General features: G+C 60.0%; 1 protein-coding gene across 1 annotated transcript; it reads left to right on the forward strand.

The window, feature by feature from the left end:
• Positions 1–21,012: 21,012 nt before the first annotated feature.
• Positions 21,013–46,573, forward strand: LOC139033407 (collagen alpha-2(I) chain-like). The gene is made up of 20 exons (XM_070462426.1): positions 21,013–21,143; positions 21,252–21,361; positions 23,183–23,327; positions 23,557–23,881; positions 25,988–26,092; positions 32,619–32,727; positions 33,249–33,351; positions 34,052–34,193; positions 35,498–35,730; positions 35,903–36,093; positions 36,234–36,479; positions 36,623–37,003; positions 37,828–37,983; positions 38,029–38,226; positions 38,630–38,686; positions 39,008–39,260; positions 39,891–40,078; positions 40,910–40,965; positions 41,071–41,320; positions 46,365–46,573. The coding sequence occupies exons 1-20, from the start codon at positions 21,013–21,015 to the stop codon at positions 46,571–46,573; spliced, it is 3,588 nt and encodes a 1,195-aa protein (XP_070318527.1).
• Positions 46,574–69,296: the final 22,723 nt, after the last annotated feature.

A 69,296-nucleotide genomic window follows, 5' to 3' on the forward strand; every position in this document is an offset into this window, starting at 1 on the left:
GGGGCGGCGGAGCAGTGGGATCAAAGACGTCCGGGCCCCCAGCAAGGACCGACCGGCCACCTGCCTTGGCCCAGCCCAGGGCGGGCCTGGGGGCAAAGCAGACCCCCCAACCCAGTGCACCTGGGTCAGAAGTTCCAGGAGAGAGCTGGGATATAAGGAGCAAGCAAAGGGACAAACAGGCTCACTCACCCACCGGCAGCCCCGTGGGAGGCTGGCCCCCCGGACGCCGCCTTTCCACCCTCACCAGTCCCTGGGCAGGGCCCGGGCTCACAGCACAAGAGGTGGCAGTGGTCCCCCCCTTCCTTCCTTCTCCCCCCCACCGTCACCCTCTCTTCAGGCAGCCTGGCCAGAGCAGGACCCCCTCTACGGCCTCCCCAGACCGCCCCGCGGCCCCTGGCCTGGCACCCTGTCCAGCCCTGGCACCTGCCCCCCAGATCCGACGAGGGGGCTGGGGGCGGGCAGGCTGGGTGCCGAATCAGCTGGGCAGGCTTGTTAGCGAGCTCACCATCAGGCACAACAGGGAAAACGCTCTATTTGTAAACACTTGGTCAATATGAATTAACACCATCAGGATGGATTCTGGACTAAATTGGACAATCACATTGGCTGCACCCAAGGCCCAGCAACAATAGGTAAATTAGGTCATCATTAAATTATCATGAAGAAAAAAAATGCCTAATCGGCAGCCGGGCTGGTAGAAAGATTATGGTTATTTACAAAAAACGTACTGTTTGCAAATTTGTGCAAAAATTATTTGTTCCTGGCAGAGTTTTATGGACCTATCTACACATTATCTCCGCCTGAGAGTCCCAGCCCTGCATATTAACTAATGTCCATGCTTTAATTGGAAACAGAACAGGCCAAATTGTAAATCGCTTTTCTGTCATCTGTCTCGTCTCCACGCGGGTCCCGGGAGTGGAGGAATGAGAGGGCATCCCGCTGCCGGCCAGGTGGCTGGCCCTGCAGCCCCAGGCAGCCTTCACCCCCTGGGTCACCCCGCAGGCTGGTGCTGGGAGAACGGCCCTGTTTGCACCCACAAACCAGTGTGAATGGGCTCTGAGGATCCACAGAACCAAGAGAGACTGGGAGGGTGTGTTTTACGAAGGACTAGGCTTAACGTTTTTTCTCCGATTGGGCTGCTGACCCCAGAGGCCTGAGATGAGGACGTTTACTCACCCTGGGGACCCAGCTCTCGGTCTCCCTCCGGCAGCCCTGGCCGGCTGGGTGGACAGGACTACTCCGGCAGCTCTGGATCCTCTGGTCTGGGGGGTGGGGGTGGCCAGAGGGGCCAAGAAGGATCTTCCCCGGGGGCCCCGAGGGCCCAGAGATGCCCAACCCCGACCCCCTACCTCCTATGCCAGGCCCCACCTCCCCACGGAGGCCGCTGCAGCCCCTCTCAGCCCTGCCAGCACACCTGGGAGTGACCCCCGTCCGGCCCGCTGAGCCGGTCACAAACGCTCTCTTCATTAGCTGGGTTTGTCTGTTTTACTGCAACAGTGTTTGTGTGTGTTAAAACACAGGGAGTGTGGGCAGACTTCACGCAAAAGCCGGGGCGTAGTCAGAGTCGGAGCCACAGCTGCGTCTGGACGTGACCGCTGGCTCGCAGCTGCAGACCGGACCCTGGAGCGGGTGTGGGTGTCGGACTTCCCGTCCGGCCCTATGGCCCCGTGACTACACTCGCGCCCTGGCTGAGGGGAGGACCCTGGGCTGGGGCAGGGACATCAGGGGGAGGGCTCAGCTGGACACTGGGGATGTCTGACCCGAGACCCCCGGGCGCCCTGGCTGGGGAAGGAGTCCCTGCATGCCAGGCTGCCCCGTGCACCTCTCTGCCCCGGCCCGTCACTAGAACCAGGGCTGAACTGTCCTTTCCTCCCCACCACAGCCCAGGTAGCAGCGGCCAGAGATGAGGACGTGGTGTGCATCCCGCCCACTCAGGGAGTCAAGACTTGTCTCCCCAACACGATGCAGCTGGAAGTGACTCCGACTTCTCAGCCCTCCCAACCCCACCTGCTGGCACCTGTGCAGGGAGGGGCAGGCGCCCGGGGTGCCCCCTGAGGGCGGGGAGCCTGGCACGAGGCAGCGGGCGGCCCTCAGCATCCTGGGCTCTGCCTCCTCCCTTCCTCCCGCCCTCCCGAGCCCTCACCTCGTGCTGCTTGATGTCTCAGCTTCGGGTGACAGAGTACCCAGGGGTGTCAGCACCGGTGGGAGCCCCTCGGAGGGCCGGGGCAGGGCCCCCGTGTGCATGCACGGTGGGTGGGGCCCCCATGGGCAGCGACACGAGGTTTCTGTTGCCTGGAAATTAAAGGCAGGCATGCTGGCTGCTCGCTCCAGGCAGGCACCCTCAGGCCCTGCTCCCCGCGCCCCGCCTGCAGGCGCCCATGGGGGTTCAGCTGCTGAGAGGCAGCCTCAGGCTCGGGGTGGGGGGTGTGGGGAGCAGAGCCCGGGGCTCCTGCAGGACCAGCCACACCCCTGCTTGCCAGACATTTGCCCGCAGTACATTTGCCCTCCGGACTCCAGAGGTGGCTTCCGGCCGCCTCGGCATTCCCAGCCTCCAGCACCAAGAAGCCACTTTTCCAGCCCCAGACCCTTCCTGGGAACCCGCGCCTCATCTGTTCTTTCCTGAATCCTCCGTGTTCAACCTCGCAGGTCAGCACCCAGGTCCCAGGCTGAGAACTCCCACCCCCATCTCCCTGCCTCTCCTTCCAAACCTGCCGAGGCTGCTCGAACGATCTTATTGACGGAACAAGAGTTAGTTTGTTGCCGTGTCTTACCGGCAGTATTTTCTGACCAGCACGTAGACCCCCGGCATGTAGGCCCCCAGTGGGTAGGGCCCCGGCGGAAAGGCCCCCAAGCGTGTAGATCCCTGGCGCGTAGACCCCTGGCGTGTAGACCCCCAGTGTGTACACTGAATGCCCGTCCCGGCTCACCAGCACCTTGCACACGCCAGGTACTGTTCTGGGAATGCGGGAATCAGGCGAGAGCTGACCAAGCCGCCCCCACCCTGCAGGGCCGCACGCTCGGGGATGGACGCAGACACTGTGATTCACCCATGCCTCCTGGGCAAAGGTGAGCCCCGGAGAGAGGCCAGTGGGGGGAGGAGAGCGAGGGCAGGCGGCCCTGGGTGCGGGGACGGCCGGGGGGAGGCCCCAAGTGAGTGCTGGGACATGGCGGGGGCAGGCGCGACCAGAGAGGCCTGAGCCCAGACCTCGGGGGCAGAGAGGCCCTGGCTCAGCCTGCACAGGACTCTCCTCTCGGAGGGCAGGAGGTGGGCCCAGGCAGGCGGGGCAGCACGGGAGGCCAAGGGCTGGGAAGGGGCTCCTGCAGCCCTGGCCGTGGACGGAAGGCTGGCCCGGGGCAGCCCTGGGGGGCAGAGCGGGTCTCAGGGTGGGTTTTCACCCAGTGGAGATACGGAGGAACCGCTGGACGCAGCCGCCTGGAACCCAGGAAGGGACAAGAGAAATGGCCTCGGAAGGAAGGCCCTGTGTGTGTTCCTGTCCATGTGCGTCCTCATGTGTCCATGCATGCGTGTTTGCATGGGCATCTGAGTGTGGGACTCCATGCATGTTCATGTCAGTATCCCTGTGTGTCCATGCATGTACACGTCTGCATTCATGTGTGTGTCCCTGCGGTCTCCTGTGGGGTTCCAGGTATCTGGGCGACATATCCGCTATCGCCCACTGTGTGTGCCCATGTGTATCTGCATCCATTTGTGTGCATGTGGGTCTGGGGGCCAGCGGGGTGTGGAGGCTGGGGTCAGGATCCCAGGAGGAGCCGGCCTGAGCTGGGCAGAGCCCTGAGCGTCCCCCACCCCCAGGGGTACCTTGTCAGGCCAGGGTAGGGCCACTGGAGCCGCCCTCAGAGCGCAGACTGGAGGGACTGGGCTGCAGTCAGGGGTGACCCGGGCCCTCCCACCACCACGGCCACTGGGCTGCAGGCGCCCCAGGGCCGGGCTCTGGGCTGAGCAGGGCTGGGGGCCAAGCTGCCGGCGGACGAGGACGGAAGTGAGCCCAGCCCAGCCGCCTCTGCCAACGCGAGGCAGTGTCGATTCTGCGTGACTGACTCATTGATCGCCTCGCCGGGGTTAATTAATTGATTAGGGGCGGCCGCGGAGGATGGTGGGCTGGGCCGGGATGGATCCCAGCACAGGGAGTTTTATCAGCACATAAAATGAGTGTCTAAAACCCACACGGCCACCAGTGCGCTGCTGAGGCTTTTCATTAAACAGACCTATAAAATTACTTGCCTCATTATGTATTTTTGTGACTTCCTCTGCCTTCCGAGCTCCTGCCCCACCTGCCTCCTGCAACCCGCTCTAAGTGCCTATTTGAAATCAATTTCTCTAATAATGGACTTAATGAGCTCATCAATTAGGGCTGCCATAACCGAATGTAGCCATGCTCCGCGGTTATCAGTTAAACTCTGGAACTAATTTCCATGCTTCATCTATCACGAGGGCGCCCACGACATTTGGCTGCTGCTCCGGGACGATAGGGAGACCCCCGGCCCTTCCCACCCGGCCACGAGGGGCGGTGCGGAGAGGACAATGAGGACGGAGCCCGCGCCTGGCCGGAGCGGCTGGGGCTCAAGGCGCGGCCGGCCGGGTAATTAGCGGTAATGGATGACACGCTCGGCCCAGATAAGACGGTCGTTCCACATGGAAAATCCCATTACGCCTTCTTGCCTCTTCTTGCGCCCCCCACAGAGCTACCCGGATCCCCCCTTTAAAGAACACCTCATGTCTCCCCAGCTCCCAGCTGCCTACAGGCCTGGCCCCTCAGGAGACCCAGTCTGCTCAGCTGGGGCAGGGTCCAGCCCTGTGAGAGCGCCCGGGGCCCAGAGAAGCCTGGAAGAAGGCAGGGAACCCAGAGAGAAGGTTCCAGAAGCTGGACCTTCTAGGACCTCCTAGAAGAGAGCCCTGGGGGACACAGTTGTAGCTGACTGAGGCTGTGGCTGGGTCCAGCTGCCCGGGGTCAGGGTCTGGGACCTGACACGGTGGATGGAGGGAGAGACAGGGCAGAGAGGGGGCAGCTGGCCAGGGAGGCCACCTGTGAGTGGGCAGGTGGGTGAACGGGCTGGAAGTCGAGGTCGCCTAGGTGTTGGACAGAGCTGGGTGTCCAGTTCAGTTCAGTTGCTCAGTCATGTCTGACTCTTTGGGACCCCATGGACTGCAGCACACCAGGCCTCCCTGTCCATCACCAACTCCCAGAGTTTACTCAAACTCACGTCCATCAAGTCAGTGATGCCATCCAGCCATCTCATCCTCTGTTGTCCAGTAGAGCTGCGATACAGAGGGGCGGACGGACGTGGATGGGTGGGTGGAAGGCAGTCTGCCACAGCTGGAAGGTTGCATAAAAAAACTGCAGAGGGATGGCCATGCTGCTTGCTGTGTGTCCCAGCCTGACCCCACGCCACCCCCAGACAGAGACGAGGGAGGCCAGGGCCCCAGACTCAGGACAGCGACCCTCTGTGGCAGGGCAGGGAGGAAACCAAGGGGCAGGGGCAGCTCTCTCGCCCCTCGCCCTGTCTCCAGCCATAGCCCCATGGTCAACTCCACCAGGGCTCCGGGGGCCCTCATGGGGGGCCTGTCCCCCTTGCAGGCTGGGGTGTCCTCACTCTCCGCACCCAGCTCTGCACCCGCAGCCCCACCTCAGGCCAACCCAGTCCTCCTGCTGGAATCCTAGGAAGCCCCCAGGCCCGGGCAGACAGTGGCTGCAGGCATTCCAGCGCGCCCCCACCCCACCTTAGGACAGACCACACACACAAACACACAAGAAGGGAGCAGACAAGCCTAAGAGGGGGCCGCGCGGGGTGGGGATGAGGTGGGGTGCGGTGGGGGGCTGGGGCGTGGGTTCTGGGGGCTCCTCCCTCCCCCCACGCCCTCCCACCTCCAGGCCCCACCTCCTGCGGTCGCCCCTCCCCTCAGCCCCTGCCGCACCCCCTCCCATACCTAGGCCCACTCGGGCGGGACGGAGTTTAGGGCACCCAGGCCTGAGGCAGGTGGGTGGGGCTGGCCCCTCCTGGCAGCTAGTGGCGCGCGTGTCACCGCTTAGCCTGCTGCTCCCAGCGATTTGTCATAATCAGCCGGGCTTTTCTCATTAGCGAAAAGCCATTAGCGGACTTTATCTGCAGCTGAGAGGAATCACCGCCTCCCGCACTGCCTGGCCCAGCTGCCTCCTCCAGGCCGACCTCCAGGCTGCCCCGCCCCCCCACCTGTGTGACCTTGGGCAAGGGTGGGCAGTTGTAAGTCCTTGTCCCTTAGGGTCTCTGAGAGCCAGCAGCTCACTTCTCGTTTGCTCACAAACAACTATTAAGGCCACGCATGGTTGCTGCACACTGTCAATGGTTTCAGCAGAGGATGGGGCAGAAGTCTCTGGGTGGGTGAGGTTCCAGCCCTGGACCTGGGCTCCTGTCATTCTGAGCTGCAGGTCCTACGGGGGCCACATAATCTCTCAGCCGCCGTCAACACCTAGCAACTGGATTAGCGGTGACTCACTTAATGACCGCTTGGCCACACATAGTACAAAAACCAGGTGTGGGAATATTGTTCTTGGTGTCCACTGTGAAGACTTCAGATTGTCCACAGACCTGGGCAGGGCTATATTTAGTCCCAGGTGTTCTCCCCAGGGGTCAGAAGCCCCGCATTTCATGTATGGGCAAATCAGGTAGGGAAGGCAGAGCTAGGCTTTCTGCATCCAGAGTGTGAGCCAAATCACATGCCCGTGCCCATCAGCTCATCTCTGGGGAGCACACCAGAGGCCCCCGAGAGCCTCAGTCTCACTGTGGTGGGAAGGACTTCAGATCCAAGAAAATAACTCTGCAGTCCCCGGGTGGGAGATGGAGACAGGAGGGGAAACACAGAGGAGAAGAATTCACAGAGGGGGAGTGTCTGCAGAGGAGGGGCATCTGCAGAGGAGGGGCATCTCCAGAGGAGGGGCATCTCCAGAGGAGGGGCATCTCCAGAGGGGGGGGGCATCTGCAGAGGGGGAGCATCTCCAGAGGGGGAGCATCTCCAGAGGAGGGGCATCTGCAGAGGGGGGGCATCTCCAGAGGAGGGGCATCTGCAGAGGGGGGGCATCTGCAGAGGGGGAGCATCTCCAGAGGAGGGGCATCTCCAGAGGAGGGGCATCTCCAGAGGGGGAGCATCTCCAGAGGAGGGGCATCTGCAGAGGGGGGGCATCTGCAGAGGGGGGGCACCTCCAGAGGAGGGGCATCTGCAGAGGGGGGGCATCTCCAGAGGAGGGGCATCTCCAGAGGAGGGGCATCTCCAGAGGAGGGGCATCTGCAGAGGGGGGGCATCTCCAGAGGAGGGGCATCTCCAGAGGAGGGGCATCTGCAGAGGGGGAGCATCTCCAGAGGGGGACCATCTCCAGAGGAGGCGCATCTCCAGAGGAGGGGCATCTGCAGAGGGGGGGCATCTCCAGAGGAGGGGCATCTCCAGAGGAGGGGCATCTCCAGAGGAGGGGCATCTGCAGAGGGGGAGCATCTCCAGAGGAGGGGCATCTCCAGAGGGGGAGCATCTCCAGAGGAGGAGCATCTCCAGAGGGGGAGCATCTCCAGAGGAGGGGCATCTGCAGAGGGGGGGCATCTGCAGAGGAGGGGCATCTGCAGAGGGGGGGCATCTGCAGAGGAGGGGCATCTCCAGAGGAGGGGCATCTCCAGAGGGGGAGAATCTCCAGAGGAGGAGGATCTCCAGAGGGGGAGCATCTCCAGAGGGGGAGCATCTCCAGAGGAGGGGCATCTGCAGAGGAGGGGCATCTGCAGAGGAGGGGCATCTCCAGAGGAGGGGCATCTGCAGAGGGGGGGCATCTGCAGAGGAGGGGCATCTCCAGAGGAGGGGCATCTGCAGAGGGGGGGCATCTGCAGAGGAGGGGCATCTGCAGAGGAGGGGCATCTGCAGAGGGGGGGTATCTGCAGAGGAGGGGCATCTCCAGAGGAGGGGCATCTGCAGAGGGGGGGCATCTGCAGAGGAGGGGCATCTGCAGCGGAGGGGCATCTGCAGAGGGGGGGCATCTGCAGAGGAGGGGCATCTCCAGAGGAGGGGCATCTGCAGAGGAGGGTACTGAATTTCTCCTAGAGGTTGAGAGAAGTTGAGTGACCCCACTGATGCTGGGTCACTGACTCTCTCTGACCATCCCCAGACAAGGGACAGGAATGGGGAAAGTTTGGCTCACGGGTCACTATGAGCTCACTGCAGGGCACAGTTCCCAAATATCTCATGAGTGCCTTCCTACCTACCCTGGGAGACTTTAAGGCAAGGCCCAGGGAACCTTTTTTGCCTTGACTTCTCTGACTGTAGAAAGAAGGTGGTGAAAGCACAAAACTCAGGCTATGAGGATTACATACGATGACATAAAATTAGCATAAATGCCACGCATGGCCACAGGGTAAAGCTAAGTAAATGCTAGTGCTGCTGACGCTGCTGGTGCTGCTTGCAGTGACGGTAATGGTGACTTCATGGTGCTGAGGCAGTGATGGCAGTGGTGATGATGACAATAATGATAACGGTGGCGGTGGTGATGATGGTGGTAATGGTGGTTATGATGGTGGTGATGGTGTGATGGTGGTGGTGATGGTAATGGTATGATGGTGGTGATGAAGGTGGTGGTGATGATGGTGGTGGTGGTGGTAATGGTGGTTATGATGGTGGTGATGGTGGTAGTATGATGGTGGTGATGGTAATGGTGTGATGGTGGTGATGGTGTGATGGTGATTGTGATGGTGGTGGTGTGATGGTGTGATGGTGGTGATGATGGTGGTGGTGATGGTGGTGGTGGTGGTGATGGTGGTGGTGGTGTGATGGTGGTGGTGATGGTGATGGTGGTGGTGATGGTGGTGGTGGTGATGGTGGTGGTGATGATGATGGTGGTGGTGATGGTAATGGTGTGACGGTGGTGATGATGGTGGTGGTGATTGTGACAGTGGTGGTGGTGGTAGTGATGGTGATGGTGTGATGGTGATTGTGATGGTGGTGATGGTGATGATGTGGTGGTGGTGGTGGTGGTGGTGGTGATGGTGTGAAGATGATTGTGATGGTGGTGGTGATGATGGTGGTGGTGATTGTGATGGTGATGGTGATGATGGTGATTGTGACAGTGGTGGCGGTGATGGTGATGATGCAGTGATGGTGGTGATGGTGTGATGGTGATTGTGATGGTGGTGGTGTGATGGTGTGATGGTGGTGATGATGGTGGTGGTGTGGTGGTGGTGATGGTGGTGGTGGTGGTGATGGTGGTGGTGTGGTGTGATGGTGGTGGTGATGGTGATGGTGGTGGTGATGGTGGTGATGGTGATGGTGGTGGTGATGATGATGGTGGTGGTGATGGTGATGGTGTGGTGGTGGTGATGATGGTGGTGGTGATTGTGACAGTGGTGGTGGTGGTAGTGATGGTGATGGTGTGATGGTGATTGTGATGGTGGTGATGGTGATGATGTGGTGGTGGTGGTGGTGGTGGTGATGGTGTGAAGATGATTGTGATGGTGGTGGTGATGATGGTGGTGGTGATTGTGATGGTGATGGTGATGATGGTGATTGTGACAGTGGTTGCGGTGATGGTGATGATGCAGTGATGGTGGTGATGGTGGTGGTGGTGATGGTGGTGGTGGTGGTGGTATGGTGATGGTGGTGGTGATTGTGACAGTGGTGGTGGTGATGGTGATGATGCAGTATTGGTGGTGATGCTGGCGGTGGTGATGATGATGGTGGTGGTGGTGGTAATGGTGGTAGTGATGGTTGTCTCGGTGATGGTGGTAATATTGGTGGCGAGGGAGGCATCAGGGTGGGGCTGCCCAGCTCAGTTAGTCCCCTGGACAGAAGTGGGAGGAAGGATGGGTGAGTCTGGAGCAGGAGGCGTAAGAGCAGGTAATTCCGGCTGCCCACGGCTGCGATCGCAGAGAACCTGCAGGCTGGGAGGCCTCAGGGCAGGGACGAGGCTCCCTGTGGGGCTCCAGGCTGGAAGGAACGACCCAGGGCTCCCTTCTCCCTGCCAAGTGGGGAGGAGGCCCATAATTCAGCCCCTTCCTTGTGATGTGAGTTTGGGGTAACGTCCGACAGGGAGCTCAGCAAGGGTCCCTGGCCCCGCCCAGCACCTCCGTGTGGGTCCACACTCACCCAGCTCAAGAGCCGGCTTCCTCCCTGGTCCTGGGGAGCCCTGTTCTCTGTGCCCCAGCGGCCCCGCCTGCACCCTGACTCCCAGTCTTTGGCTGCACAGCACCCCCTCCAGGGCAGGCCAGCTGGCACGCGAGGCCCTCTCCCTGCGGAAGGAAGTTCTGGAGGAGGGAGGAGACTCCGGGGCTGGGACCATGGCGGGCAGAAGGCCAACCTGACATGCTCAGGGGTGTGGGCTGGGCAGTCTCGGGGCAGCCGGCGAGGGTGGGAGATCACCGCCCCCTCCTGGCCATGAGGCCCGCGCCATGCCCCCTGCAGGCCCCTCTTCACAATCCCTGTGAGCCAGCACCCTTCTCAGAGGGATGAGCGGGCATTTCTCCTGGCGGCCGGCCCAGGCCCTGGCTCTGTGCCCCCACCCCCTGGCTCAGGCTGAGGAGGTGCCAACTGAGCCCACCTCCCCGGCGGCAGCAGGACCCAATCCCGGCTCTGCTGAGACCACAGACCAAAGCCCCCGATAACAAGGTGGGCTTGGCCCCTCCTCAGGCCCCAGGCACTCCTTTGAAATGTCTGAGGACAAGGGGTGGGGGCCACCACGACCACAGAGACCCACCTGAGCAGACCCCAGCCCTCACCCCCCTCCACCCCTCCCTCCCTGGACGGGTGCAGGCATCCCCCCAAAGGCACAGGCTCCTGGGAGAGTGGAGGCTGTGGGAAGGCCAGGGGGTGCCCAGGTGGCCTCGGCTCTCCTGGCAGTCAGGGGCAGAGGCTGGCGGCCACGGGGTGCCCATCCAGGTGGGGCAGACCGCAGCCGGCAGGGACAGGGTTAAGAGCGGGCCTCCCGGCCTCCCTCCCCTTTCCCTTGAAATGGCTCCCTGGTTCCAGAATGACTCCCTTCCCCTCTTAATCTGTATTTTACGAGTGAGAAGCTTTGCATTATGCAAATCGTTAGATAGGAACAGGTGACATTTCAGCAAAGAACATGAGCGGTGCGGGCCAGCCGGGCGGGCGGCTGATTCAGACATTAGTATTTGTCACCAGGGCGGCGGGGGCGGAGGGGGGCCCGCGATCCACACCTTAAGGTGGAGGCAAGGGCTAGCCCACCCCTCATCCCCCGGCACCCGGGCAAGGGAGCTTCGGGCACCAGGCACCGCTCACATAGGGGCAGGGCCAGCAGAGCCCACGGACAGATGGGGAAACCAAGGCACAGGCCGAAGCACGGAGCGAGCCCCAGGGCCTCCGGCGGGAGAGGGAGCAGGAGTCCAGCCAGGCAGGCTATCAGGGGGCCAGGTCTTCATGCCCCTTCCCGCTGCGCCCAGACGGCCACCAGCGCCCGGACCAGGCCTGCCCTGCTGGCTCTCCACATGCACCTGGGGTGGCCTGGACCCTCACAGCGGCCCTGGCACTCATGGCCCCCACCCAGGGCTACACCGCCCTTCCTACAGACCACTCCTCCAGCCCCACCTCTGCCCAAGGAACCCACAGACCCCCGCCCTCCTTGCCACACCCCACCCTGCTCCTCTGGAGCCCAGGGGCTCCCCTGGCCCCTCCAGCACAAGCAGCCCACATGTGCCACAGCCATCAGTCATCCGGCTGTCAGCGCACCCCCAGCCATTTCCCGGGAAGTTGTTTGAGAGGAAACGGGCGGAAAGAGAGTGAGGGGCCACCGCACTTCACAGGGGAGCCCCAGGCGTGTCCTTCAATTTTCTGGCTGCCTACCAGCGCTCAACCCTGAGCCCCAAGCTTGGATGGGCATCCGATGGGAACTCCGGTTCTGTGGCTACAGCCGCTCGCTCCCACAAGGCCCTGAGACCTTCGCGGGGGCCTCAGGAGGGCGCGGAGCTCCCGGGCTCAGGGCCTGGCTGCTGTGCGGCTGGGTAGGGCCAGCCGGTCAGCCTAGGAAGCTCTGCTGGCCAGGCCCCGGGATGGAGCAGCCACACAGCTCAGGCCCTGCAGGCCTGTGGCTCTCAGGCCAGAGTTGTGCTCAAGGCCAATCTGCTGCCTTGGCTGGAGGTGGAGGGTGTGGACTGAACTCCCGTCTCACTCAGTCTGCAGAGCCCCGGCCCCCAGCAGGTGCTCAGAGGAGCTGAGGAGGGGGGTGGTCACTAATGGGCTCCTTCACTGGGCAGCCTCACCAAGGAGCCGCAACCACCAGCATTTCTGCTGAGAAAGGCCAAGCTGGAAGGCCTTACAACTCCCACGGCCCCTCTGAAACCCAGGATGAAGAGAGGCTGGGCCTAGGGTCCGGGCGGCAGCCCTCACCCCAGCCACTGTGCAATCCCAGCTGGGGTGTGGACAGTGCCTCCCCCTCCCCAAGGGAGCAGCTCTCTTGGGGAGGCTCTGAGTGGCCGGAGTAGCGGTCACTCCTCACATTCACGGCCCCCTCCGTGCCCTGACTGGAAGGGAAGGGTAGTGGGTAGACGGAGGAGAGAGGGAAGCCTCGCTCTCAGGACCCCCAGACCCCCCTCAGCTTTGGAGGCAATGCCTAACAGTGTGATGGTGTCAGGACACACTTCCCAGGGAGGCTTTTGGGTCCTGAGATGGGGCAGAACCTCACACATGGGAAGCTCCCCACAGGAATGGAGGGGCCAGGGCTCAGGGCCCAGAGACAAGCCCTGGGCTGCCCGCCCTCCCAGGGCCTTTGCCTGCACATTATGGGGGTGCCTCTCCCCCCGCAGAGGCCAGGCGGGGGCTCACCACAAAGGGAACTCCCAGGTGCACCCTGATCCCTCTGGCTGTTTATGGGACCTGCCCCAGGCACACTGGTGGCTGGCCTGTGCTCAGTGGGAGAGAGCTGACCCCAGGGACACTGCACGGGATGGGGACGGGGGAGCCTGCCTCTCACAACCCACAGGGCGGATCCCGCAGTCACCCAGCAAACACTGTGAGCCCTGGCAGCAGCTTAGGGGGTGGGGAGGAACACAGCAGGCCCAGGTGGGCTGAGCGCCAGGCAGGGACGGCCTGGCCAGGGCGGGGAGAGGGGAGCCAGTCAGGTCGGCCACGAGGACTGAAGGACTGAGCGTCGACAGGGGCGGCAGGGCTCGCACGCTGCACACTGCCTTCTGGCCCGCGGGTCCAAGCCACGCCGACCCCCTCCCTCACCCGGACCTTTCTTGCAGAGCAGACAGAGCAAACTGCGCAAGGAGGACCAGCTTGAGACGTGCATGCAGCCTGAGATCGGGAGATGGCGCAGCTCGGCCACCGGCCAGGGTGGATGCTCGGAGCCGGGAGGGCACCCCAGGTGGGAGAGGAGCAGCCCGAGCTGAGGCGGGAGCGGGCTGGGCGTGGCCGAGCGAAGGGCCGGCCAGTCAGAGAGGCCGCGGGGACCGGAGCTGGGAGGCTTCGAATCGCAAGTGGGTCTGCGTGCGCAGCGGAGGGGAGGAGGGGCTGCCCGACGTCGCGGACAGGTAAAGGGGAGTGTCCTCACGGAGGGTACCGCAGATCCCAGCCTAGATGCTTCACCGCCCTGCAGGCGTGGGGGCTGGAGGGGAGCCTCGCTGGGGCCCCCGTGGCCTGTGTGCGGGAACCCGCTGCCGATCCCTCCAGGCTGTCCCCTGAGAACCCCCTGTTCCACACCTTCGGAGGCCTGTTTCCAACTGGGAGAGGAGGAGGGGGGCCGCCCCGTAGTCAGATGCCACGTGGACCTGCTCCCATGTCCCTCTGAGCTGTCCTCGGAGCCGGGCAGGTGAGGACAGGCCCCATAAAGCGGCCAGAGGTGGCCGTCCAGGCCCGCTCCCCGGGTCAGGTCCCCCAAGAGGCCCCGTCCCGCCGCGGCTCCGCCCCAGAGGCCTCGCCCCGCGCCCTCATCTGACCTGCCCGAGGCCCCGCCCCTCCTAGGCCCCGCCCCGCGCCCTCAGCGCCACTGCCCGAGGCCCCGCCCTGCACCCAGAGGTCCCGCCCCACGCCCTCAGCAGCCCCAGCCCGAGACCCCGCCCCAGAGGCCCCGCCCCCAGAGGCCCCGCCTCGCGCCCTCATCAGACCCGTCCGAGGCCCCGCCCCTCCTAGGCCACGCCCCGCGCCCTTAGCGCTACGCCCGAGGCCCCGCCCTGCACCCAGAGGTCCCGCCCCACGCCCTCAGCAGCCCCAGCCCGAGACCCCGCCCCAGAGGCCCCGCCCCAGAGGCCCCTCAGCAGCCCCGCCCCAGAGGCCCCGCCCCGCGTCCGCAGCACCCCCTGCCCGGGGCTGCTGAGTCCGGGGCTCCGGTGACTCCCCACGACCCTGGGCCCCCCGCACCTCCCAGCCCTCTGTCCGTCTAGCGAAGGGCAGGCGTGTGTCCTGGTACCTCCCGTCCAGGAGCGCCCCGCACCGCAGTGACATTTAAGTTGAAAGGCGAGGACGGTGCCTGCCTCACTGCGAGTTGGCCTGAATTAACATGAGAAAAGGGAAGCCTCTTCCTTATCGCAGGGAATCCTCCCGGCTGCTCGCCTTCCCCGAGCGCCGTCCCATTGTCTACAGTCAATAATCGCTTACTTTCAGCCTCGTAAATGTCATTCTCGGGGTGCTCATAAACAGCCCCGCTCCCTTTTTAAATTAGCAAGTAGAGATATTTATGGGTTTCTATTAAGGGTGTTGGGTGGCGGAGTCGCAGGAGGAGATGGCTGAGTCCTAGGCCGGGGCTCCGGGAGCCCAAATAATGGAGAGGGGTGGGCGGCCCTCTGGAGCCTGAGCCCCCATCCCAACCACCCCACAGACCAGACAGCCTTGATGCCTGCAGTTCAGCTGGGTGTGGGAGGGGGACCTCTCTGAGGGGCTCGAAGCTGCAGGAGGGTGAGATTCGGGGTGGGGTGGGGGAGTCCCAGCACAGAGCAATCAGACCTCCCTCACTAGTGGGGGCCCCAAGCCCTACCCCAAGCACCTCACTAGGCCCTGCAGGGCAGGTGGCTGGAGGGAAGGTGGTCGTCATTGGACCTGAGAGGGCCCCTTACGGGATCATGACACTGATGACTCACAAGCGCACCCCTCCAGCTGGAGGGCCCACAGCCTCTGCCGCCTGCATGAGCCCCCATGAGGCCCTTCCTGCCCAGCAGCCACTCCTTGCTGGAGCCACAAGGATATTTTGGAACAATCTGGAGTTGAAGTCACAGACAGTACAGAGTTCCAACACACCCGCCTACTGCTCCGTCTCCTTCCTTAGGGGTCACATTTGTCACAGCTAAGACCCCTCAACCACCCTCACCACGTTCCTCGAATTTCCCACGCCCCCGAGACGTCCCTGTGGTCGTCCAGGACCCCTCCTGTGCCCATGCTGCCTCCTGGGCCCTCCTTTCTCCTCAATGTCAGGCCTGGGCGGCTTGAGGACGGGCCCTGTGACCGTGGGACGTCTGGTCTGACCCTGGTGGAGAAGACTGGGGGGGGGGGCGGTGACATGCCCCACTGTCACTCTTCCCAGGGGCAACCACTCTGCTGGGTCCCCCAGGGGCGGTGAACACTCTGCCCTCTGGGCCCTGAGCCCGGACGGGTCACTAAGTGCAGCCCCCATCAAGGAGGGTTAAGCTCCTCCTCTGAGAAGGGGTCCAGTACATTTCACAGAGAACCCACCAGGCCCCCACCCACGCCTTGCGGCCCTGAGGCCTCAGTGCCACACACACACAGCCCACCCCACCGCCTCTGCAGACCCCACCCCTGCCCTCAGGCCCCCCACCACAGCCCCGTCTGCTCCTGCGCTGGCGCTAGCCCTTGTGAAGGGTCGAGGGCCGCCTCGTCACACCAGACACACTCACGGGTCAGGGCCACCAAGGGCCACACAAGGAGGACTTGCCGTTCCTTAGTCTGTGCGTGAGCATGCCAGCCTTTTGCAAAGCTGTCTCCGACTCACCACAGCCCCTCCAGTGGGGGGAAGCCTGGTGGCAGAGGTGAGGGAGAGGTGGTGAGTTGGGAGGACCCCAGGCAGGCCGGGTGGACAGATGGCGGTCAGGAAGACGGAGGCTCAGAGCATCAGGACGGGCCTGCACAGGCCAGCTCAGGGCCCAGAGTGCCGGGCTGGGCCGGGAAGTGGACGCCAACAGGCTCGGGCCATGGGGCCCTTTGGCCACAAGGAGACTATGTCTTCCTCCCCTCCATGGCCTCAACAGAGGTGATGTAAGAGGTTAAAGACATCTGATAGGGACAAATATGGACAGATTCCAGGCTGGCTCACACAGCGTGACCTCGGGGGGCTCTGAAACGATCCTGCTTTTCTAAAGGCAGGTGAGAACAGTCAGACCTCATGGTGAAGGCCCCATCTGCCCCAGCAAGGGAGCAGTTGCTGCCCACCCTGCCCTGCTCCGCCCTGCCAAGGGACAGGGCCCCAGTGGTCACCCAGCCGAGCTGGTCTTCCCGCTCAGGAGAGTGGCAGGACTGGGTGTGGCATGGGCTCCCGGGCTACGTCTGGGCCAGTGCCACTGTCACTGAAGGGCCTCCCCCACAGCTGCAGCCCAGGAGAGGTGGGACAAGTGATGTCCAGCGGGTGAGGTGTCCCACGAGCAGCTGTGGGAGCAGCTGGTGGGGAGGCTGGAGGCTGGGAGCCCAGATAGGAGCCCAGACAGTCGTCCTGATGCTGGGGCAGTCTCCTGTCCCCACCCAGGCACGGCTTGGCACCCATGGGCTCCAACTGAACCATCTCCCTCGCAGCCAGGATGCATTAGTGGGAGCTGGGCCCCGAGAGTGGGCTGGAGGGGGTGCTGTCCTGCAGTGGGTGAAAGTGCAGCTGGCCACCTGCAACCCCAGGCAGGAGGGACCCAGCCCATCTGCAGCCGCCCTGGGGGAGGGGGTCGCCCTCTGGTAGCTCGGTTCTAGGGGCCTCGGCTCAGCCTCCCTCCCGGCCCTGGCAGCGGCTGCGTCCATGCCAGGGTGGTTGCCGGCTCCTGCATCCAAGATTCCACCTTAAATGGGTTTGATCAGCCCGAGCACCGGTGAGCGCATGCTAATACCGGCTCCAATAAAGAGCAAATCAGGACCCGAGTCGACTGGTCTTATCACACAGTCAGAACTGATGGCTGCAGGAGTCGTAAAGATCTCATTTAATCTTGCGCCTATCTATCACCGCGGACGTCTTCACCCTCTTTGTGCTGGGGTAATATGTGCTCATTACGAAAGCAAAACAGATCTGGCATGAATAAACGCAGGATGGAGTGCTCACTTGCAATGTGACAGCATGATCAGTGGCCGCAGTAATCGCAGGGAATCGCAGCTAAATTATTCCATAACCGTGATTTGAGGGGACAGCCCGGAGCACCCCACGGCTGCCAGCGGCGGCGGTGACGTGTCCTGATAAAACATCCTTCCCAATTTACAGGTCCGCGCTTGACCAACCTGCCGCGGCGTGCCCGCTGTCTAATCATGCCATCAGCTCTGTGAAAAGGGGCTCAATTGGGACTCAAATGAAAGGAGATTGGAAAACTACCCTCAATTGAAATTACATTTGTAAATGAGGCAGAGTTTTCTGTTCAGAGAGTGAACGTCACGGTAAATCTGCCTGAGAAGTCGTTGTCGACAGGCAGCGTGGGGGCGGCCGGGACGCTGCCTGTGCAGGGAGCGGGGGTCTGGTTTGGGAAGATGCCCGTGCAGCCCCGGGGAATGGCTCCAGGGAGGCACGGCTCGGGGAGCTCAAGGAGCCAGTGTGCCCGTGATGACCCTGCGCGGGTCTGTAACCCCGCTTCCCACCTCTTAAGTGGGGTGCCAGCGGCCTCCTTGTGGCGGGGCCAGGGCAGAGCCTGTCCTGACTTCCCCTCTGCCCTTCAGGGGGTGCCATACCCCGCCCTGCCCAGAGGACACAGCCTGCCTGTCTGTCTCCTGCCACCTCCCTGCGGCCTGTCTGCCCGTCCGTTCTGGTCCTCTCGGACGGAGCAGAGTGGGGGGCACACCCCAGCTCAGAGGGTGGGACCAGGGCCCCCTCAGAGGAGACAGCGTGGAGGAGGAGGTGCAGCCCATCTCGGGGGCCCGGATTAGCGTGACCAGCCGTGGGTACTGCATCCTAAGCCCCCTCCCAGTCCAGCCGCCCTCCCCGGTGACCCTGTCCCAGCAGGGACAGCAGTGCTGGGTGCAGGGAGGCAGGAGGGCGGGAAGAGCTGGCCCTCGCAAAAGGCCGTGAATCCCAGGAGGAGGCACACCCAGGTTGGGGGGACTGAGGACAGGACTTGAAGCCACCTCGCTCCCCAGATGCTGGCGGGGCCTGTGGGGGGAGGGGGTGCTGGCCAGCAGGCCAGACTGGGCCCAGAGCAGCTGGGCCCTGTGGACTCAGCTCAGAGCCTGTGCGGTGCCCAGGAGCTCCAGGGTGGCCTCGGAGTCTCCCGCCAGCTGCAGGCGACCTGGACGGCCCCGCGGCCAGCCTGGCCCGGTGCCAGCGTGTGGCCCGCAGGGGCTCCCGCCCTGCCTACCACGGCCCCCATCAGGGAGGCGGGCCGGCCTCCTCGCAGGCCTTTATGTAAATCAAGGCCTAATTAGCCCATCCGGCATTTGTGTAGAATATTATTTTTTTAATTACCGGCCCTGGGCAGGTTTGGCTGCTGCCTGTTGTGGGGCCAATTACCATAAATCCCCTGGTAACAATTAACAATGCTGGAGGCCAGCCGCGTGTATTTGCAATGTTATAATTATGCTCTGCGCGCTTGTTAATTGGCCTATCTGACTCTTTACTTTTTATGCTGCTCATCTGCTCATTACCGCAGCCATTTAATTCAATTAGCACCTTAATTAGAGGAACAGTCTTGTCCGACGTCGGGCCTTGTCAGGGAGCCGGCCTGATGAGCAGAGAAACACGCAGGCGCCGCCGGGCCTGGGAGGCAGGGGGGCTGGGGGGCTGCCCGGGGTCCACCGGGGTCCGCCCGGGTCTGTCCAACCTGCCCCAGGTCCCTCCACCCTCGGAGACCGAGGGGCCCAGAGGCCAAGGAGTGATTCCTCCCACCCCCGGAACCCCTAGCCCGACCTTCGGCTGCCCCCGGGTGGTCTATCTCCGGGCCCAGGCCGCCCCCAGGCCCAGCCCCGCCCCACTGGACTGTCCGGGCTCAGGGATGTTTTGTGCCACTCTGTTGGAATCCTCATTCCCTGACCATTAATTCTCCTAATTAGAATTAAATGAAGCATGCTAAATTGCTAGATTAACCAATAATTAAGCAGCCACTGCACTAAAACTGAATATCAGCCGGCCGGAGCGCGCCCCCACCCCGCCTCGGTGCACCAGGGGTGGGCCTGTCAGCCCCGCAGGGGGAGGCGGGGACACAGTCCCCAGACCCAGAGGGGCTGGACCGAGCCCCGAAGCCCTCTCCCAGCCCCACCGCCCCCTCCGTCCGTCCAGCTGCAGCCTGGATCCTGCCGGCTGCGTCCTTGCCTGGCAGGCAGCAGGACACACGGGCGCTGTGATGGGGGGGGGGGTGAGCATGCGGGTGTGTGCACGCGGGGGGCGGGAGCAGATGTGGGTGTGTTTGTGTGCATGTGCCCAAGTGTGTCAGCAGGTGAGGTGGCTGTTCACATGTGTGTGTGCATGTGTGTGAAAGCTTGTGCGTGAGTGGGTATGTGTGAGTGTAACTTGGGCCCATTGCGGGACTGAACGCTTCCACCCTCCCCGCCAGGCCTGGGGCTGCGGGGGCTGGGAAGACGCTGGGAAGAGGGGGGCGCTGTGGGGGGCCATCACCCCACTTTACTGGCTCAGGAACCCTGGGAGGGCGGGGGCTCCAACCTGAACGTCTGCCAGTGGGCCTCCGGGCCCCGAGTCCCAGGGGAGAGGCCCGCCCAGGTGCCCAACCTGCATGCCCTCCCCGCAGCCGGGTGGGCAGGACCGGAAAGGAAGGTGCTAAGCCACACGCCCCTCCCCCGACCAGGGAGGAAGAAGCCGGGGAGCGGGAGGGGAAGGGAAGGCAGGAGGGGCTGAGGCACCTCCAGCCCTCCCACCCCCACCCCCACCCGCAGACCTGGAGGAGGGGTCCCCGGCACCCCCCACAGCTCCTCCGGGCTCAGGAGGGAACCTCCCCCATGATATTCCATGGGGTCTAGGTTCCTGGCCCGAGCCCCCTCGGGCCCCTGCCTGCCTGGGAGCCTTGCCCACAACTGCCCTCCCCACCCACTCCAGGCACCTTGAAAACCCTCGCCCCCAGGAACCAACCCACTGCATCTCCAGGGAGCCCCCAGGTGGCCAGCTGGGCCTTGCAATCAACGGGAACCTGGAGCCCCTCAGGCCCCCCTCCTCACCCAGCGTCTCAGAGGCCCTCAGGTCGCAACCCCCGGGGGCGGGGGGACCAGGAAGTCCCCGCTTAGGCGCCAGGCCCCCAGCCTCGCTGCCCAAGCCCAGGGTCCCGGGTGGAGGCCGCACCTGAGGACTTCCACTCCTGTCCACAGCGACTTACCCGCTGCCTGACCGCCCGGTGCCTCGGTTTCCCCACCTGTGAAAGCCACTGAGAGGGTGCAGTGAGCTCCTGGTCAGAGCACAGCCTGGCCCGGGCGAGCCGTGCCCGTCCCCACCCACGGGGCTGGGGGCACGGGCCCAGCCGGGCCTGTGCGAGGGGACGCCGCACTGGGGGCAGGGCAGCGGGGAGCTGGGGGACGGCCTCAGCTGCCGGGGGACATTCATCCCTCAGGCAGCCGCACACTTCAGGCCGGCTGTAAACTTCCTCGTAACAGCCGCTCCTGCAGCTGCAAGATATTGACTCGGAGGAGAAACAATGGCACGAATAAAATAAAAATAAAAAAGTTAATTATCCTTTGTGTTTGTAATTTAATTAAAGATGCAGTAAAGTTTTACTGTTTTTCCAGGTGATGATGTTTAGAGCCCCGAAAAGCTATTTGTGCTGCTGAGATTAAAGTGCATTTTAAAATGTTCCTCCAGTACTTTCACATTTGTTGATAGATTTTTAAATTAAACTTTAAATTGTAATCTAAATTACCTCCAACAATTCATGGTCCCTGTAATGAACTCCCACCGTTCCCGCTGTCATCCGTCGATGATGGAGTGTGAGCTGGGCTCCCGCAGCCGCCAGCCCCGGAGCGGCCGCCCAGCCGGAGCCAAACCAAATCCGCAGGAGGCCAGGCACCGGGCCAGGCGGCGGCCGCTCACCCGGTCGCCTGGTGACCGGTTGGCTGGCCTGGCTCAAGGGATAGGACTCTGGCCACAGCTGTGAAGGGCCTTCCTGTCCCTCCTCTGGGGCCCCGCACCCTCTGAAACCTCCTCCCACCAACACAGGCATCAGGCAGACGTGTGCAGAACCCCACCGGCCACCATGAGGCAGAAAAGGGCTCCTGGAGCTGAGAAGGCAGCTCCAACCAGAACCCACGGCAGTGTCCCTGGGCCAGGTGGGCAGCCCCCTCCTCCAGGCAGGCCCGCTTGCCTGCGCTATACCGGGGGTGGGGCCCAGAACCAACGGAATCTGATAAAAAGAAAAAAAGAAGCAAAATCCAGTCTGCATTTTCATCTTCTCCGAACACATTCCCAACTTGGTCATTATGTGTGCCATCTGATTCTCCTTTCCTTCCGGTCCTGCTGCGTTTGTAACCCTTACTGGAAAACCCAGTGGGCAGGCAGCGTGTGTCAGCATTTCTAAGTAGGTGAGGGAGCCACCTCACCGCCTGAAACATAACATGTGGGGGAACGCTGGGCTTTCCCGCAACCACAGAAACGAGCCTCAGAGCAGCAAGCAGCAGTAGTCTCACTGGGTATTGTAGCACTGAGGGTGTGTTTGATAGTAGGAGCGGCCCTGACGTCGGAGCATCCCCCAGGTGGGCCATGTTCCTGGAGAGCAGCGTGACGGCATGACTTGCTGTCGTCCAGTCGCTCAGTTGTGTCCCACTCTTGTGACCCCCTGTCCTTCCCCATCTCCCAGAGCTTGCTCAAACTCATGTCCATTGAGTCGGTGATGCCATCCAACCATCTTGTCCTCTGTCGTCCCCTTCTCCTCCTGTCTTCAATCTTTCCCAGCATCAGGGTCTTTTCTAATGAGTCAGCTCTTTGCATCAGGTGGCTTCAGCGTCAATCCTTCCAATGAATATGCGGTACTGATTTCCTTTAGGATGGACTGGTTTGATCTCCAGTCCATCAACAGTCCAGCAACAGTCCAAGGGACTCTCAAGAGTCTTCTCCAACAACACAATTCAAAAGCATCAATTTTAGGTGAGAGTATGGTTTAAATCAGCAGACCTTGAGTAAAGCAGATTGCTCTCCACTCTGGGTGGGCCACATCCAAGCAGTTGAAGACCTTAAAAGAAATAAAGCAAACTAACCTCCTCTGAGGAAGAAGGAATTCTGCCTCCAGGTGGTCTTTGGACTCAAACTACAACTTCAGCTCTTCCCTGTGTCTCCAGCCTGCCAGCCCAGCTTGCAAAATTCAGATTCACCAGCCCCACGGTCTCAGGAGCCAATTCTTTAAAATAACTCTTTTTCTCTGTGTGTGTAACCCTCACACATACTCACACTCACACTATACTCGCATCTACATTTACCTGTGTATATCTATACCTATACATCTTATTATAGGCAATTATTGAACTTCCCTCATAGCTCAGTTGGTAAATCATCTGCCTGCAATGCAGGAGACCCGGGTTCAATCCCCGGGTTGGGAAGATCCCCTGGAGGAGGGCATGGCAGCCCACTCCAGTATTCTTGCCTGGAGAACCCCATGGACAGAGGAGCCTGGCAGGCTACAGTCCATGGGGTTGCAGAGTCGGACATGACTGAGCAACTGAACAACAAAAACGCACCTAAAAAGCGCACTCACAGGGACTTCCCTGGTGGCCCTGCGGCTAAGGCCCCGCCTGCCAGTGCAGGGAACACAGGCTCCACCCCTGGTCTGGGAAGGTCCCACCCGCCGCAGAGCAACCACCCCCGTGTTCCCCCCAGCTGCTGAGACTGCACCCTGGAGCCCGTGGTCCACGACGAGAGAAGCCACAGGAAGCCCGTGCACCACAGCAGAGAGCAGGCCCTGCTCTCCGCAACTAGAGAACGCCCTTGGCAGCAACAAAGACCCAGCAACCTAAAGTAAATAAATAATTTTTAAAAGACTCTTGGAGCAACACCTCAACGGGTGTCCAGGACCACTGCAACTAGGACCCCAGCCTAGCCGAGTGGACCTGTGAACTTGACCGTCACAGACCGTCTCAGTCTGCTTGCGCTGCCACCAGACACCGCTGGGGGCCTCACACAACAGGACTGTGTCCCCCGCAGTCCTGGAGGCCAGAAGCCCAGGAGCAGGGTGGCCGCCAGTCTGGCCTCCTGTGAGGGCCACGTCCCGGCCTGCAGATGCACCTTCTTTCTCCCTGTGTCCTGGTGGGGGGTGGGCAGGCTCACCCCGTCCTCTCAGGGTGCTAATCCCATCATGGCCCCCCCTCCTGGCCTCATCTAACCCTGATCACCTCCCAAAGACCACACCTCCCCATACCGTCACCTTGGGGGGCCGGGGCTGCCACATTTGAATGGGGGGACACAAACTTCCGGGCCTCGGCAGACCCTGCAAGGAGCTTTCGGCGGGGTAATTGCCACGCCCCTTGGGGAGCAGGGAGAGACGGCGCGGGGAGTACAGGAGGCCCCACGAGATCCCGAGCGCTTCCCACACGGCTGACCTGGAACCAGCCAGACCGGACCTCCCCCCACCCCCCGAGGGCACCTCCACTCCCCTGCTCTGCGAGGGAAAGCCAGGAACCGCCTTCCGCCAGAGTCTGGAGCTGCTGCCATGCCAGCCAGCGCCCTTGAGAGCCATGGAGCGCCGCCTGTTCAGAAACGCAGGAGCCCGGGACAGGCCTCGCTCGCGCGGGTCCCTGCTGGGCTCGCGGCCTCGGCCCGGCCTCCTTGCTGAGGCTTCGTCTTTCTCAAGGGGACGCAGGGTGGTTTCCTGTGTGTTCTCTCCATTGTTGGCCTGGTGACCCCCTGTCAACATGGTCTGTGGAATCCTTCCTCCTGATACAACCAGATCCACCCCTTTTTTCACCTTACACTTTGTCTTTCTGGAGAAATGAAGAAAGCCTTCCCCATTCAAGGTCACGAAGACGCTCTCCAGCGTTTGCCCCTGCACTTTTATCATTCACCTTTCGGTCTCTAGCTTCTTACAGAAGGTTCCCCTCTGTGTGTGGCGGGAGGTAGAAACTCCCGCTGTATTTGGCATGAGGTAGGGACCCTACACTCCATTTTCGGTAAAGTGACCCAGTTTTCCCAATATTGTTAGTTCCAATTTCTGTTGCTGCATAAAAAATTATCCAAACACTTCAGGGCATAAGGCATGGGTCTTATGTTGATCGTGTCTGAGCTCCTGGAACTTGGAAGTGACTCCTGGTGAGCTGCACTCAGAGGCTGGCTGGGGTGCAGGCTGAGTTGGTCCCCGTGTGGTCGGTCACTGGCGCTGCCTGTCTTCTGGAGTCTTCACAGGACCCCTACCTGAGGCCCGTCCAGTGCAGAGGTCTCAGGTAGAAGACTCCATGCCCTGTGCCTGGCCACCCCCAGAACCAGCATCCCAAGAGAACAGCCAAAGGCACAGCCGCCTCCGATCCAGCTGTAGACGGTCTATGGTCTTATCTGTCTGCATTCTGTTGGTCACAAGCAGGTCACCGAAACCAGTCCAGGTTCAGGGCAGGAGACATAGACCCTCCTACCTCTCAGGGGGAGAGTGTTAAGGTATTTGCAGAACAGCTTTTTCGTTAAAAGCACTATTCTTTAAAAAAAAAAAAAAACCAACTCCCATTTCCAAAGATGTCCTGTATCACCTCTGTCATAGATCAAGTCGCCACAAATGCATGGATTTGTCTGGGGGAATCGGTGTGTGGGGCTTGAGCGGTTTATTTGTCTGGCCTAGCGACCCTGCCATGCTGTTTGCTTCCTGTCTTTGCTGCTATTCGGTCACTCAGTCGTGTCCAAATCTTTGCGACCCCAGGCACTGCAGCAGGCCAGGCTTCCCTTTCCTTCACCGTCTCAGAGTTGGCTCAAACTCCTGTCCCCTGAGTAGGCGATAACATCCGACCATCTCATCCTCTGTCCCCTTCTCCCCCTGCCTTCAACCTTTCCCAGCGCCAGGGTCTTTCTCCAACGAGTCAGCTCTTCGCACCAGGTGGACAAAGTTTTGGAGCTTTAGCTTCAGCATCAGTCCTTCCAATGAATATTCAGGGTGATTTCCTTTAGAACTGACTGGTTTGGTCTCCTTGCAGTCCAAGGGACTCTCAAGAGTCTTTGTAGAATATTTTATTAACTGTTAAGGCTGTCCCCCTTTCCTTGTTCTTCCTTTTCAAAAATGTCTGAAATGTCCTTGTATCTTCACTTCTTAATACAAATTTAAAAATTGTTACATTTCTCAAACACCTTTGATTTCAATCAAATCATATTTAATTTGTAGATTAACTGCCGTCTTCACAAGGTGAAGTCCCCAGTCTACACACGGGACACTGCTCTCCTTCCATGCATGCCTTTGATCTGGAGACTTTCAATTTTCTACAACAGGATCGTGTGCATTTTCTTTAAGGTTAAAACCCAAGCTCTTTAGGGCTTCCCTGGTGGTCCAGTGGTTCAGAATCCGGCTTGCAGTATAAGGAACGCCGTTTCAGTCCCTGGTCTGGGACGATCCCACACACCGTGGAACAGCGAAGCCCGCACGCCGCAACTACTGAGCCTGCGCTCTAGGGCCCGGGAGTCACAACTACCGAGCCCCACGTGCCCCAGAGCCGGTGCTCCGCAACCAGAGAAACCACCGCACTGAGAAGGCGCAAGCAGAGCGGGCCCTGCTCTCTGCGGCTGGAGGAAAGGCTGCCCAGCAACGAAGACCCACCACAGCCAATAGACAAACAAACACATCTTAAAAAATAGACAAAAACCCCGGCCCTTCATTGTTTTCAAGCTGCTGTAATGGTTTCGTTCTCCCTGTATTTTCCAGCTAGACGTTACCGGTTTGAGGGAACCCCGATGATTTTTGGAAGGTAACTGTGACAGGTTTACAAACCTGTCCACAGACACCGGGACACAGGTCCCCTAAGGAGGAGGAGCTTAACCGCCGCCGCTTGGAGTGCAGGCGGCGCTCGGCGAGCCCGTGTGACCAGCGCGTGCTGGGAGTGGCAGTGCGACCTCTGAGCGTGGGCTGTGAAGGGCACCCCCTCCCCACCACCCTCCCTCTCCAGTCGCTTCCCTGGGGGGAGGCCAGCTGCCTTGGCGTTTAGACATTCAAGTAGCCACAGCGAAGGAAATAAAGCCTCCCACCAATGCCAGCAGGAAGCTGAGGTCCTCCAACAAGAGCCATGGGGCAGTGTCCTGGAGGTGGATGCTCCAGCCCCAGTCAAGCCTTCCGATGATGCAGCCCCAGCCGGTGTATGGTCTCCACTTCATGAGAGATGGAGTCCGAAGCACCCAGCTACACTGCTCCCAGACTCCTGACCCACAAAAGCTGGTAGATTATCAGGGTCTGTTGCTTTAACTGCTGACTTTTGCGGTAATTTGCTTCACAGCAATTGACAACTTATACAATGATCTTGTATCTGTCAGTTTTGCTAAATTCTCTTATCAATTCTAATGATTTACCCGTTGGCTTTGCTGGGTTTTCTATGTAGGTAATCACATCAACTTTATAAAATGAGTTTGTTTCTCTTTCCAATCCAATAACCTCTTATTTACTTTTTATTATCTTATTCCATTCTTCTTGGTGACTGGTCTGAACAATAGAAATGATATATCCTGGGCTTCCCTGGTGGTTCAGTGGTGAAAAGTCTACGTGCCAAAGCAGGGGACACGGGTTCAATCCCTGTTCCAGGAAGATCCCACATGCCAAGGAGCAACCAAGCCCATGTGCCGTAACTATTGAGCCAGAGATCTAGAGCCCAAATGCCACACAACTACTGAGCCCACGGACCCTAGAACCTGAGCTCTGCCTCAAGAGAAGCCACCACAATAAGAAGACCGTGCACCACAACTCGAAAGTAGTCCCCGCTCTCCACAACTAGAGAAAGTCCAAATGCAATGAAGACCCAGCACAGCAAAAAATAAACAAGTAAATAAATTTTAAAAAATAAAGTAAAAAAGAAATGACATGTCCTTATCATGTGTATATGTGTAATAAGTGATTTATTATAGGGAATTGAGTCATGCAATTATGGAGACTGACAAGTCCCAAGATCTGCCATCAGCAAGCTGGAGACCCAGGAGAGACGACGTCTCATCCAGCCCAAGTCTGAAGGCCTGAGAACCAGGAGGGCCAATGGTGAAACTTCCCATCCAAGAGCTGCCTCAAGAACCAAGATCAGCCGATTTTTCCGTGTGAGTCTGAAAACGGGAAAGACCGACGTCCCAGCTCAAACCGCCAGGCAGGAGGCATTCCCAGTTGCTGTTTTTGTTCTGCTCAGGCCTTGGGTTGGTTGGGTGAAGCCCACACACATTGCTTCAGTCAGTCCAGCAGTTCAGATTCTAGTCTCATCTAGAAACACCCTCACACACACATCCCAGGATCACATTTGACCAAGTGTCTCTGCACCCCATGGCCTAGTCAAAGTTGTTGTAAAATTAACCATCATAATGGTCACATTTCCTTGGGCTCCAAAATCACTGCAGATGGTGACTGCAGCCATGAAATTAAAAGATGCTTGCTCCTTGGAAGAAAAGCTATGACAAACCTAGACAGTGTATTAAAAAGCAGAGACATCACTTTGCTGACAAAGGTCCATATAGTCAAAGCTATGGTTTTTCCAGTAGTCATGTACAGATGTGAGAGCTGGACCATAAAGAAGGCTGAGTGCCAAAGAATTGATGCTTTCAAACTGTGGTGCTGGAGAAGACTCTTGAGAGTCCCTTGGACTGCAAGGAGATCAAACCAGTCCATCCTAAAGGAAATCAACTCTGAATATTCATTGGAAGGACTGATGCTGAAGCTGAAGCTCCAATACTTTGGCCACCTGATGCAAAGAGCCGATTCATTAGAAAATACTCTGACACTGGGCAAGATTGAGGGCAGGAAGAGAAGGGAGTGATAGAGAATGAAGTGGTTGGATGGCATCATGGATGCAATGGACATGAGTCTGAGCAACTCTGGGAGTTGGTGAAGGACAGGGGAGCCTGGCGTGCTGCAGCCCATGGGGTGTGAAGAGTTGGATACGACTTAGTGACTGAACGACAACGGTTAAATCCTCTTTTGGGAGAGTAGGAGGGTGCGGGGGGCGGGAATGGGCATCTATTCAGGTTATAACATGATTTTTCTTCTTTAGTTTGTTCATGAAGTCAGTCACATTGAAAGATTTTCTGATGTTGAACCATCTTTGCATTCCTGGAATAAACCTATTTGATAGTTTTCAAAATATAAAAAAAAATTAATGTACACTTAGAGTTGGTTATATTTTATTTATGATTTTTTGTTGAAAATGCTTCGGATTTCCCTGGTAGTCAAATGGTTAAGATTTAATGCTTCTCCTGCAGAAGGCATGAGTTAGATCCCTGATCAGGGAACTCAGATCCCACGTGCCGCCTGGAGTGGCCAAAAAAGAAAAGCTTATATTCTCTTTTCTGTTCCGATTCTGGAATAACTGTATTAATAACCCATAAAATGAGGTGAGAGGCTTTTTCTTATTTTCTGTCCTTTAGAAAAGTCTTCATAAGAAATAATTTATCTTTCTTGAAAGTTTTTAATGAGGAATTATTTGTTTCCCAATTAATGGATTTTGGTCTACTTAAGTTTTCTGTTTAGTCTGGTGTCAATTTTGGCATTTTATATACTTTTATAAATTTATCTGTTTTATCTACTTGAGTATGTGTGTGTAGTCACTCGTAATTTGCCTGTATTATTTTTTCAGTTATTTTCCATTTTTCATGCTGTGTTTATCTGCTTTTTCACACTTTTCTCAATCTGACCAGAAGCCTGTTTGTTATGTTGACAAGGACTGAACCAGTTTTAGCTCTGTAAATCTTTTTTAGCCTTTTAATGTTAAAAATGTTCTCTACTTCATTGATTTCTCCTCTTATCCTTATTTCCATCTTATTTTTAGATCTTATCTTTAGCTTCTTCAGCTTTTTATAGCCAACTGGATACTTAGCTCACTTATTTTCATTCTTCCTTTTCTGATAAATGTATTTAAAACCATAAGCTTTTTATTCTGTTGTTGCTTCAGGAACACACCACAGCTCTTAACTTGCAGTGCTTTAAAAATTTTCAAATTATTGTGTGTTTTCTCTTAAGCCAAGGCACGCAGAGTCTTTGATTGCGGCATGGGGGGCTCTGGTTCCCTGACCAGGGGTCAAACCCTGGCCCGCTGAGAAGGGAGCAAGGAGTCTCAGCCCCTGGACCACCAGGGAAGCCCCTCACTTTTCTTTTGCTACCTCTTTCTTTGCATCACTGTCAGAGAATGTAGTCAGTACTGTATCGATTCTTTGAAATTTGTCGCGTTTCCTTTTGTGGCTCCAGGAGCAGACCGCCTCCAGTGTTTGATGTTTGGCTGCTGACAGCGTCTAAGCTTCACTCCTTGCTCTTCCCTTTGGGTCTCAGAGCTGCGCAGAATGACAGGAGGGCCTGGCTCCCCCTCCTCTCATGCTGGTGGGAGATGTAGACCACCCAAGCCCACACGGGAGCTCTCACCCCAGCCCCAGCCCCGAACCACAATAAAAAAGCTCTCGAGTCACTCCTGACTTGCTTAGAGGCCTGGTCTTCCCAGGTGGCGCTAGTGGTAAAGAACCCGCCTGCCAGTGCAGGAGACATGGGTTCAATCCCTGGGTCAGAAAGATCCCCTGGAGGAGGGCACGGCAACCCACTCCAGTGTTCTTGCCTGGAGAATCCCATGGACAGAGGAGCCTGGCGGGCTGCAGTCCGTGGGGTCGCAGAGTCAGACACGACTGAAGGGACTTAGCAGAAGCACACTTGGGAGGCTGCACTGCTCTCAGAAACATCAGTTATGCAGCTAGTCCAGATTCTCACGCCCCTTTGGTGTGTGTGTGTGTCTGCGCTTTTCTTCTTCACTCTGTTATTTGAGCCAAATTTGCAGTGGGGTCTGACTACCTCTGAAGGTAACTGTAACAGTGGCCTAGCATGTAGCCTATCTTTGTGAATAATAAATTATGCACAAAAGAGCCCATATTCTCCATGGGATATGTAAATTGATAGGGAAATGATAGATGTAACACAGCAATTTACCATTCAGATTTAAAAATCTGTACTGAGTTTTTTAATATATTTAATCTATCATTTTATAAGGAGAGTCTGTTAAAAGTTCCTACTACCATAGCTTAGTCATATATTTCTCCTAGTAATTTTCTCATTTGTAGTTTCATATTTATTTTGTTATATTGTTTGATGGAGGTTCACTCCTGCCATCTCCTGTTTGACCACTTCCAATTATCATTGATTCATGGACCTAACATTCCAGGTCCCTATGCAATATTATTCTTTGCAGCTTTGGGCTTAACTTTCACCACCATACATATCCACAGCTGAGCGTCGTATCTGCTTTGGCCAAGAGCCTTCCATTCTTTCTGGAGCTCTCTCTCTGCTCTTCCCCAGTAGTATATTGGACACCTACTGACCTGGGTGGATCATCTTCCAGTATTTCATGCTTGCTGTCTACGGCATTCTCAAGGCAAGAATACTGAAGTGGTTTGCCAATCTCTTCTCCATTAGACCATGTTTGTCAGAACTCTCCACCATTGCCCGTCCGTCTTGGGTGGCCCTACACATCATGGCTAATATCTTCACTGAGTTATACAAGGCTATAGTCCGTGGGATCGTTTTGGTTAGCTTTCTGTGATTGTGGTTTTCGTTCTGGAGGCTGTGGGATTGTAGTTCTTGTTTCTTCTGTCTGCCCTCTGATGGATGAGGACAAGGCGCTTGTTCATGCTTCCTGATGGGAGGGATTGTCTGTGGGGAAAACTGGGTCTTGCTCTGATGGACGGGGCCATACTCGTAAATCTTTAATCCAATTTTCTCCCAATGGCTGGGGCTCTGCTCCCTTCCTGTCAGTTATTTGGCCTGAGGCAGCTCATCCCTGGAGTCTACGGTAGGTCTAAAGTCAACCTCCAAGAGGACTTAGCCAACAGCTGCCTCCCAGGACTGCTGCTACCAGCGTCCCCGCCCCCACGGCGGGCCACTGCCGACCCACGCCTCTGCAGGAGACCCTCAAACATTTGCAGGCAGGTCTGGCTCAGTCTCATCACTCAGGGGGTGCTATTTCTGTCTTTGTGCCTGTTCCTTCCTTTGATTTTCAACTTTGCTGTGCCTCCTCCTTTGAAACATTCCTTCTCTGACCTACAGCAGCATCTTGTTTCTCATCCGACCTGTGAGTCTCTGCTTGTAGATCGTTGGGTCTGACTCATTCATATTTACTGTACTCACTTTATATTTGCTGTTGTTGTTTAGTCACTAAGTTGTGCCCAAGTCTTTTGTGACCCCCATGGACTAGCCTGTCAGGTTCCTCTGTCCACAGGATTTTCCAGGCAAGAATACTGGAGTGGGTTGCCATTTCCTTCTCCAGGGGATCTTCCCAACCCAGGCGACTGAACCCATGTCTCTTGCGTCTCCTGCATTGGCAGGTGGATTCTTTACTACTGAGCCACCTGGGAAGCCCTGATTTTATATTAGAGTTGGCTAATGCCATCTTGTGTGTTTTCTAATTTCTGTGCTTGTTTTAATTTTTTCTTTTCTCCTTTTCTAGTTTTCCAGGGTTGCAAAGACCCTGCCTCTCCCCCACCTCCATGGAGGCAGGTCCCTCTCTGAACACACGGTAGCCTCTGCCCTCTAGGATCTTTGATCCACCTTGAAAAGCCAGCTATCCTTGCATTTGCCAGGGATGGAGTTGAGAGGGAAAAGAGGCCCCAGGACGGCCTTCCTGCACAGGTGCGAGCCAGCACATGGTGACCGAGTGAGCACAGGGTGGCGGCCAGCCTTGCTTCCCACAGCACCCGCAGCACAGCACCCGCCTGCACCCCGCAGGCTTCTACCACTGTGAGTGGACGCACCAGAGGTCCTCGTGACCAGCCCTGTCCACCTGCCTGTGGATCCTTCCAGGTGTGGGTTCAGGGCCCCTCCAGAGGGGTCTCAGTGGAGAGAGGAGCCAGAGTCCCCAGATGAGGGCCTCAGTGGGGGGCACCCTGGCTCTGCTCTGGGTCCCCTTGCTCACAAGGGGGGGTGCTCGGCCGGCAGCCCCTGGCCCCACGACCATCCCGCCTGGCAGCCAGAGCCTCCTTCTGCAGCTCGGGGCAGGACAGGAAGCCGGGCTAGAGCAGAGCTAAGTGGGAGAGCAGACACTTAAGCCCAGGGCCGTCGGTCGTCCTGGCCACGGGTGTGAGCCTGGCACCGGAGCTGGTTGATAAATGGGTGCTATTTTTAAAGAGAGACGCGGCAAAGCTCATTTCTATTTGTTTCTGGGGGTTTCGTCTGGGCCGCTGTGCCGGTGTGTTAACGCCGCTCTCTGAGGAAGATAAACGGGAAAGCTGAGCCCTGAACCCACCCGATAGCATCGAGCACCGCAGGGGAAAAAAAACGCCACATAATAATCTCGTGAAGCTTTTCTAAATTAAGACCAAACAGATGACCCCCGGTGTATCGCCCCCATCAGCCACGTCCGACACCGTGCTCCCATCCGTCTCCGCGGACACTGACGGCTCCACGGCGCACCCTTGCAGCCCGGCAGCCTGTCACCCGCGTGGCCGGAGCGCGTCCAGGTGGAGGAGACACTCGGATCGTCGCCAAGCCCACCAGAGGGAGGGGCCTGCAGGGTCCCAGCCGGCCACAGTTTGCTCCTTCCCAGGACCTTGGTTCCCCCAGGACCCTTGCTCGGTTGGAGGGGGGAGTGGTTGGAGGTCGTGGAGGTCACTTAGAAGCAAGCTGTGGCCCCCCCACACCCGACATCTGCGCCCCCTGCCCTGCACAGTCTTGCTCCTCCCACTGCCCCAGTCCCGGCAGCCCATCCCAGCTCCCTCTCACCAGACCAGGCCAGGCCCTAGGGCCCTCAGACTGGAGGCCAGGGGGTCAAGAGGGCCCGTGGATGCCAGCCACTAGGTGTTGTGGGGCCCAGAGGGAGAAGAGACCTGGCGTTGGAGGGATGCTTGAGGCTGGGGGCCCGGGGACAGCGCACCCCCCACCCAAGTCCGGGTCTGAGGTCAGGGCTGCCCCCAAGTGGTCAGCCCACGGCCTGTGGGGGCAGGACCTGGGGAGGGCCCGCATGTCCAGGGGGTACCCTGAGGGATCAGACAGGATGCCAGCACATTGGTGACCCTGTGTGAGGCTGGCCCTTGCTTGGTCTCTGCTCCCAGGGGCCCATGCGAGCCCTGGGGCCACTGCCTTCCTTCCCAAGGTGCCCGGGCCTCCTGTTGGACACTCTTCCTCGCTCTCCGCTGACCAGGGCCAGCTCTACGGGTAGGAGCCACCCCCTACTTGGGCCGGAACCCAGGACCAGCGGCGTCGTGGAGGCGGCACCCAGGCCCCAGCCTTCAGGACAGGTCACCTCCCCGTGACCATCAGGGCGTCCCTTGCCCCGCGCCCCTCCAGGACACTTGATGGATACACACCAGAGGCGGGAGCAGGGGGCGGGCAGAGCAGACGACCAGGGCTGGGGAGGTGATGCCCGCCCCGCCTGCTCTAAGGGTCAGGCCCTGACTCTCAGTCCCCGGGGCCCTCGCCACTCCCCCGCCCCGGGCTCATGGAAACAGCTGCAGGGGAGCCTTAGGGGTCCCTTCGTCCCTCTGGTCCAGCCAGGAGTAAGTGGACAGGCTCTGCCAGGGCCGTTCATCACCCCACAGCTGCTGCCGCTCTTGGATTAACTCCAGGGGGCCCAGGATGGTCCACCTGCTGCCCACTCCCCGAGGTCCTGGCAGAGCCAGGTGAGCCCAAGGGCCCAATGGAGGCCCAGGCCTGCCCGACTCAGAGGGCACGGATGCCCCATCCCATCCCAGCCCTGCACACGGGCCGCTGTCGTGACGCTGGTGGCAGTCAGCTGGGCCTCACAGGACCAGCCCCACCAGCTGGGTGCTGGCCAGGACCTGGGCCCCAGGTGGCTGGTGGGCCTCCGACTCCCTCCCGAGAATCAGAGCCATTTGCCACCTGCACTTTGACGCAGCCCCCAGCACCGGCCTGTCACCCCGCTTCCTTCTGCCAAGTCTCAGCGGTTTTGGGATGCAGACCCCAGGGGGCCATGTGCCCATGTCCGAGCCCCGAGCAGGCACACCCCAGATGCTGAGCAGATGGAGGTGTTCTTCCAGGTGGGAGCAGGCCTGCATTGGGGGCTCACGCCGGGGCCAGCCCCTCCCAGCCCCCAGCACAGGCCTTGTGGTGGTCAGAGAGTGGCTGGGGTTTGGCTTGGCCTGCAAGCCTGAGGATCAAAGGGTGCCCACATGCCTGCTTGCCTGCCCAAGGGAGGAAAGCTCGTCCCCACGGCTGAGGGCAGCACCCGCATGGGCCTGGCTGGGGCGGGGGGTGCCCACAAGGCGGCCGGGAGCCACCCAGCCCCTCCCGGGGTTCTCAGGGTTGCGGGTCAGCTGGGCCCGGGGCTGCCCCACGGCACCCCACCGCACGCCCCAGCCTGGCCCCCCTAGGTAGATCAATAGCTTTGGAAATCTGAAAAGAGCCCAAACAAAGGAGTGGGCTTGTAAGTACCCAGCTTGTATCAGCTGATAAATGGGCCCCTCTTTAAGGGACTTATCTCTTTAGGGCTCGCGGGATGAGGGATGGCGTCATTTGTCCTGTTGGCTCGTCCGGACCAGCCAAGCCGGATCTATTTAAAAGATAGTGCGATACTGTCGACAGCAATAGACAGGGTAATTGCAGAGCGACTGCCGGGGTATAAATTACACGGCTCTAAGTGGTGGAGCGGCCGCGGGAGAGTGGAGAAATTCCTGACAATTTACTTGTCCCTCTGCCCCGCCGCCTGCTTATCACGGGCCAGCAGAAGAAACGCGCTCCGGGTGAAAAAATTAAGTATTGATCAAATTAACAGTTTTTACTGATCTTTTTAAGGGAGAAAAGGAGTGCAACAATTAAATTTAGAACACAAAAGACGGGCAGGATAACTCTTGACCCCAGTGTGGCAAAGTCTCTGACACCAACAAGCAGGAGATACAGTCTCCAGAGGACTGCCGTCCACTGGAAATTTACGGGCCGGAGAGAGCCTGGCTGGCAGTGGCCCGCCACTGCCGCTTCTCGGGGCCTGAGAGGGAGGGGTGCCTTGGAGCCCCCAGGACCGCAGCTCGGTGAACACCACCTCCAGGCTGCCCTCCAGGGTGTGTCCCCTCGTTCCCGCGGTCCTGGTTAAGGGGTGGGTCGGCTGGGGACCCCTAGGTGGCCCTGCCTCCAGGGACTCTCTCTACAAGGCTCCGGAGGCAGGGTAGACAAACACAGGAACTTACAACTCACAGCACAGCCTGGAAGGCTTCCTGGAGGCGGAGGTGCCGGCCTGGAGGTGCAGACAGATGGGGTGGGGTAGGAGTGAGGAAAGGAAGGGAAGTGACCTGGGGTCCCTGGGGGCTCTGGTCCCGGAGCCAACGACTGAGCTCGTTTTGGTCGTGAGCAAAAGGCCGACCGCAGCCAGGCCCCAGGGCCCCAGGGGCTGCAGGGCTGTGACTGCAACCATTATCACAAGGGTCCCTCCTCCCCTCCCCATGCTGCCCAGACCGTGGGCATGACTCCACACTGTGGGTGGTGTGAGGCCCGGAAGGTTCTCGCCTCCTCCCCCAGTGTCCACGTAGTGACCGTGGCCTCATTGGCCAGGCAACGCCCCTCCCTTCTGCACGGTGGAGAGGGGTGAGGGCACACGACCCCGCACACGTTGGGTCAGAGGACAGGGCAGGCACGTGGGAGAGCTCGGGTTGCAGAGATGGGGACGGTGGTGCTGGAGGCTGAGGACGGGGCTGTGGGTGGTCAGTCACCCCAGAGCTCCGTCCACAGGACGCCCCCCACAGCCGCCCCCCACCAGGCGTCCAGAGGTGCTGCCGTACCGCGAAACTAGTAAGTGTTCCAAGAGGCTGGTGGGGCAGGACGGGCAGGCAGGGCCCTGGGAAACGGTCCCCAATGTAAGTTCACGGCACCTGAGCAGACCCCGGCCGAGCCCAACCTTCCCTGACACCACCAGGCTGCCCAGAGCCCTGCAGTTCAACGTGCGCCCCGGTGGGTGGTGGGCAGCCCACAGGAGCCAGCTCGGACCCCACCCAGCCCAGCCAGACCAGGAAGGAGCTGAGAGGCCTCGGCGGGCCCCCGCCTGGTCCATTCGGGCCCTCTGTCTCCTCCTCTCCCGTGACCTGGCCAAGGACAGCCCCGCTCCGGGGGGACCCAGCCAGGACAGGTCGTGCCTGCTGGTGACCGTCAGGTCGGCCAGGCCAAGGTCAACCAGGAACAGGAGAGGGCGGCTGTCCTCGCCTGCCTGCAGTCCCTGTGGCCTGGGGCCCTGCTCCTGAGCCAGGCTCCGGGGGCACTTGGGGACAGAGGGACCAGAGGAGGCAGGACACCCGGCGGCTCAGGGCCTCCCCCGCCCAGCCTGCAGAAGCGTCCCGGGAGTGACTCCCTTGGGCGCTGATTGGGGCCCGAGGCCCCGCCCACCGGGCGGGCGCTCCTGATTGGGGGCCGAGGCCCCGCCCACCGGGCAGCCGCGCCCCGCCCCTCCGGGGCCTGCACCCGCTCTTACAGCGGACCTGTCCAGCCCATGAGCTCCGCGTGCTCCCCGAGAAGGCACCCCTCCTGTCCATCGGCAGGCCCCGGAGGCAGCCCAAGTGGAAACCCAAGAGTCCGCCCCTCACGGGAGGGCTCCGCGCTGGGCCCTTCCCACCGCACGTGCCCGGAGGCTGCCGCTGCCCCAGCCTGACCACTGCCCCCTCTAGGCTTCCCGCAGGGCCTCCAGGAAACAGGTCCAGGCGGCCAGGACCTGGGGAGCGGGTCAGGTCCTGTCCTCCTGGACAGGAGCGGGGGAGGGGTGAGAGGAGCCCAGAGTCCCCGTCAGACCCAGAGGGCTCAGCCACCCGCAGAGCGCCCCCAGCAGAGCGCCCCCAGCAGCCGGACGGACAGGCTCGGGCAGCCCAGACAGGTCAGGCCTGGCCCGAGTTGGGTGTGGGGGGGGAGCGACCAGGGAGGGTCCCCCAGGGGGCGGGGAGGGGCCCCAGGGATGGGGAAGTGCCCCTCCGGGGGTGGAGGAGAGCCCCCAGGGGGCGGGGAGGGCCCCCCAGGAGTGGAGGAGGGGCTGATGCTCCCTCTGCGTCCTCCCTTGCTGGAATTTCTTCTCAGAACTGTTGTGAAACTACTTGTTTTTACTCAAACATTTTATTTTGAGAAACTTAGTCACATGAGGTCAGAAGCTGTTCAGAGACCCCAAGTTCCCTCTGCCCCAAAGCAGCAGCGGATCCCAGCCAGGACTCCCCCTCGGCCACGACTCAGCACGCCCACCCGCCCGGCCCCCCAGGGACTGGCAGCTCTGCCTGCTCCCAGGGGCTCCCATCGAAGCCCCTCCCCACGGTGTGGGGCCCTTTAGCCCCTGGAGGACGTGGGGGCTCCCAGCTTTTCAATCGCGCTGCTTCTCAAACAGCCCTGCTTTTAAAAGGAGAGAGAGAAGCCTGGTCAGTGAGCTGGGAAGGCTGGTGCAGGAGCCCCGGGGTCCCAGGCCCGTGTCCACTGCCGTCACAAGGCTCAGAGGGGCTCCTTCCTTGTGAGCACCCACGCGCCTGGTGCTGGGTGTGTGACCCGCCCACCCCCCAGGGCCATGAGGTCCAGCAGTCCCCGGTCAACCCCGAGACCTGGCGAGGCCCACGCCCTGCGGGCTCCGGAGGGGCTACATCCAGGGGCCCCCCGAGGCCCCTCCCGCCCCCCTGCCCAGCCCCCCCCAGCCTAGCCATAGGCCTCTCCTCCCCTGCCCAGGTCCAGCCCCTGTCGCAGACTGCCGGGCCCTGATGTCCGTGAGGTCAGGGGGCCCCGCAAGCCCCCCCCCCAGCACTGGGCTCCTCCTTGAAGACCAACCACCAGGCCCCGTGCAGACACCTGCCCACAGCCCCTCAGCCCAGAACCTCGGGGGTGGTGTGGAGTGAGCAGCCGTCCCTCCCGTGGGCCTGGCTTCTGCAGGGGTCCCCCACACCCTGCACGCCCTCCAGATCCAGGGTGGCACCCAGAAAGGCCGCTCCTTGGTTCTGGGGCCCTCGAGGCCCTGGGGTGGTCCCCGCCGTGTCCCCCTTAAGCTCAGGAACACGGTCAGGGGGGCAGCCTGGCTCTGCGTCCCAGTCACCGCTCTGCCCACGGACCTCAGCCCAGAAGGGCAGCTGAGTGTGTCACAAATCCAGGGGCACATTCCAAACCCCGGCCTCCCCTGCCGGGAGACGTGCAGATGGGGCCGGAGGGTGCAGTCTTCAGCCCTGAGGCCCACGGGGACTGGCATGACCCCCAGCCATCTCACGAGGGTGACAAACAAGAGCAGAGAAGGCCGCAGGGAGAGAGGCCCCAGGAGGCTCTGGCGGCGCGTCCCTCAGAGACCATTTTTAAGCGTGAAGAATCGCTGTCGCAAGATGCTTCTGGAACGCCCCCTCCCGCTCAGATGCCTGTTCTCTGCATAGTAATGTGTCTTTTAAAAAAAGACCCCTGATATATGTTACAAGAAGTGTATCTCTTTCACCGAGACAGAACATTTTAATTCCCCGACACCTTTTAGTGATTGCTTCAATTTCCGAAGATTTTGATAAAATCACGCGGTTTAAGAGTCGCGGGCTGCAGCCCGGCACGGCAGAACGTAATGAAACGCTCCTGTTTCATAGCCTTCATCTGACACAGCCCAGCTCGGGGGCTAATAACACCGCGTGATAAATGTCGGAGCCACGATTGTAAAAATATACTTGTAATTGGGTTAATATGCCTTAAAATACTACCCATCACTTATCTTTCTCCTCTGTGCGGAGCGCAGGGGTGTGTGCGGAGCGCAGGGGTGTGTGCAGGGCGCAGGGGTGTGTGCGGGCGCGGGGGTGTGTGCGGGGCACAGGGGTGTGTGCAGAGCGCAGGGGTGTGTGCAGGCGGGGCTGCGCCCCTGCTGTCTCCCCACCCCCTCACCCTGCAGGCCCTTCGTCCCCAGGACCAGAGGGTCTGGAGGGCCTGGGGCAGAGGCGGCTGCCTAACGCCCAGCGGGTGTCCTGCAGGTGGGTGACTGGCCTGGCCGGCAAGGCGGAGGGGGCAGGTGGGCTTTGGCTGCCCTGCTCTGGGGGCGGCCCAGGTGGGGATGTGGGCCTCGGGGCAGCGCCCTGCGGCGGAATTAAGGCGCTCAGACGGGGCCCCCGTCCTGCCCTCCACCCCCTTGTCGCCTGCCTGTGCAGGTGAGGTTAGCCCGCAGCCTGCACCAGCCTCTGGGGCCGAGCGCCCCGCCCGCGGCCCGTGTATCCTGTGTGTGCCGTGGACTCACTGATGGACAGATGAGTACGAGGGTGGGGGATGATCTCTGGGTGGGTGGGTGGCAGGAGCGCGTGTGGACCCCTGAAGATGGAGGGTCACCGGGGGTGGCAGGCGTGGGAGCCACCGTGTAGAGGCGGGGAGGGTGGGGGGCCTTGATTCAGACCAGGCGTGGCTCCCACCCCCCCTGGGGCCGGGCCTGTCCCCCCAAGGGCACCCCCTTCCTCTGGGGTCTCACCTGGCCCCCCACTTCTGGGAGTTGCCTTGTCTCACAGCAGCCCTGTGCCCGCTCTGGGCTTCTGCCGGCCCCTGAGGAGTTGGATGCATGGGCTCCGGGACTAGGGAGCCTGGCAGGACCCGCTGGGGCCACCAAGGGCATCCAGGGGCTCTGGGCGGGTTTTGTGGGGAAGGGGCCAAGAGGGTCACACAGCAAAGATGAGGGTGGGGGCAGGGTCAGTCGGGGGGGGGGGTGGTACCTGGAATCTTCTAGAAGCTCCAGCCCTGGGGGATGGGCCGGTCAGCTGGGACCCTCCTCCCCGATGGTCCTCTGGCTGCAGAGGGGTGCTGATGTGCACTCACGCCCGTTTCATGGACGCGGAGAGGAGGCCCCGGGGCCCGCACCCCGAGGGCAGCAGGGAGCCCACAGCCTCAGCCAGCGCAGACCCAGCTGTGGCAGGACGTCTGCAAGCCCTGCAGCCCGGCTCTGGGGTCTCGCTGTGTCTCCGCAGCACCCGAGGGGCCTCGCGTGACACCGGCCAGCTGGCAGCCGTGCTCTGCACACGCACACGCCAGGCACACACACCTTCCACTCCTCGTGTAGGGCCCTGCTCCATTCCCACACACACAGGACCAGGCCTCCCCCTCAGGAAACCCAGGCTCCCCCTGCAGCCCCATGCCCCACCTGCGGATGGCACACGTCCATCCTGCCCTCAGCTATTTGGGACCCCGAGTTTCCCACTGTTTCCCCCAGAAGGAGGAGCTTCCTGGGGTCCCTTCAGCAGTGAGGAGCCAGGGCTGAGCGTGTGGGGGGGACCCCAGCTGAGGACGCCTAGGGGTGAGAGGATGACCCTGCACGTGAGGGACACAGGCTGGTTCCCAGCTGGGGGGCTGTGCCCCTGTTGGAGTGTCAGGGAGCCATAAGCTGGGGCGAGGAGGAGGGACGGGGTGGGGGCAGCATCCCAGAAGGGGCAGAGTCGGGGGAGGGCAGGCAGGGGCTGTGTGCGCACCCCACCCTCCCAGGAGCCTGTGGAGGTGGCCCTCTGTGCGAACAGGTGGGCATGGCAGACCCCCAAGCCAGAAGGAGCCAAAAACACCACCTTTGCAGACAGAAGGGCCGGGAAAGGACACCCCCCGGCCCTCCCAGTTCAGGATGACCTCAGCAAAGGACGTGGGGGGCAGGCCCTGCCGACAGGCACCCCGGCCTCCGGCCATCGGGACTGGGCAGCCCTGGGGACCAGACTGTCACCTGTCAGGCCGGCGGGAAGACCCAGGCAGGTTGTCCCGGCATCGGGGAGGCCCTGGGACCAGCTTTCCAGCCGTGCTCTTCACCTTGCCCCCACCTCCTCCCCCTGCCCAGCCAGCGCCCACCACTGTACTCGTTTCTTCCTGCCTGGTGCTGTCCTCCTGGAGCAGGTGGGTGGAAACAAGACAGACGGACAGACATCTGTCCGGCTCAGGCTGTGTGGACCCTTGGACACATGGACCCCGGGACCTAACGCTGCCCTTGGGGGCCCACAGCAGCAGGAAAGCCCAAAGACCCCCAGAGATCCCCCAGAGCCACACCTGCGAGCAGCTGGACGAGGGCCCTGGGGGCTCAGGGCTGTCTGTCCTCTGGGACCCGAGACCGCACCCATGCTCATCCTGCTGTGGGCTGTCAACCAGTCCTGCCTCGGATGCCGCAATGATGCCAGGCCCCCACTGGGCACCCTGGGCAGCAGGGGGCCGGTGCCCATGACCCCTCGGAGCCCTGGACCCCAGTCCCACCTGTGTCAGCCTCCCGTCACATCTGGTCTGTGGATGGAGGGCTGGTCCTCCTAGGGAGCGGCTCCCCGAGAGGCCTGCCTTGGGGTGGGGGCCCACCATTCACAACTGGGTGATTTCATCCTAAGAGCTGGGGCGGAAGGGCCAGGCTAGGGCCTGGCCCGGAACTGCCTCTAAGTGAATGTGTTTGGGGTGGGGCATGGGTGTCCGTTCCTGGGCCTGGAAGGAGCCGACAGGCCGGGCCCCAGCCCACACAAAGGCTGCGGCAGATGAAATGGTGTTTGCCTGCTTATGTGAAGAGTGATGGAACTTTAAATGAATCGCTGACCTTTCTGGAATGACAGGTGACCCGAGCCATATCTGAGGTGGGTATCGAAAATTGCTGCTGCTGCCCGAAAATAAACAATAAGACAGCAAATGTGGTTTGAAAAAATTGACTGGCTTCACCGCGGGGCGGGGGTGGGGAGTGAATGATGCTGTGTGGCTCAGAGCCCCCAGCTCCGCCCCTCCCCGGGGCTCGAGGGAGGCCCAGGGGAGGGGCACCTTCCAGCCCAGTGCTTGGGGACCATGCCCAGGCTCACCCAACCGCAGGGGCAGGGCCGGGGTGGCCTCCCACAGCTCCGGCCCTCCTGCCTATGGAACACTCTGCCACCACCCAGGTGGGCTCTCACGGCCCAGGTGAAGTCCCCACAGGATCAGGGAAGCCCAGTTCCCGGGGGTCTGGGTGTGACCGCAACACCAGCAGGTGTGTCCCCCAGCCACACACCCTGGACTGCCCAGCACCCAGCACCATCCTTGCCTCCCATGTCCTCCAGGAAGACCCCACCCTGCTGCCAGGGGTGGGCAAGGCCAAACCGGGGCCTTCAACAGCAGAGGGTCTCTCCTGGAAAGGGCCTCTGGAGTCAGGGGGGCCGCAGCCCCAAATTCACATGAACGAGGACGAGGTCATGGAGGTCACTGCAGGCAGGAGGGGAGGGGCCTGCATGCCGAGCGACCGGCAGGGAGGCTCGTCTCAGGAGGTTGAGGTTGCCTGCAGAGAAAGCATCCCCCCAGGGCCAGCACCTCCCCTCCAGACCCCAGGAAGCACAAGGCGTGCTCTAGAATATTCACCTAAAGCCACAAGAGTGAGCCCTGCACCCAGGCTCACCCCATGTAGCACCCAGCACCCTACTGCCACACTGTACCCCACATCCCACACACCACACCCCACCCAACACCCCCACTCCACATCGCACCCTGCACCCCACCACCCCCAAACCCAACCACACCCCACACCACACATCCCTCCACATCCCACAACCCACCACACACCCCAACCCCAAACACCACCCCCCATGCACACCCCTGACCCCCGACCCATGCCTGACCCCTGACGCTCTTCAGGCCCATGTGAGACTGCCTCCCTCTGTCTGAACCTGCTCCTGGGGCTCCAGGGGAGAGTCTGGTTCCTTCCACCTCCCCATCTCCTCATCACCCCTCCTCTTGGTGTGCAGACATCCCCCCCGACCCCACCACCCCCTTCTCTTGTCCCCACCTCATCTGTGGTGTCCCTTGTCCACTGCGGGGTGACACCCCACCCCCTGCGGCTCACTTGCTGCAGAGGCTCTGGCCGGAATCTTGGACGAGGCCAGCAGTGGCTGCCCCACTGTAGCACCAAGTCCTGCCTCGCTGGAGAAGCTCAGAGGCTGGTCCAGCCGCTCTGGGTCATCCCATATCCAAGCTTGACGCTGGCCGAGGCAGAGACCTCCAGCCAAGAACCCCAACATGGCCCCTCTGAGTGTGGGGGGGACAGTGTCCCAGGAGGGCCAGGGTGGGTGCTCTCACTTCTGAGGACCTGGGAGGGCTCCTGAGTCAATCCACCTGCTTCCAGGGGTAGTAACATGTCCTGCCTCCTGGGGAGACGGACAGTGTCCACGCCCACAGACAACCTCCTGCAGCCACGCGACAGGTGACCTGACAGTCCCGACCCCACCAAATAGACGCCCCGCCCCAACCAGATGCCCCGCCCACCAGACAGATGCCCCACTCCTCCAGGCAGAGGCTTCACCCCCACCAGAGCTCCGCCCCACCAGACAAACGCCCCGCCCCAGACAGAGCCCCGCCCCACCCCACCAAACAGACGCCCCAGCCCTACCAGACAGATGCCCCGCCCCCACCAGACGCCCCACCCCCACCAGAGCTCCGCCCCACCAGGCAAATGCCCCGCCCCCACCAGACAGACGCCCCGCCTCACCAGAGCTCCGCCCCACCAAACGCCCCGCCCCCACTAGAAGGCGCCCCGCCCCCACTAGAAGGCGCCCCGCCCACCAGACAGGCGCCCCTCCCCCACCTCACCAGACATATATTACATTATTATTTAATTGAGGTAATACCTACTGTCATAACCATTTTTGGGCGCACAATCCAGTGGCCTGAAATACATTCACATGGTTCGGCTGTCACCAGCTTCCAGCCACGGAACTTTTTCACCATCTTGTTGGAAACTCTACCTAATACATTGACTAGCCCCTCTGTCAGCCCCTGGCACCCACCATCTACTTTCCGTCTCTGTGAACTGACCCCCCTGGATACCAGAGCAGAAAGTCCTCAGGTTTATCTGTGTTGTAGCAGGTGTCGGAATCTCCTTCCTTTTTAAGCCTAAATAATATTCCCCGGACACTTGGGTGGCTTCCTTGTCTTAGCTGTTGTCCCTAATGCTGCTGAAATGCGTGCACAAACACCTCTTCATTTCTCTGGCGTATAAGTCCAAGAGCGGGCTTGCTGGGTCTTAGGATAGCTCTGTGTTTAATTTTTTGAGGACCGGCCATCCTGTTTCCCACAATGGCTGCACCTTCTTACATTCCCGCCAACAGTGCCAGAGGGTGTCAGTTTCTCCACATCCTCACCAGCACTTGTTGTTTCCTGTTTGGGGGGGGCGGGTTTTGTCTTTGCTCATGGCCATCCTCATGGGTGTGAGGTGGCGTCTCAGAGGGGTTTTGACTTGCGTCTATTTACATTATTTTGCAGATATTAACACACACAAAAAAGTAACGAGATGAAAGTACCCACTGCCCCTCAACAGTTCAGGAATCTGGTTTCGTCTCTACCCCCACCCCCAGGTAATCTGAGGATGAGTTCTTCACACAAACCCTTTCAGTCAGGTGTGCTTCAGCGTGTTATTTCTAAAGGATGAGGAGACTTTTAACAAAACAAAACCCCTAAAAATCACCACCGCTAACCCCTAACAGGCAGACTGGTGTTTTCCCAGTACCTGGTTTGTTCACATCAAGCCTAAGTGAGGCCTCCGTCGACGTCGACATGTCTTCTGATTCATAGGCGGCGGGGAAATCAAGTCACCTTAAGCCCACTGTCACCCCTGCACCCCCACACCTCCATAACAAAAGTCCACTGCCCTCCCCACCCCACGCCCCAGCCCGTCACACCCTGAATTGCTGATGCGGCTGCACCCACCACCCCTGCCCCTCCACCTGCTGTCTGCTCCAAGTGGGGGACGGGGGCCTGGCTCCTGGGGAGGGGGCTTGATGGACAGACAGTGAGTCCAGCCCAGGGGCAGGGGTCTGAGATGACATGCAGCAGGTGCACCCTGACCCTCCGAGAATCCCAGGCCAGGACGTGAGGTGCAAGCAGACAAGACCCCAGATGGGCAGACGGGCAGACAGAGAGGACCCCAAGGGTGGCACGGGAGCCTGGCAGGACACGGAGGGCGGCGGGTGCAGGCAGTCGCCAGGGCAGTCGGCCAGGCTCCGGGTGCAGGCACTGAGCAGGGCCTTGCTCCCACCCTTCCATTTCCCCGGAGCCGGCAGAAGGCCCTGGCGGGGGTCTGAGCCAGGGTCAGGCTCTGCCGCCTGCACACCTCGAACCCCAGCCCCTCCTGGTGCTCACCTGGGCTGGTGGGCGCGCCGTGGCCTCCGTGGCGGCTGGGACGTTTATCACCCGCGTCCTTCACCGGCCCCTGCTCCTCGCCCGAGGGAGAGCCATTCAGATCTGCCCAAGCTGAACAATACAATATTTCTGTTGAGCTGTGAAGTTGATTAATAATTTGGAAATGAAATCAATACGGGCTCTGCTTTTCATTCCCGGAGTGCCCCGTGCCCGGGACACCACCGAGGTGACCGAGGGTGGTGGGGCTCTGGCGGGGGCGCCGCTGATCTGCCGGCCGGACTTTTACACTCACTCTCCCGGAATTTTCTGGGGCCGCGGGAGCACTGCCTTGCCTCAGGGGAGGACGGCCGTCACATCTTCACCTTGGGGTCATTGTAGAGACTGCACCCCCAACCCAGGACGCAGGCACCTCTCCCCGCGTCTCTCACTCTCATGGGAGGCCCAGGTCTGCACGCGCCCAGCCTCCCTCGAAGCCTGGGCTTTGGCGAAGGCTCAGCCACACCCTCGTGGCTTCGCTGAGCTCATGGTCACCTGTGACCCCCAGACCGTGCCCCTCAGCCCCCCGGCAGCCTGTCCACCGTCAGCCCCCGGTAGCCTTCCTTGCTGGAGCGCGCAGGGGCCCGCCCTTCCCCAGGACCCTCAGGGCCGGTCCACTGCCCACCCTAGTACACCCAGCCCAGGGGCAGCCGCGTCCATCTGCGCCCCGGAGGCCCCCACCCCCCTCAGCCTGCCAGCTGTCTTCTCTGCCTGGGAAGGGGTGGGCTAGTCCTGCGGTTCCAGCCCCCTGACCCAGAGCTGCCCGAGGGAAGCCCCAGGGCAGAGGGGAGCAGGTACGCGTGAGGGGCGAGCAAGCAAGCGAAGAGTGAAGGGACAGACGGACCAACAGCCTGCTCAGGACAGGCAGGAGGGCCGCCCGGGGTCCACGGAGACCGTGACCTGGGGACCCAGGGGAGCCCCGGGCTGGGGGCCAGAGCAGCAAGGCACAGCCCAGCACGAGGCTGGGGAGAGGTCTGGAGGACCACAGGGAGCACGCTGTGGGGTCGGGCAGGTCAGGGGATGGGGGCCAGGCCTGAGGAGCTGCTCGCAGGGCTCAGGGCCTCAGCTCAGAGCGCACGCTCAGCTGAGTTGGTGCCGTGAGCCGGCCGCCCCTCCGGCCCGCCCACCCCCAGCCTCCCCAGAGTCCTGCCGGGACCGGCCTCCTAACCACCCACCCTGCGGCCCCCTGCGTGCCAAGCTGTGGCCCCAGCCCGTCATGACCAGCGCCCGGCCCAAGAGCTGTCCCCGGTCCCCCTCGCGGCGGCAGCAGCGTCCAGCAGGCGGCTCTCAGAGCCCCAGCCCGCACCAGGGCACCAGGGAGGTTGCGGGTCCCAGTCTCTGAGACCGCCCCTGTTGCCCCTCCTGATGCCGCCAAGCGTGGCCTGGCCTTGCCTGCTGGTGCCAGTGGCGTGACTTTGACCCCCATCTGTGACCTTGGGTGTCTTTGAGGCCCAGCACCTCACCTGGGAAACGGGACGCAGGTGAGCCACCCCGCGAGCAGGCCAGCACCCAGCCCACCCCGGCGTGCATAGGGGGCACCTGTGAGCTTGCTCAGATGGGCCCAGGTGTGGGGAATGCAGGGTCGGACCCTGAGCCCCCGAGACCTTCTCGCTGGCAGGCTCAAATCCAGGCGCCCTAGCCTGAGGCCTAGCAGCCCACAGGCTGTCTGCCCCCACCATCTGTCCCGGAGACCAACCCTCAGACCCAGATACTGGCCACAGGAGGCAGCTCCCAGGGTGGTGGCCCCCAGGCCCACCAGCAGGGTTGCCCTGGGTCTGAGAGGGCCACCAGCTCCCCGGCCGAATGTACTGTCACTGGCAGAGACAGCCGGGTGCTGGGCCCGAGCTGCAGCGGCTACGCCAGGTGGACCAGGTCCAGTGAGGAGGCCTGGGCGCAGAGCCCTGGGTCTCACTGGGGCCCTGGGTGTCTTTGGAACCCTGGGTCTCATTGGAGCCCTGGATGCCTTCGGAGCCCTGGTCTCATCGGTGTGGCAGACAGCAGGCCAGTGTGGAGCCATGAGGGCCGCGCCTGCCTGGATCAGTGCATCAGGAAGGCAGCCCAGCAGGCACACGGGCGACAGGCGGGCACAGAGGCGGATCGGCTGCCCGATGTCGGGGCAGTTCCCTGAGAACCAAAGTTCCTTGACCCCCGGGGGCAGGGGAGGCGCTTTATAGGAGCCATTGACCGGCAGCATTGATCCTCGAGAATGTATCGCACAAATCATTTTGCACTAAACTGCGGAATCAATGGAGAAATCTCCCGGAAAATTTATATTAAAAGTCTCTGTTTGCCTAAATGAGTTCCCTGTGCCCCATATTGAATATTTGGCTGATGAATTGAATGGGTTTAAATTTGAACATTGCAGACCCATTAAAGAATGAATTCTTAAATCAAATCCTGCCATTTATGATTGAAATGAGATTTCCTCTGCGAGGGACCAGCCGCTGTATAAATCAGCTATGCGTTTTATACTGAACCATAAACAAGATATAATTCTTTTAAATACACAACAGGTGCCTTAAATCTTTTGATGCATCTTGTATTTATCTGAAGTGGGGATTGCTGTATTTACACCAGGTCGCGCGGGGCCCTTGACAACACTGCCCGTGAAGGTGACGGTCTCTGTGCCGTGGGGCCGGGTCCCACACAGTGAGGGAGGCGAAGCCCAGCCAGGCTGCCCACCACTGCCCACAGCCCAGGCCCTCAACGCTCGTGCACATGACCATGCTCACGTGCACACACGTGCCTGCGTGCACACAAGAAAATGTACACAGTGCACACGCGCCTGAGTGCCTGAGCTTGCTCGAGGGACCTACATGCGCACACGCTTGTGCAGCTGAACAGAGAGGGTGGGGAGGCACACCTATCTGTGCACACACACGAACAAGCATGCACACACTGGCACATGCATGTGGCACTCACACACGCACACATCACCCCTCATGTCACCATCACACACTCCGGCCTGTGCACACACAGACGTGAGCGTGAGCACCCACGTGCACGCATGCTGTCCTGAGGACACGCCGGACACACACAGGCACACACCCACGAACACGAGGAAGCACACACACACTCACCTCAAGGCTCGCCCAGGACCCGAGGGTCTCAGGCCACGCCGGGCTGTCTTTGTGCTGCGGGGCCTTCTCAGCACCGTGGCCTGATTCCAGGAGCTGAGAGAAGCCTCCCCATCATGTCCTGAGCTCCAGGATGCTGCCCATGCCTGGCACCTACATCCAGGTGCCTCCGGCCTCTGCACACCCACCTGTCCTCCACGAAGAGCCAGGGCGGGCACCAGGAGCCTCTGAGTCATTAAAGATGCCAGCGGGGCATCCAGGAAAGCTTCCTGGGGGAGGTGGCACCAGTGCTGAGCCTAGGGGATGAGTGTGGTCTTCCTCCCTGGTCTGGGTCCGAGGCCAGCAGGCACGTCTCCCATGGACCGAACCTTCCAGAAACTCTCTCGGGCCATTTGTGCCTGGCTTCCATCCATATCCAGGGGCAAGCCTCAAGGACTCCCAGCCCTCAGCTGACCACTTGGGCTGGGAGGGGCTCTGCTGCCCGCCGGCAGCGGGGAATCCGCAAGGAAGGGCCCCGAAGCCGCCCCTCCCAGCGAGGTGAGTGTCTGGAGCGTCAGGTGGGGAGACTGAGGCTGGGGAGAGGGGTGAGAGCTGCGGACACTCGTCCAGGGGCTGGAACCTCCCGCAGAGGGGCCGGCGCAGTTATCCCTCCAGTCAGCCCCCAGGCCACGCGCTGCCCCCGCCTCCCTGTTCTCTCCCGAGCCCGCTCCCACCGCCCTCCGCGTCCTGGTGGTGCAGCACCATCCTGCCTGCCTGCCTGCCTGGACGGGGGTCCCTCACTCCCCAGCACCACGCCCCGTCCCCCATTCTCAGGGCCTTCCGCCCTTGCTGGCAGCTCTGCGGAGCTCAGGTGCACACACCCAATGGCCCCAGGCCCCCCCACCCCTCACCAGCATGCCACCTAGCCCCCCAGGCTGATTCTCGCCGAAGCTAGCCCTCCCAGGCCCCCCTGCCCACCCGTCACCAACCCCACGGCCACCTGCCCCTGCTGGGCTCCCACAATGGCCATGGCACCTGGAGCAAGTGCTCAAAACACCATCCAGAAAATGCATCCAAATGCGTGTTTTTGAAAAGTACCACCTCCCCCACGAAAGGCCCCAGAAAGCCCCCAGGCCTCTCTCATTGCCCAACATGGGTTGTTCCAGAAGCAGAAGAGGGCAGGCCCCACCTTGCTGCCTGAACACCAAAATGAGCACATGCAGACGGTAGAGAGGAAATCAAACGTGGACGAGAAACATGTGTATGCATACACACAGCTGTGTGTATACACGTGTGTGGTCAGAGGTGTGTGCAGGCACATGTGTATGCGTGTACATATACAGTTGTGTATATATGTGCACCTGTATATAGATATGTATGCATATACAGCTGTGTGTACAGATGTGTGTACACATTTGTTCAGGTGTATGTGTATAGGTCTGTGTGTGCACGTGTGTACAGATGTGCGTGCCCATACAGATGTGTGTGCACATGTGTGCACCACAAGTACATCTTCATGTTAACTAAAACACTTCTAACCGATCCCAGCAGTGTGTTCTAATGACAGCTTGTACTTCCTAGGTCAACGTGGCTTAGCTCCATCAAGAGCCAAAGGGAGAAAAATGACATGAGTGTCTCCAAAGATCAGGAAGTGTGTTTGGTGAGTCTAACATCTATTTGTGTTTTGTTAAATCTCTTAAAAACTAGGCTTGAAAGGGGATTGGATTATTACACAGAGAAAGATAGAACTGCCTCCCCAGCTTAGGCCGACTGCAAAGATGTAGGGGTTGAGGCCACATCAGCAAGTTTTGGAAATGGATGCAAAAAAGTTGGAGAACCCAACAGAAGAAATGAGCAGGCAAATCACAGAGGGGAGAGCCGATAGGCCAGCCCATTCAGAGGAGGTCGACCCACCAGGAATCAGATAAATGCAGATTCGGACACGCTCCTGCCCTGCAGAGCAGTGGGTTCCAAGGTCAGCTCAGAGCCGATGCTAGCAGAGACTGGCCAGCAGGTTTCGGAACCCGTGCAGACCTGGGGCCTACATGGCCAGGGTCCTGGGGGCTCCGACCCGGGCCGTCTCATCCTGGGAGCAGTCAGGTCGGGGTGGCCAGGTGCCTGCCACCAGGGGAAGAGTTAGGGGGTGGAAGACGCCCCAGAATGGGTGTAGGGTATGCAGCCACACGGCCAGTGGAGGGAGGGACACACGCTGAGGCCACGGCCAAGCCCAAGCGTCCCTTCTCCGTTATCATCCTGTGAGCTGGGGCTCACTGTGCCCACCACTCTCCAGGAAATGCAGGGCTGCTCCTGCAGCCTCTGGCCACCGTGTTCTTGCTGATACGTCGACACGGAACCTTGCTTCACGTGGGCTTGGGTCTAAAGACGGCTTCCTGAGCGCACCGTTGCTGGCTCGGCCTCACGGACCCCTCTGGTAGCGCCATCGCATGGCCTGGATGGAGCCCGCCCGGCACATGGGCTCCCCCGTGGGGCCCGTCCGGCCTCCTGCGCGCAGGTCACTGGGTGTGATGAGCTCTTGGCGGGGCCACGAAAGCCACAAAGTCACTCCCGGAAGCAGCGGAGCGGAGATGCGCACCGCGGGGGCAGCAAGCCGGCTCTTCCGGGGGTGGGGGCGGCGGGGGCACCGCTCCCGCAGCTCCGCGCACGTCCATCTGCGGTGCCCTCGCTGTCCCCCCAGTGCCGACGGCGCGGACAAGCGGGGCCTCGCGAGCAGGTGGGCTCGAAGAGACAGGACCCTCGAGCACTGGAAACTGCCGCGGTCCACAAACCGCGCCCCACCCTGCTCCTCAGAGCCCGCCATCACCCCGGCGGGAGAGGCAGGAGCGGCCGGCCGCCGGTGTCTGGAGGACATCCGTTTGGTGTTTTGGCAGAGACCAGCTGACTGCATCTCGAGGCTCCAGCTGCTGGACCCCGGGCCCTCAGGTTGGTTCTGCCACCCTTCCCGGGGTGCTGGACCCGGGGGCTCCCTGCCCGGCCCCCAGGAAGGCGGGGAGATCCTCAGAGCATGGGCCACGGGCTATGACTCGGGGGGCCTCTGTCAGTAAAGGGAAGAAAGGGAGACTGGATGTCAGGAGATGGTGAGACAAAAGGAAACAAGACAAAATAATGATAAAGTAAAGTAAAATACGGGAGGCAGGCCTTACGCCTTCTGGAAGGAAAAGTTCCCGGAACTGCAAAGCGTGGCACTCGCTCAGCTCCACGTCTGAGGCTGGAAGAGCCACGGGCGGTGGGGGGCGAGGGGAGGAACTGGGCAGTGGGCGGAGCCCCGCGGCCTGGACCCCCGGGGGCCGGCAGGGGAGGCAGACAGGCGGGGTTCAGAGGCAGTTCCTTCCTGTCCTTTCCTGTGTAATTCAAGGTCCAAAGGACAAGCCGAGCTCTTGAGTTCGAGGTGTAACATCTCAGTGGAGCTATTTTCCAAATTGTCCTTCAGTCAGTTCAGTTCAGTCGCTCGGTCGTGTCTGACTCTTTACGACCCCATGGACTGCAGCATGCCAGGCTCCTTGTCCATCACCAACTCAAATTCATGTCCATTGAGTCGGTGATGCCATCCAACCATCTCATCCTCTCTCGTCCCCTTCTCCTCTTGCCTTCAATCTTTCCCGGCATCAGGGTCTTTTCAAGAGTCAGTTCTTCACATCAGGTAACCAAAGTATTGGAGCTTCAGCATCAGTCCTTCCAGTGAATAGTCAGGACTGATTTCCTTTAGGATGGACTGGTTGGATCTCCTTGCAGTCCAGGGGACTCTCAAGAGTCTGCTGTCCTTAATGATGGGCTTCTGTTTCCTCTTGGAGTTAATGTATATTTCAGGAAGAAAGAGATGAGGTTTTTGATGGCTGAGGATGTTCCCTCCCTTCTGCTTCTGTTAGTGACACCTAGTACTGTTGTTGCATTGTAGCCAGAGCCTCAAAAGTGGCGACTTCTGTTTGAAAATTTTACAGATAGTCTTCGTGGGACACTTGATACCTCTTTCTAGTAAATGTTCCCTAGTTGCTTAAAGGGGGCTTCCCAGGTGGTGCTAGCGGTAAAGAACCCACCTGCCAATGCAGGAGATGTAAGAGACTTGGGTTTGGTCCCTGGGTTGAGAAGATCCCCTGGAGGAGGGCATGGCAACCCACTCCGGTACTCTTGCCTGGAGAATCCCATGGACAGAGGAGCCTGGAGGGCTACAGCCTACAGGGTCGCACAGAGTCGGACTTAGCATACACGATACAACGGCTTAGAGTAGGGGTCTTCTGAATGTCAAGTAGGAAGTTTGATGCATATGTGGCTATGTTCAATTCTCTCCATATAGGTTTGTTCAAATCCTATGTACACATGTGAATTTTTATTCCCTGATCTGCTCAAAGACTGTCGTCACAATTGTGATCCTATTGTGTTTTCTATGCTGTTGGAAGGTTTTTCTTTTCGATATTTTGATACTATACTATTCTTCCCATAAAACTTAGTGTCTTCAATCTCTTCACCATGGAGTTTGGTGGTGGTAGTTTAGCCGCTAAGTCGTGTCCAACTCTTGTGATTCCATGGACTGTAGCCCGCCAGGCTCCTCTGACCATGGGATTTCCCAGGCAAGAATCTGGAGTAGGTTGCCATTTCCTCCTCCAGGGGATCTTCCCGACCCAAGGACTGAACCCGAGGCATCTGTGTCTCCTGCACTGGCAGGGGGATTCCTTACCACTGACCACCAGGGAAGCCCCACTGAGGAGCCTGCCTCGTGTCAAAGAAGTGTGTTTTTCTCCATTCTCACACTTTCCACCTTTAGTTGTACCTGGCCTGTGGATGTTTGTAAAGGCCCACAGACTCTCCTGCTCTGGAGGCAGCACCTCCCTCCCCTCCCTGGGGTGCGGCCTGGACTCGGCGGCCAGAGAGCAAAGGAGTAGGCGGCCTCCCGCCCCCGAGGCCCCCGTGGACGGGAACCACCAGGGCAGCGAGGCACCCGGAGACCCTGCCCCCCTTGAGCCTGCAGACGTCGCGGGCCTGAGCCGGAAGCACGGCCAGCTGAGCCGAGGGAGTGAGTGCTGGCTTCTTCAGCGGCTGATTTGGAGAGAGCCTTCGCACAGTGGATAGTGACGAATCTAGCTGGGCGCCGTTCCTCAGCGTCAACCTCTCCTCCCCCGGGTCCATTCTAGGCTGAAACGTCAGCATTCCAGCAGGGAGCAGATGGGGCCTCCCCTTCTCTGAACCGGCCCTCACCCTGGGCGCAGCCGCCACAGTGTGAAGGGGCGGGTCTGGTGAGGCCACAGTCCCCTGGCTTGACGCCGACCTCGTGAGCCCTGGAGCCTGAGGCCTCGGGTGAGTGACACCGACTACTGACCCTCAGAAGCCACGGGATTGCAACAAGCTTAAAGCAAGGAAGTCTTGGGCGTAATTCGTAATGTGGCCACAGGTAACTAACACATGCAGGAATTCTGAGACAAGCTGGTGGAGCTGCCAGGTGGAGTTAGCAAGATCCCACGATACTAGGTCAATACACAAGACGCAGTTTCACTTCTGCCTGCTACTAGTCAATCATTAGAAAACAGAATGTTTAAATCTGTTTAAATTAGCACCAAAAGTAAAATAGATGAGGATAAGTTTAACTAAATTTGTGCAAGACCTGCACATAGATGACGGAGAGATGGACTGTGTGGGTCAGAAGACTCAGTCCCATCAAGATGGAAATTCTTCCTGAATTGGTTTATAGAGTTAACACAGTCCTAATCAAAATGCCAGCAGCCTTTTTTGGTAAAAATGCTTGAAGCCTGGCCTCAGTTTTTTGAAAGGAAAGGAGAAACTGGAGGATTTACACAAAGTGATGTGAAGACTTCCTGTAGGAACTTCCCTGGGGGTCCAGTGGCTCGGACTCCGCACTCCCCAGGCCAGGGGCCTGGCTGGGATCCCTGGTCAGGGACCTGATCCCACACGCTGCAACAAAGGTCCCCGCGGGCCAACAGACCTGGCACAGCCAACTACATAAATAAACATTTTTAAAAAGACTTACCTGTAAAACTGCAGTAAGACAGCTGAACCGACAGGCAGCAGGACAGAGCAGAGTCCAGAAGTGGGCGTGGAGACACGTGGTCTGTTTCTTTCTGACATCAGGGCTTGTTGACGGGGGAAGGAACATCTTTTCCAAAACTGGTGCCGAGGACTTTCCTGACGGTGCTCTGGATAAGGATCGGCCTGCTGATGCGGGGACACAGGTTTGATCCCTGGCTCTGGAAGGCTCCGCATGCTGTGGAACAGCTAAGCCCGCGCTCCACAGCTGCTGAGCGGGTGCTGAAGAGCCCGAGAGCTGCTATGGAGGCCCGCAGACCCAGACAGACCTGCGCTCCATACGTAAGGAGAGGCCCCACTGCTGTGAGAAGCCCGGCACCGCAGGGAAGGGCAGCCCCCGCCGGCCGCAGCTAGAGAAATCCGCTGCACGGCAGCCAAGACCCAGCGCAGCCAAAAATAAGTGAATAAACTCGAAATTTAAACACGGTGCCGGGACCAGCGAGTCAGTGTTTGGAAAGAGAGGGACAACCCTGCTTCCTCGTAACACATCCCAGATTCACAGATGACAGGTCATGGCTCAACATGAAAGCCAAGGCTACGAGTCCTGAAGACCCAGGACGGCTGCTCTGGGACTCAGGGGCTGTTTAGAGACTAATCCGCAGTGACTAGTCTGTGGTCAGGGGTCCGTTTCTGGAGCTCCCTGGGGGTGATTAGAACCCAGGGGATCCGCAAGACACGTGCAAGCCTGGCCTTCCTTTGGCCCCTTTTCCTGCCCCCATCTCTAAGGCAGTCATTACAAACTGATTCCTTTCCGCTCGCTGGAACCACGTGGCCCAGAATTCAGAGGCTGCGGGACGGGGACGTTTGTGTCTGCCTGGCCTTGCTGGCCCATCCTCCCTGCCAAGGTCCCGGCTCTCCTGGGTCTGTCTCAAGGATTTCCTTCAGCCCACTGTCCAGGGCAGCAGTCAGCGTGACGGTCTCTCACCCTGTTCTGTCCTGAGGCTCACTGTGCCTGGCTCTGCGTCTGAGCACGGAGACACCACCCTGGAAATGCTCTCCCAGGAGGGGAGGTGGCCCCGCGGAGATGACCCCACCCTTCAGCGCCCAAACACGAGGAAGGGACGGTGAGACGGGTGCCCCCGCAGCCAGACACAGAGGGAGGCGCCGTGGAGGGGCCAGGACTCCAGGGAGCCCAGACGGCGGGCTGGGGTTGGGGCAGAGAGACCCCCGCCCTCCCCAGCGGCTCGGGGTCAGCCCAGCCTCTCGCCCTCCCCACCCACCAGCCCGTCTCCCACCCCTCATCTGTCCTTCCTGTGTCATGGACCACGTCAGCGCCTCATGAAAGCCACCTTGTTTTCCTGAAGTAAACTAGTGGCCACGTGACCTTGGTCATGGCGGTTATGTGGGATGGCCCTTCCTGCTGCAGTGAGGCCCACGGGACCCGCCCTGAGCCCCTCTGCTCTGTCCGGGAACAACAAGCTGCTCCCACACACGGCGGGTCCTCCTTGGCTCCCGCCTCGCCCAGGAACTGTGCCTCCAGCACCACCAACGCCACCAAGACACAGTGAGTAGCACTGGTGAGTCAGTGTTCATGTCCCTCCCATGAGACCAGAGCTGGAGAAGGCCAAGCCAGGGTGGTCTGGGGGTCCACAGCCGTCAGAGACCCAGGCACCTCCGTCCTTCTGCTCCATGTCCTTGCACATGGCTTCCAGCTTCGTGGCTCAAAACAGCTGCCAGAGTCCCAACCATCACATCTGTGTTCAAGAAGCAGGGAAAAAAAGAAATGCAAAGGACAGGGAAGTGTTTTTCCCGGGTGTTTTTTAGTTGCTTAGTCGTGTCCGACTCTTTGTGACCCCATCAACTGCAGTACGCCAGGCTCCCCTGTCCTTCACTATGTTCCCAAGTTTCCTCAAACTCATGCCCATTGAGTCAGCGATGTCATCCAACCATCTCATCCTCTGTCGCCCCCTTCTCCTCCTGCCCTCCATCTTTCCCAGCTGAGTCAGCCACTTGTAAGGAGCCTTCCAGAAGCCCTGTCCAGCACTTCTTCTCACACTCCCTCAGGAGGTCTCCACTGTACAGTCACACACAGCTGCAAGGAACTTCGGAGGTCTAGGGAAGATGTCTGGCTTGGCCGGGACAAGTGTGAGTGCAGCAGCTTGGGATGGGAGCCCTTGGGGGGCAAGTCTGCCCCCACCCAGCAGAGCGAGAGGACAGGGCCTGGGATGAGCCCCCAGAGCCCTGCCCAGGAACACAGACGAGCACCTGCTCCTGCCTGCCGGACTTGGGTGGACCCCAGGCCCTCCTCCTGGTGGTCCCGAGGCCCCACCTCTGAAGTTCCAGGACCCCAGCAGGGTCTTCAGGGACCAGCAGGATCCACAAATGGGGGCACACAGCTAGCCTCGACAGTGTCTGTCACCAAGACCGGGGGCAAGGGCCTGCCGACCCCCTGCAGTCGCTCAGGACATGACAGCCTCGGGCCTCTCTGTCCAGCACTCGTGATGGGCAAAGCTCAAGCCCGGATGCCTGGGCTGGAGGCCAATCTGTCCAGAGAAGCCCTTCAGTGGGGCTCCTCGGCCCCCAGCCCTGCCCTGCTTCCCGAACACTGGACCACTGGGCAGCCTCACAGATCCCGTCCACACAGGCTCAGCTTCACTCTGGTCCAGCCCGGACACCAGCAGTAGGGGTCTCCATGGAGGGTCCCCAGGAGCCCTCACCCAGGCCTGGGGTCAGCAGGCAGCACCCCCAGAGCACCCAGGAAAGGGGGCCAGTCAGAGCCCATCCCCCCCACCCACCTCACAGGTCAGCAGGAGCCCCCCTCAGGGCGCAGCCAGAGAGGACAGGGCCCCTGGCCCCAAGCCAGAGTGGAGGCCCCATGTCCTCCCCTGGAACCAACGGGGAGGCTGAGCACGGAGGTGAGCTGCCACGGCCTCGCAGCTGGACGGCCTCCCGCAACAACCCGGCCGCCCTGAGACTCGTGGACTGAGCAAGTCCAGCTCGCGGAACCGCGGTGCCCGGGGCGGGGACGCTCGCCCGCAGGCAGCTCCATGGACCTCCGAGCTCGGAGCCCAGCGCTGGTCAGCGCTTTCCGGGGCCTGGGCCCCCGCCCCACTTTGAGGGGCGGCCAGGCGCCTGGGCGGGCGGGCGGGTGTCCATCTCCCTCCGGGGATCACAGCTGTGAGGCTGGTGGCCACGCTCTCCCGAACACATGGCCTTCGGTCCGACACTTTTCAGGGGTCCGCTTGCTGCCCACCTTCCCCCACAAGGCGCCCAAGGCCCGCCGGCCCCTCCCGCGGCGGGCGGCGGCTGCGCCGGTGACCTTGTGATAACCCGAGTGCCATCCGTCAGCGGCCGGCCGCCAGGCTCCGGAACACTGCGGCAGCTCATCTGAATTCAAATTACCCTGGGAGACGCGCGGTGCCAGCCATAACTCAGCGCGGCGGGGGGAGCGCGGCCGCAGATCGGACATTACCATACATTCCTGGGGCGTCGGACAGGGCTGCTAATGAAAATATCAATCAAAAACTCGGCTGACTTAATGGTCAATTTAAATTAATTAATTGGGGAGGAGAAAAAAGTCGAGGGGGCAGTGCTGACGGGCCCATCTCCAGCGGGCGGCGAGAAGCCTGGTGCCCAGTGGGACGCAGCCCCCAGCCCAGGAGACAGGCATCCTCTCCTGGGACCCCCAGGATCCTGGAGCACCTCTGCCAGGTGCAAGGCCTGGCCTCTCCGCCGCGGGCCGCCTGTCCCACCGTCCGGATTGCCTGCCCACAGGGACAGCAGGCCGCCTCCTGCCAGAGGCCCCCCAACCCAGAAGCCGAGATGCCACTTTGCCCAGCGGGACGGGGCGGGGCTGGTGGAGGGCAGGCGGGAGAGCCACCCACAGCTCAGGTCAGCTCGCCCCCGGATGCCAGGCCCCATCCTCCCATCCGAGAAAGCGGGTGGGGGCGACCACTGCCCCCGGGCCCCTCGGGAGGGTCAGGGAATTGTCTTCGAGGCGCAGAGAGAGAGGGCAGGCCCCAGTGTGTGGCCCACCACGCCCAGATGGCAAAGCCTCCGGGGACGTGAGACCGTCCTGCGTCCCTCTCAGCCAAGTGACCATGGGAAAGGCTTCCGAGGCCCCAGGCGACAAGACAGCAGGGCTCAAGGGACCCAGAGGGACCTGCTGCCCAGCTGGGGACCGGAGCTCGACAGTCAGACCCTAAGGCCCAGGGGGCACCTGCAGAGCAGTCAGCTGCCCCAGGGGGTGGGAGGGCCAGGGGAGCGGGGTCCCAGGCAGGACCCTCAGGGAGACACCCACCGCAGACCCCACAGATGACGGGCCTTCTGCATCCTCAGGAGCAGTAACATAGCCCTCCAGAGAGGTCACGGTGACAAAACCAGGCTGGCCCCCCTGCCGGCCGCCTGCAGATCTCGCCACTGCAAGGCTGGCCCTGGGGGTTGTTCCCAGACGCCAGGGAGGATCCACCCAGTGCCCTTCCTGCAGGAGCGTCTCGCCCGCGGCCAAGAGGCACGCAGCGTCCAGGGTCTCAGTTCGTGTGGTCAGGGCCAGGGCTCCCCGGGGCAACACGAGGATCGAGAGGAGGCGGGAAGCTGGAGATGGGGACGGGGCTCTGCCCCCCAGGTCATGGTCCCGCAGTGAAAGCCCTCTGGGTGCCCTTCCCCCCAAGACTCAGGGCGAGGCACCCACCGGCCTGACCGGTGGTCGTGAGGGGCGCCGTGTGCTGGGGCCTGTGTGGTCTATGCTGGACCCAGAGGGAGACACTCATCCCCAGGCCTGGGTTTTGGGCCATTCCTCACGCAGCAGCAGCACAACGGAAAGCTGACCGACACGCAGGGCAGGGAGGGCCGAGGCCAGCCGGGGGAAGGCTCGGGAGACCCTGCACGGACCCGGTGGGGATGGGGAGCACCGCCCAGGAGGGCTGACGAGGTCAGGGCGGCTGAGGCGGGGTCCCTGAACCCGGTAATGCCGACGTGAGCAGAGACACGCCCTCGGCCTCTCCCTCACCCCATGGGGCTCAGGCCCTGCCCCAGCCTCGAGGTGACAGGCGCCACAGGGCAGGGGCCGCCTGCCGCTGAGTTAGGGCTGAGGTCCGGCCTGGTGCAGAGCCGGGAGGGGCAGGAGAACGGGAGGAAACTGGTAACCGGACCCCGGCCCCGGGCCCCGCCCCGCCCCGCCCCCCGGGCCCCGGCCCCGCCCCCCCGGGCCCGCCCCGCCCCCCGGCCCCGCACCCGGCCCCGGCCCCGCCCCGGCCCCGGCCCCGGCCCCGCCCCGGCCCGGCCCCGGCCCCGCCCCGGCCCCACCTCCAGAACCAGGACCAGGCAGCTCCAGCGCCCATCAGCCGCATGGGAGCTGGACTCTCAGCCTACAGGAGGCTGGCGGTCGGGGCAGCAGGACCCCAGGGCAGCCAGGAGGGGGTCGCACCTCCTGGAGGCTGGACGAGGGTCTGAGCTCTGTGGGGTGAGGTGAATCTCTGCTCACGTCAGCATTACGGGGTTCAGGGAACCCCCTCGGCTCCTGGCGCCACGTTCAGGTGACCTCTCAGGAGGGGGTGGGAGCGTCAGGGTGAGACGTAAGGACGGCCGGGTGAGCATGTCGGGCGGGGCGTCAGGGAGCGGGGGGGCTGGGCTGGGCTTCGGGTGCCGGTGGGGTTTGGGGGCAGCACTGGGCACTACGGCAGCTCCGGGGAGGCCGGGACAGTCTCCCCCACCCGGCCCCCCGCCAAGGGAAGGGCCCGCTGCCTCCCCCGGGTCTGATGCGGGAGGGAGGCCTCCCGTCCCCCACGGGCAGGGAGGGTGAGGGCCACGTCTGCCCGTGGACTGTCGGGCCCAAGACCCTGAGAGGGTCCTGCTACCCGACTGCTGCCTCTTGCCTCACCAGGCCTCCGGCCAGCCCCTAGCTGTGGAGTCGCCCAGCCCGCCCTGTGCTCCCAGCCACCCAGGTCCCCACAGGCCACGTCCTGAGACCACAGGGCCCTCCTGGCCCAGCAGGCGGAGGGGACACCGCTTCCACCTTCGAGCCCAGGGCCCTGCCGAGGCCTCAACAGCTGCTTAGCTGGTGGCACTGCCCTTGACCAGCTCCCACCATCGGCGACAGCTGGTTCCAGGGAAACCCCAGGACACACACATGCCAGCGTCCCTTCTCCAGTAACCGAAGGATCGAGGCTCCAGGGGCCCAGACTGAGGACACTGCAGGGCCCACCCGGCCTCCCCTCACCCCCATCGGGCCTGGGTCCCCTCCTACGTATCCTCCTAACACATGTGCCAAACTCACTGATCAGACAGGGCCAGTGTCCAGGCTGAGCCAGGGGCTGGGAGGGGCCCCCGAGGCTGGCGTTGGGGAGGGTGGGCCAGGCAGAGGGGGCGTGGGGGACAGGGCCACGCAGAGGGGGCGTGGGGGACAGGGCCACGCAGAGGGGGCGTGGGGGAGGGGCCAGGCAGAGGGAGCATGGGGTGGGGGGGAGCCAGGCGAAGCGGCCCTAGGCCCTCACCCCCAACGCTGGCCAGTAGAGTAGCTGCTCCCAGAATCTCCACTTGGCAGAGCGGCTCCTCCCAAGTTCAAGCAGCAGTTCGGTGGGAGCCTGGGTTTTGAACCTCAATTTCCCCGGCCCTTCTGGGAGTCCACTCAGCATGCAGTGACCCCTGAGTGTTAGGGCTGCATGAGTCCCATGGCCTTAGGCAAGCCCCTCACTCTGGACTCGGAGTCGCGTCTGTGAAGTGCACTGTCCAGTGACCAGGCCTGGATTCAGTAAGCCCAGAGGCCACACCCACAGCCACTGGGGCCACACCCACAGCACACCTGGGCCACACCCACAGACCAGCCGGCCACACCCACAGCCCACTTGGCCCCACACAGAGCCCACCTGGCCACACCCACACCCCACCTGGCCACACTCACGACTCAGCCTGCCCCGCCCCACCCGGGGCTCCTGCTCCCCTGACAAGCCCCTAGACAGCTGGGCCTCCCTGGGGTTGGGCATCCCATCCTGTCTACACCCCCAGGGTGACCAGCACTCCAGGAAGTGGCACTGATGCCCTCCCTAGACCCAGCCATCTTTAGGAAGGAGAAAGAGGCTCAGAAGCCTTGAAGGCACTGAAGTGGTTGAGCCTGATGGGAGACACCATCGCCGCCACACTCGGGCTCCAGGGTCTGCCCTCACCCACCCACCCCCGAGCTCCAGACCCCTGCAGGCCTGCCCACCGGCCACGAGGCAGGCCAAGGGCTCAGCCACTGCCGGGGCGATCTTTGCTGCCACCCAGTGGCTGTCAGGGGCAGCGCAGGTGGAGCCATAGGCCGCCGCAGGAAAACCCGGCCGCAGGGCGCGTGACCAAGGACTTCAGGAACCAACCGGCATCCTGGACCGTGCGCCCCGGACGCCCAGCCAGAGGGCAGCTGGGAGCCCAGGGGCACACGCAGCTGCTTCCCGGGCCCCGGGCCCCTGCCAACGCTCTCAGGAGAATGAGTTTTGTCCATGTTGGGACACCCGGCCCAGAACCCGTCCCCCCGCCTCCCCGGGGGTCTCTTTCTTTCCCTGGGAAGGCCCTGCTGTAAGATTCCGTTTCCCTGAAAAGTCCAGAAGGGGCAAACCACAGAACCAGAGCAGGCTGAAGTGGCGATGGCCAAGCACAGGGGTTTCTCTAGGGTCACAGGGTGGAATGTCTGGGAAGGGGTTGGAGGCTGTGTCTGCACAGTCCCGTCCGGGCACAGACTGTCGCTTTGAAATGGTTAACTTCATGTAACATGCATTTCATCTCAAAAACAAGTTTTAAAAAGACAATTAGATAGCTTGAATGTATAATAATGTATGCGATTAACACCCAAATCAATAAATCCCATATGCTAAGAGTAAAAAGATGTCTCCAATAAATTGTGTAAGACTTTTAAGATAATAATGTCAGAGGGGTAAGACTTCTGTCCTGTGGCTGTCATGTCCGCCCGGCCTTGGCTCCTCACCTGTGCCCGCCGTGTGCCCACCTACTGTGCCTGCCCAGGCTCCCCGCAGCCTCTCCCCAGGGAGGTCCTGGCTGTGCAGGACCCCCCACCCGGCGCTGCCTCAGCAAGGGTCTGCATCACCCCGCCTCCCAGGGGTGCCTGTGCCCTGGGTCTTGCCTGGGACTGGCAGGGCCTGCGTTTAGCCCGGGCACCACAAACACTCTCCCTGATACAGTCTGTGCAGTGCCGTGGGCCTCATTTGTCATCTGTCACCACAGCTTCTTGCTCCCAGAGCGAGTTCCCAGCTGAACAAGAGAGCTCCCTGGAGAGGGGCCCCAGCACAGGGCACACACAGGAGCCAGAGAATGCTGCCTGAGCTGAAGAGGCGTACGCTGGGCAGAGAGCAGCCTCTGAGATGCCCAACGACTCCCACCTCCGGGGTTCACAGGGAGCATGGGGGGCCACAGAGGGCTGGGCAGCCCAGGGAGCCCGCCGCTTGTGAGCTTCCTTGGGGGGCGAGGAGGAGAAGGGGGCGGAAACCAAGAGGGCAGTGCCAGGACTAAACTGGCCGAGGCCCTGGTGTTGCGGGGGAGGCAAAGACCTGGGTGACCGTCAGACTTTGCAAGACAAGGATGCTTGTCATGGCAGTGGGGAGCCCACGTGCAGAGCAGAAACAGGCATCCTGGGGTGACAACCAGGAGAAGGCGACAGAGGGCACAGGACCGGGGGACTGAAAATCGACAGTCAGTGAAAAAAAAGAAAAACAAAAACACGTCTCTCCAGGTCAGGCTGGAGGCGGGGATACGAAAACCACTCTGCTCTGTTCACCAAAGACCTACCAAACAAGGTCACCAAAAGATTTAACACAGAAGGATGTAAAAATATACTCCTGGTGACATCCCCTTCTGGTCCGAAGGCCAAGGATGGTGAAGCCTTCAGCTCCCGATGACAAGACAACTCGTCACAATCAGAGCTGGGGTGCCGGAAGAACTGGAGTCTGCAGAGAGCAAGCCTGTCCTCGAGGACACCCAGGGCCGGTGCCAGGCTGGCCCAGGGGGTCTGCCTGCAGGGATGGGGGCTCAGACGGCTTGGTCAACCACCCAAACTATCAAGCACCTAACATAGAAGGAGCCAGAGGTCCCAAGGGCAGGAGAAAGACTGCAGGAAAATGTCTAACAGCCCACTATGTTCAGAAGCCAGTTTAAACAGCAGCAACCATGCAAGATAAATACAAAGAAAAACCATTCCTAGACAGCGCCAACTGCTGAAAACCAAAACTAAAGAGAAATTCTCAAAACCTTTTAAAAAAAGAGAGAGACAGATTACTGACAGTGTGACAACAAAATCACTTCTGACCTCTCACCAAAAACTATGCAAGCCAGAAGACAATGGAACTGCTTCTTTGAAGAAGGAAGGAGGGACTTCCCTGGTTGTCCAGGGGCCCAGGTTCAATCCCCGGTTGGGAAACTAGGCTCCACATGCCACAACTAAGGTTCCCACATGCTGCAGTGAAGAACAGAGGTCCCATGTGCTGCCACTAAGGCCCAGCACAACTAAATAATTTTTTTAATTTTAAGTTTATAAAATAAGAAAGGAAGACGACAAACCAGAATTCCACGCATAGCAAAGCTATCCTTCAAAAATTAAGGGAAACTGAAGATGTTTTCAGATAAATGAAAGCTGAGCCATCACACCCCACAGTTACAATGCATGCCAGAGGGAGGGCTTCAGGCTGAAGACAAACGACACCCAGTGAAAACTCAGATCTACTGGAAGGAATGCAGGCCATCAAAAAGTGCTGAATGTGGCAATCAAAAGGGAGATATTACAGCTATTTTAATATTACACAAAATAGAATTTAATCAAAATTATCAGTAGAGACAAAGAGGGTCAATTTGCAACTATAAAAGATTCATTTTGGGGCTTCCCCAGTGGCTCAATGGTGAAGAATCCACCTGCCAATGCAGGAGACACGGGTTCCATCCCTGATCAGGGAAGATCCTGTGTGCCTCGGAGCAACTAAACCTGTGCCCTACAACGAGTGAGCGTGTGCTACAGAGCCTGCGGGCCGCAGCTGCTGAGGCCTGAGCGCCCTCAAGCCCGTGCTCCGCAGCAGAGGCCAGTGCAGAGAGAAGCCTGTGTGCCAAACTAGAGGAGCCCCACTCCCCACATCTAGAAGGTAAGCAGCCTGAGCAGCAGCAGACACCCAGCACAGCCAAAAAAAAATACGTACATAAAATTATTTTTAGAAAAGATTAATTAGAAACATATAATTCTAATGTGAATTCACCTATGAAGCTACACGGAGAAACAGACATTTCCACCATCATAGAATCTAACACGCTATCAAGACTTGATTCATCAGGTAAATAAAAAATTTCAATATGGACAAAGACTTGTACAATAAATCTAGATCTTAGAGACGTATATAGAATGCTACATCTTCAGAATATATATTCTCTTCAAGCACAGGCAGAATATCTATAAAAATTGGCCCTACGTCAAGCCATAAACTTCCATACATTTCCTACTATCATGCGGGAAAGTTAAATATCACTAACAAAATAGAAAACAGTCGTCACAGGCACCAGCCCCCTCCCCCGTGGGGAAGGCTAACTACCCACACAGCCACAAACCACGAGTCCCAGGCAGGGCGTGGAGAAACTGGAGCCCCGTGCAGCACTGGCGGTAATGTAAACGGTGCGGCAGCTGGAAAACAGTGTGGAGGCGCCTGGAAGAACTACGAAGAGTGTCACCACAGGGTCGTCATTCCCTTTCTGGACACGCACCCCAGGGGATTGCAAGCAGTCTCTCGAAGGGGTATCGGTGCCCTGGGTCCACAGCAGCACGCTCTCTGCAGGCACGAGGTGGAGGCCACCGCGGCGTCCACCCACAGAGCCGGCCGTGCTGCAGCCTCAGGCAGGAAGGGGAGGCGGACGCCTGCCACGGCATGGACCTTGAGGACGTTGTGCTGAATTCAGGGATGTAAGTCAGTCACCAAAAAACAAAACAAGCACTGTGTGGTTCCTCTCATCTGAGGTCCCTAGAAGAGTCAAATCCACGGGGACAAAGTTGAGGGGGAGCCAGGCTGGGGGAGGGGAATGGGAAGTTGAACGGGTGCAGAAGTCAGTTTAGGAAGATGGAGATGCCCCGGACTGGATGGTGGTGGCGGCTGCCCAGCAACGTGAACGTCCTTACTGCCACTGAAGTGTGGAGCAGAGCAGCAGAGAGGCTTCCCTGCTGGTCCGGGGGCTTAGACTCCGCTCCCGGAGTCCCGGGTTCAATCCCTGGTCAGGGAACTAGATGCCACGTGCCGCGACGAAGAGCCAGCGCAGCCAAACAAGTAAATAAAATACTAAAAGTGATAATTAAAAAGCCAGAAATAGATTTATAGACATACAAAACAAATGTGTGGTTACCAGGAGGGAAGGTGGGCAGGATAAATCGGGAGACTGGGATTGACAGGCACACGCTGGATCTGCTATGTGGGCTTCCCTGGTAGTGAAGAACCCGTCTGCAATGCGGGAGACCTGGGTTCAGTCCCTGGGTTGGGAAGATCCCCCTGGAGGAGGGCATGGCAACCCACTCCAGTAGTGGCCTGGAGAATCCCATGGGCTGTTGCAAAGTCCATGAGGTTGCAAAGAGTCAGACACGACTGAGCGATGGAGCACGGCTCACAGCATCTCTCTACCACACAGAACAGACAGTAAAGACCCAGAGCGTAGCGCAGGGCGTCACACTTAACACCCGGTAACTTCATGCGAAGGGTCTGAAAACGAGGCGGGAGACACACAGCAGGTTCTTCGCCGTACACCTTGAACTAACGCAACACTGCAAGTCCACTTGACTCCAGTAAACGTTTTAACCAGCTAACATGGTGAATGTTGCATGTACTTTGCCATGATCAAAAAATTGGAGCCAGGGCTGTTTTCTGTAACACAATTAATTAGTGTATTTATCCATCATTTTTGGTTTTACCGGGCTCTCTGTTTGTGCTGAGCGGGAACGACTCTCACCTGCAGTCTGCGGGCCTCTCCCAGGGCACAGGCTCAGCATGGACTTTGGTTTCTCCCCGACAAGTGGCATCTCCCCAGACCAGAGATTCAACCCACGTCCCGTGCACTGGATTCTTATCTACTGGCCATCAGGGAAGCCCAAGACAGGGTCTTTAAAGAAGTGACTAACGTAAAATGAGGTCCTGAGTGTGGGCTCTGACCCAATTCTGCCTGGTGTCCTTATAGGAACACAAGATCAAGACACAGACACACAGAGGGCGACCCAGTGAGGACACGGGGAGGAGACGGCCGTCTACATGGCCAGGGAGGGGCCTCAGGAGGAACCCACCCCACCCACACCCTGACCTGGGACTTGCAGCCTCAGGACTGGGGGGAACAGATGTCTGTTGCCTGAGCCCCCCAGGGTCCCCCAGATTAAAGGAGAAGCATCACATGATTGTCTCGATAGACAAAGAAAAGCTCAACATTCACGTGATTTTCTACAATTAGCAGACTAGGAGTAAAACTGGACTTTCTCTGTCTGAACTGCCTGGGTCCACTCTGAGCTCCGCTCCCTGTTTCAGGGTTGAGGGGAAGACCCGGCACACACCCAGGCCAGGACCAGGATGAGGGCCACCCTCTGCGCCAGCACAGGGGTCCTGCACAAGCCTCTCCCAGGCCACCCAGCAGTGGGGCTTCAAGGTGTCTTTGTGGCTTGTTAACAAGCCGTCCTGGCCACCTAGACCCACCAAGGGGCGCAAGATTGGGGGTGTCGTCATGAGCACCTGGGGAGCCCAGCTCCAGTGCCCAGACCTCGGTCAGAGACCCAGGAGCAGGTGGACAAAACTGGAGAACGAGGCCTTAGTCCCCTCCTGGATGCCTCGTCTGGGCAGCCTTTGCCCAGCCAGAAACCACAACACATTCCCCACACATGTGCATGTGTGTGTGTGCACCTGGGCACAGCCCCACAGGGGCATATACACAGCCGTGCATGCACACACATCACACACGTACACAGCCACACATGGGCAGAAAAACACATGCTGCTCATGCACACGCGTGGGTCCACAGGTGCTCACGTGTGGGTATGTGTGTACACGTGTGCACACGCAGGTGCAGACTCACATGTCGTGTGTGTCCATGGGGGTGTGTGTGCGCACATACCACACGTATATGCAGCCACATGGGCAGGCAAACACAGGCTGCACATGCACACGTGTGGGTCCACAGATGCTCACACGTGGGTATGTGTGTACACATGTGCACACGCAGGTGCAGACACACATGTCGTGTGTGTCCATGGGTGTGTGTGTGCGCACATACCACACGTATATGCAGCCACACGGGCAGGCACACAGATGCATGTGTGCACATGCAGGTCCTCACGCGTGTGAGCGTGTGGGTAGGTGTGTGTACGTGTGTGCACACATAGGTACATGCATGCACATGCATGAACATGCATGCACATATATCTTGCTATATTCCAAGCAATAAAACATTTATAGCCCTCATTATTTAGGTTAATGCAGTGAATCTAAAAATTGCTAAAAGGATCTTTAAAAGAAGCCAGACGATTTGAAAATTCAAAGCTACTCTCCTAAATAACTCCTAGGTCAGAGAGCAAATAAAAGTTACTGTGACAGACGATTTTACAGCTGTACAGAGAGAGAGACCGCACGTCCACGGAGCCAGCTTCAGGAGGAGTTGGCGGAGAATTCACAGCCTTAAATATTTTTATTACTGAGCAAGAGAGACTGAAAATAAATGAACTAAACATTGGACACAAGGAGGGAAAACAGAACAATAAAGTAAATCCAGGGAGGCAGGAGGGGGGTACAGATAAAGGCGGATTAATGAATTGGAAACAAGAAAAATGGGGGAACTCCTCAGTAAATCCACAAGCTGGCGCCTCAAAATAAATAAATAAAATAAACAAACGTCTGACGGGCTAATCAACAGAGCGGGAGAACACAGAGGCCCAGCGGGCCCTGCGGGGTCAGAGAGCCCGATCAAGAGTGACAGGTCAGAGAGGGGGATACTCCTGATGAAACTGACAACGTGCTAAGACAGTATAAATTACCAAAATCAACTTAAATAGGTTTTAAATGAGCTAAAAACCTGCAGAAAATCAGAAAGAGGTGCATGATTGTGGGGGGGGGTCACTTCCCCTTTCACTGAACCCCAGAGCAGAAACCCCCGGGAGGGGGCCCTGCTGAGCGTGGGGGGCCAAGATCAGAGGCCCCAGGGAGACGTGGGGAGGGCTTGGGGCCTCCAGGCTGGCGGGACTGGGGCCACCTCCCCGCTGAGACCTGGAGGGTTGGTGTGGAGGCTGCAGGAGCTGGACTCTGCTTGCCCTCGACCTTGTCCACCCTGACCCTTGACCCCGGCCGCCACTGAGCTCCACCCCCACCCCCAGGGTCCCCCCACGCTGTCCACACCAGGGTCCCCTGGCCTGGCTCGATTCTCAGGGACGTGTCTCTGCCTGGAACCCCGTCTGTGTGCTCCGTGGGGTCTGCCCAAAGCTGTCCTGGGTGGGCGTGGTCTCTGCAGGACAGTCAGGGTCCCCGGGCTCTGACTTCAGCGCCTGTGTCTGCACCCTGCCCCTTCCCCTGCCCACCGCGCCCCCGCACCAGCGTCAGCATCTCTGCGGCCCCCAGGGGCTGCACCCCTCCTCTCGCCCCCACAGTCCCTCTCTGATCATCCCTCCCGGCCGTCCTCTGAGTCCAGCAGAGGCAAGACCCCCAGTCTCCTCGCGGCGGCCTTGTCAACGTCTTCCCTTCCTGCCCCTATTTTATTACGTTTCCTCTTTCTTCACTTTTATCCTTTTATTCCCTGAACTCAGGGCTCGGCAAACACCCGCTGAACTTCGACTGGCCGAGAGCTCAGGTGGATCTTAGGCGTCTGATGGGAGGAGACCTACCCTCCAAACCCAGCCCGAGGAGGCGGCCCGCTGCGGGCCCTCACACCGGCCCGCCACTGCCCCGAGAGGCCCTCTGAGGCCTCCGTCCCATCCCTCCACCCCATGCTCTGCAGCTCCCCGGCCGCTTATTTTTGACCTTTCCTCTTTCAGCTAAGTCTGAGCAGCTTCCA

Source organism: Odocoileus virginianus, unplaced genomic scaffold (genome assembly GCF_023699985.2).
Source record: "Odocoileus virginianus isolate 20LAN1187 ecotype Illinois unplaced genomic scaffold, Ovbor_1.2 Unplaced_Scaffold_5, whole genome shotgun sequence".
Classification (NCBI taxonomy): Eukaryota; Metazoa; Chordata; class Mammalia; order Artiodactyla; family Cervidae; genus Odocoileus; species Odocoileus virginianus.

Bases quoted from the DNA above. Each gene is read 5' to 3' on its own strand.
- LOC139033407 (XM_070462426.1), top strand. From the start codon at position 21,013: ATGATGGAGTGTGAGCTGGGCTCCCGCAGCCGCCAGCCCCGGAGCGGC. The intron at 36,094-36,233 runs GTGGGTGGTGGG...GACCTGGCCAAG, and splicing joins GCAGTTCAACGTGCGCCCCG to GACAGCCCCGCTCCGGGGGG. The intron at 37,984-38,028 runs GTGTGGAGTGAG...TGGCTTCTGCAG, and splicing joins AGCCCAGAACCTCGGGGGTG to GGGTCCCCCACACCCTGCAC.